General features: G+C 44.6%; 2 protein-coding genes across 9 annotated transcripts in view; one reads left to right on the top strand and one right to left on the bottom strand.

Annotated features, from left to right (window-relative positions):
* ELMOD3 (ELMO domain containing 3) overlaps nt 1-23,142 on the bottom strand; it is a 28,988-nt gene extending 5,846 nt beyond the window's left edge. For 2 of the 7 annotated variants that reach the window (XM_081171770.1, XM_081171774.1), the window contains exons 1-9: nt 22,081-22,184; nt 20,526-20,603; nt 18,559-18,628; nt 17,040-17,105; nt 10,717-10,808; nt 6,986-7,109; nt 5,085-5,207; nt 3,469-3,599; nt 457-533 (exon numbers count right to left, since the gene is read on the bottom strand). In XM_081171770.1, coding sequence (XP_081027896.1) covers nt 457-533; nt 3,469-3,599; nt 5,085-5,207; nt 6,986-7,109; nt 10,717-10,808; nt 17,040-17,105; nt 18,559-18,628; nt 20,526-20,603; nt 22,081-22,170 — 851 coding nt within the window. In that variant the 5' untranslated portion in view covers nt 22,171-22,184. The other 5 variants (XM_081171771.1, XM_081171773.1, XM_081171772.1 and 2 more) reach the window with 5 other exon arrangements.
* A 6,639-nt stretch (nt 23,143-29,781) lies between these two features.
* On the top strand, nt 29,782-65,420 carry LOC308574149 (all-trans-retinol 13,14-reductase-like). 2 transcript variants are annotated; one of them, XM_081171677.1, is made up of 11 exons: nt 29,782-30,031; nt 37,202-37,384; nt 38,529-38,770; nt 40,247-40,448; nt 43,116-43,313; nt 46,185-46,304; nt 56,815-56,953; nt 59,911-60,020; nt 60,891-61,057; nt 61,796-61,955; nt 64,979-65,420. In XM_081171677.1, exons 1-11 carry the CDS (start codon nt 29,809-29,811, stop codon nt 65,122-65,124), a joined length of 1,890 nt encoding a protein of 629 aa, XP_081027803.1. In that variant the 5' UTR covers nt 29,782-29,808; the 3' UTR covers nt 65,125-65,420. The 2 variants fall into 2 exon arrangements, with proteins under 2 accessions (XP_081027803.1, XP_081027804.1); XM_081171678.1 differs by lacking the exon at nt 61,796-61,955.
* Nucleotides 65,421-71,586: the final 6,166 nt, after the last annotated feature.

Here is a 71,586-nt window from a genome sequence, read left to right as displayed (position 1 = left end):
AGAGGTTTAGACCACAGCGCCACTTGCGTCCCCTACTGGGGAAAACATCACCTGAGGAGTGGTGGTGCCTGCTTTCTGCAGGGATCAGCTGTGTGATCAAATTCCTCACAGGGATGCATTGGTTGAATGACAGGAGGATAGCCCACCTCCTATCAAATTTGGCTCACATGGGGTAAAGGAAGATAAGGATCTAGCTTGCAGGGGCCCCCTAATTTAGCTGACTGACCTGTCAGTTATGCTTACAGTCCTGGATCCTCTGTATTCATGGAATTTTTTAAAAAAATGTATTCAATATATTCCCAACATTTTACAGAAGCAGTACTTAACGTCCACACCAATGTAAATGTTTTCATTCTTCTTGAGCTGCATGGTTCCATAGCAATGAAAACAGCGGCAACAACTTGAACACAGCTCTACCATGCCATCCGTAATAAAAGATATCTGCAACGAACTCACCTGGAAAGGCGTTCTTCCCTCAGCACTTGGATTACAATACGAGTAATATTGACAGACATCACACAGAAAGGGAAATTCTGTAAAGGAATTGGAAATACATCAAAAAAAAGTGTGCCCTGTCCCTAATTAACAGGAAGTAAAATTCATACTTGTTTTGTGTGTGTTTTTTAGTTCACTTATATATGCCTGGATGAAACCCCTACACAGAGATTTGGGTCAGTTTCTCTACTTGACCTTACATTTAAGCAGCAAGTCAAATTCAGGCAACATGTTCTGGTTTTAGATTATGAATCCTTTCAACAGATATGCCAATTTGATTTGTTCCTCTTATAAAAATCAGGTGTGACCCATTTGGCCTGAAGTTGTGGCATTTTCTCTGTTCAAAACATCTCAGAGCAAGGCTTTGGTCCCAGCTCTGGTATCTTAGCTGCTGTCTCACTGGTGCTGTCTCAACCACAAACCTGACACACTGGTACTGCAACCTAAGTGGTGGCTTTAGAGTGCAGAACACAGCATCTTACAACATCCCGTCAGCTGACCCCAAGCACCAATCCTTCTCAATGGGCCTTTTAATGCTCTAGCTTCAGAACTTGCTTCTTGGTCCAAGCAACTCGAGTCCTCGGAGAAGACCCCGCTTGGCTAAGTCTTCTACTCTGTTCCCTCTGCTTTTCAGAACCGAGCTTTAGTTTTATTGATTTACATACAGTATTTATTTTTTAAAACAATCATTAACAATAAGAGTTGAATCCAGACATAGTCAGTCTCACGGCAGACCCACTGAAATTGTTGTCTATTACATTTTCAGTGTATCTAACTCTAAGCATAACTATGTCTGGATCAAACCCTTCGGAGCTTGGCTTTCTGTCATTCTTGCCCAGTGTTTAGGGCCAGCTGTGCCATTGGGCATGGTAAGACAACGGCTTCAGGCGGCAGATGATGGGGAGCAGCAGCAAGGTGTTGGAAGGACACAACAGTCTGCAACGCCACCTCCTGTCCTCAAGAACAAATCATGCCTGCCCTGGACTATACGGCATGCCCTTGACCATTCTGACTGACAAGCAAATACCACTGCGGTCCCAAAACCTTACCCCTGCCATCCCTTACTGACTTTGCCTATTTGCATTGACAACATAGTAAGTTGTAGTATACTGGAAGAGAGTAGATATGTGGTTAAAATCATGTTTTCACCCTTCGTGATTATCGGTACTTCCTCAACTTGCTTAGAAACTGGGAAAGGGACTGGGGTGGGCCTTTGGGAGGAAAAGGGAGAGGAATTTCAGGTTCATCCCAGCAGAGGTCCCAGGACCTCATTGTTCTGCTTCCCTCCACTGGGGGACCCTGAACCAATTCTGCTTTCCTAGCGAAGGATAAGTATTAAACATGCAAACTCCTCACACAAAACCCAAATCACATAACCAAAAAGAAATCAAGAAAACTCTAGTACCCTGGTATAATTTATTGTAAATTAAAGAGCAGCAAGGTTCCAGTTAGGCTGTTTGCAGAATACTAACCTCACGTCAATAGGAAAAGTAAGACAATTTGGGAAAATGCTGTTAAGAGCAGGGAGTACCAAATCATAAACCCACCGAGCGTAGCTGACTAACCTGCCAAAGAGGAACATAAAAAGATATGCTAGACCACCCTTCCCTGACCTGACAACCTTCAGAAGTTTTGGGCTTGAAAGGTAAAAGAGGTAAAACTCCCATCAGCACAGCTGGTCTGGAAGGCACCAGGTTCACAAAGGCTCCACCAGACTGCCAGCTGAGATGCTAATGGTTCTTTTTTCTGGACCTCCAAATGCCTCTGGTGGGACCAATTTTAGCAAAGGCCTCCAGACACAGTGGGAGCATCAGCTACATTTCAGCATCTTATTATGCATTAGTTTCCACCCTGTTTCCCAGAAATGCCTTTCAATGAGCTAATGGGAAAGGTGGTGCTTAAATTTATTTTATTCTCCCCCAATAATTTATTGATATTTTTATTTGGGGGAAGGGGAGGAGAGAGAAATACAAGCAATATCATTTCAGCATGATGAAACGTTGTTGTACCGAACATACAAATATCAACCAGCCTCTTCAAAAAAGAAAAAGAAATCTAATGCCACCTTTACTGCAAAAAGATCTCTGCCTTGGTCAATCTAAGATATACCTACTAATACCATATGGCCATTTGCATTTCTAGCAAGACCTAGCCTGGATTCTCAAGGCCAATGCCCAATCTTCCACTCAAAGAAAGCAGCATAACCCATCAAAATGTTATGCAAATACCCTCAATCCTGGATCAGAAAGCAGTTCAACAAGGTTTCAGGCTGAAGGTTCAAACAAGGTTTCAGGCTGAAGGTTCAAGTATTGGTTGTAAAATCTAAACTGGATAGTTAAAACAATGGTGGGACACCTGTGGCACGCCAGATGTTGCTGCACTTTAATCTCCACCATCCCTGAGTAGTCGTCATTCCGGCTGGGGCTGAGGATGAGGCATCCAACAACATCTGGAGCGTCACAGGTTCATCATCCCTCTCATCTACAAGTCTTCCTAAAGCACAGCCAAAGGCTCATGAAAGATTCAGCCAGAGATTGTTTGGATACTGGAAACATTACTGTGGGTGCATAGTATGGCAGACATGAATAAGATTATATTGTGGTGGGGAGGGAAGAGTAGAAGGAAAGGAGAGATGAAAAAAATTAAGTGGCTGAATTCAGAGCTAATGACCAACTGTGCTTTGCCATTACAGACATGGAATTTTTAGAGACTAAAATACCCTAATTATTAGAACATGAGATCTCCCAACATGTAGTCCAAGGAGATGTAGTTAAAGGACCGAGCCATTTCAGATGAAAAGCAGTTCAGACAAAAGCAGTCGACACTCTAGGAATCTTTCAAGCTGATGATTTAGGCTGTCAAAAAATAAAGGCCTTCCGTTATAACCAGTAGGAGACCAGGCTTGCAAAGTTATCTCTCCCACAGGTTTTCAATAACATTTCAAAAACCCGAGCTCAGAAAAAGGAAACGTGCCTGTGTTTCGTGATGGGATAACTTGAAAATCTCTCGAGCTACGGGTAATATCCGAGAATCCATTACAAAATATAGTGTTTGCATTAATCCTAGCATTCCAGTCCCACGTAGGTCTGTGCCAGGATCCATCCCTTAAGTATAAAACACACACAGAGAGACAGTTAAGCCAAGGCAATAAACGCTCTTACACAGGCCATATTTGTGAATGATTGCATGCATAAAGCTACATTAGAGGATTGTTAATTGCCAAGGCAAACCCAGAAAGGCAATGCTAAAATTAATGTGGCCTGATGAAAGCTTGACGCTCTCTCTCATGAGCACCCAATACATCATTTCCATTATGTAACCATACCTGAATGACTCCAAATTGAAAGCCACAGGAAAACGGTGATCTGAATTACCGAATGAAACGTTCTGGCCTGTGCGTTACAGCTTATCTCCAAGGCGAATGCAATAGGGGACCAAGCTATCTAAAAAAGACCATCTACTCCCTGAATGAAGTCGCCCACTCAAATTATTCAGAAGTCTTTCTTCAAATGCCCCAACTTTCTGAGGCAAGGCGCATGGAAACAAAGTATTGGCGCCCCGGTTGTGGAAATGACTCCCAGAGACATTCATCTGGCACCCCACTCTTCTCCCAAGTTTTTAATTAGATGATTCTATTGCCTGTTGCTCCTTGGGACACGGGTGGCGCTGTGGGTAAAACCTCAGCGCCTAGGACTTGCCGATCACATGGTCGGCAGTTCGAATCCCCGCGGCAGGGTGTGCTCCCGTCGTTCGGTCCCAGCGCCTGCCAACCTAGCAGTTCGAAAGCATCCCCGGGTGCAAGTAGATAAATAGGGACCGCTTACCAGCGGGAAGGTAAACGGCGTTTCCGTGTGCTGCGCTGACTCGCCAGATGCAGCTTGTCACGCTGGCCACGTGACCCGGAAGTGTCTACAGACAGCGCTGGCTCCCAGCCTCTAGAGTGAGATGAGCGCACAACCCTAGAGGCTGTCAAGACCTTTACCTTTACCTATTGCCTGTTGCTGCATCCTTGTTTTTATTGATGCTGCTTCCCATATTCAACAACTGATACAGGACAGAAGTCAAAGCAGCCCCAAAAGTGTTTTGGCTGCTTTTACTGTTGTCCTGTATCTGTTGTTGAATACTTGCATTTGCAATCTATAAAGTGATATATACATTTTAAAATAAATAAAATAACTCCCATTCCCTCCAAGGTCATGTGATGTTAGTATTAAACCATAACAGTATGTTAAATAAGAAACTCCTTACAAATCACGTATATAATGTCTGTGGAAGCAGGCCTATAAAACAACTGCCCAAACTCAAAATATTCAGGGTTTTTGAAATGTTCCAGTGGTTCTTGCTGGATGTTTAGGATGAGGATTATTTCAAATAAAGTGTCAAAAAAGGGAGGTGTGAGCAGCTTTTTAAAGGCTTCTGCTGTATCCTGCAAACAGGGAACTCACCGATCTTCCCCTGCAAAATAATGTATGACCCATAGATCTTTCCTGGGGAAAATGCATGTTCCCCTTCCACATGTTACAGCAGAAGCAAAAGTCATGCCATGCCAAGCTCGTATGAAGAATATTGTTCATGTACTTCCTCCATACCTTGAAATCCCAGGTCTTCCCAATGGGCTCCATAACGGGCACAATCAAAACGGGACCCCGTTAGTTTCTTGTAAATCGTTTGCAGGATCCTCATGTGCACTTTTTCATTGTTATCCAAGCCACCTGTTGAGGGAAATGCCGATTATTTTCTCTGCTTAAACAAGTCTTTACTCTAGATACATAAGGCCCAAGTTTAATCCTTGGTATCTTCGCATAAAGATCTGTTCTCTGCCAAGCAGTGGCCTTGAGCGTTTTTAACCCAAGGGAGGAAGAGTGCAAAGAGCAAAGGAAGCAAGGCAAAATCAACTGAGTACAAGGTCAGGCTCCAGCAAGACCACCTGAAACAAGGCAAGGTTCAGGTTCTGAAAAGGCAAAATCAACTGGAAGGGACAAGGGTCATGCAGTCCCACCCCCTGCAACACAGGAAAGTCAAGGCAAAGCAGGCAGCACCCTGCCTGCATCCATGTGATGTTCAGGCAGAAGAGACATATCAGCAGGCTCCAATCACATTACAGTGGTACCTTGGTACTCAAACAACTTGGAACCCAAACACTGCAAACCCGGAAGTAAGTACTCAGGTTTGCGAACTTTTTTTTGGAAGCCGAACGTGCTCTGTTTTGAGTGTTACACTTCCGATCTGAGTGCCACACTTCTGTTTTGAGTGTCTGTCTGTTTTTGCTACTTATTTTGAGTTTTTGTTTTGGCAGCTCTCTTTTTTTTGTTTTTTGTGACTGTGTGGAACCCAGTTCAGCTACTGATTGATTGTGGGACTGCAGTACATTGTTTATTGCTTTCATTTTATGGATCAATGATCTCATTACATAGTAAAATTCATGTCAAACGGCTGTTTTAGTGGTTGTTTTTAAAAGTCTGGAACAGATTAATCCATTTTGCATTACTTTCTATGGGAAAGCGCACCTTGGTTTTGGAACGCTTTAGTTTTGGAATGGACTTTTGGACCAGATTCAGTTTGAGAACCAAGGTACCACTGTACTTCAGCAGCAGGTCAACCTAGATTTAAATAGAACTGGATGTTGGAGGCCAGCAACACAACCTCCACAGGCTGAAGGGGCACTAGCCAAAGGTACTCCTCTTGGGCTGCAGCTTCTAGACCAGTGGGGACACCCAGAGCCATTTCTGGTGACAATTGCCTCTCCCACCCAGACACCACCTCCTCTCCCAGAGATGGGGAGTTGGGACTGCAGGGTCACGAAAGTATCTCAGGCAGCAGGGAGAGAGACCTCTGCCCAAACCATTGGGAGAGCTATTGCCAATAAAAGCAGGGAATACTGGGCTAGAGGAAACAAAGGCCATATAAAAGCAGTCTCCTGTGACTTTATATCAGGGGCGCAGAACCTGGAATCTCTCAGGTGTTGCTAAATTCCAACATCCATCAACCCCAGCCAGCATGGTCTATAGCAGGCATAGGTAAATTTGGCCCTCCAGATGCTTTGGGACTACAACTCCTACCATCTCTGACCACTGGTCCTGTTAGCTAGGGATGATGGGAGCTGTAGTCCCAAAACATCTGGAGGGCTGAGTTCGCCTATGCCTGGTCTATGGTCAGGGATGATGGGAGCTGGGAGTCCACCTGGAGGGCGAGAGGTTCCCCAGCCCAACTTCACAGGACTGGATAAAACAGCTTTATACAAAGGTCAGACCATCATTCTATAGGGCTCAGTACTGTCTACACTAACTTGGTAGTGGATGTCCGGAGTTTTCCACAGGAATCTTTCCCAGAGATGCCAAGGATTGAACCCGTGGCCTTCTTCTGCAGATGCTCTTCCCAAGAGCTGCAGCCCTTTCCAGATATTTAAGACATGGCAATATTAAGTAGGCGGACAGTCAGAAAACCGGCTACTGGGAAGATGCTATCCGCAGGCACAGGAAGCAAAACTTACACTGGGCTATCGCCAAGGCTAAGTCCCTCTCACTTTGCAGCTGCTGGTGGAGACGGGGAGGGCCGAAAAGGAAATGGGCAACGGCGGCCAGTCCTCTCCTTCGCACCGTTGGCTGAATCTTTTTCTGAAACAAGGAAAGTTAGAAAGAATTTAAAAGTGTGATGGTACATAGGCAAAGTCCTCCCTAACAACACTGCTGAGAAAAGGGCAACAGACCACTGCTGCAACTGACCATATCATAGATCTTCATTGACTTCCAGGGTTGTTGTTTTTCCAAACTCAGTTGGGCAAGGAGCGTTCTCCTGGCAGGCAATCTATGCATTATGTGCAGCCGACATTTCATGTCATAGTTTTCTCATAGGCAAAATCCTGGCCTGATCTCCCTCATACCCTGAGCTAGGTAACAAAAAGGGCCACTTTGAACCTGGCTGTGGATTGACATTACCCTTAGTAGACCTTCTTCCTGTTTCCCTGCCAAAGAGAGGATTTTTTTCTGTGGCGACAACCAAACTCTGGAACTCCTTCCTTAAGCATACCTGCCTAGGCTTTCCTCACTGCCATCTTTTAGGCATCAGACAAATTCTATTTTCATGGACCGTTTGGTGATACCTAAGATCTTTTTACTACCATTAGATATTTTTATCTTATTGCTCGTTTTGCTATTTTATCTTTTGTGATGTTTCTGGGTGGTTTTGAATCAGATAGGTGCATTTTTAAAAATAATAATAATACTAGTTTGTATGGTTTTGTTTTGTTTTTTGCCTTGTGGGTGCTTTAAATCCCTTAGAGAAAGTAAATTTTACTACAGTGCCCTATATCAGATAATAATAATAATAATAACAGGCCACCCATCTGACTCAAGAATGGCTCACAACAAAATATTAAAAGCCAATAAGACATCAACCATTAAAAACTATCCTGAACAGGGCTGCCTTCAGATGCCTTCTAAAAGTCAAATAGTTGTTTATCTGTCTGCCATCTGATGGGAGGGCATTCCAGAGGGCGGGTGCCACTACCGAGAAGGCCCTCTGCCTGGTTCCCTCTGCCTGGTTAGATGCAGACACCTAACAATACAATCCTTCAACCATTTAACTTGGCTCTTAAGCGTGTTTCGTTCAGTTGAGGTTAATGGAAATAATGACTGTTAATTTACTTATAGGCAACAATTTCTATATCTATATAGCTATATTAGAGGACCTGCTTTATGTCAATAGGCAGGGATTCTGAAGCACAAATAACTTGACAACATCTAAACTCTCCTGTTACAGAAACCTATAGCCTAGAACCCAGCACGTTACAGCCCTATATACAGGTGAAACTCGGAAAATTAGAATATCGTGGGAAAGTTCGTTTATTTCAGTAATTCAACTAAAAAGGTGAAACTAATATATGAGATAGACTCATGACATGCAAAGCGAGATATGTCAAGCCTTTATTTGTTCTAATTGTGGTGATCATGGCATACAGCTGATGAAAACCCCAAATTAACAATCTCAGAAAAATAGAATATTAAATGAAATCAGCAAAACAAGGATTGCAAATAGACCAGTATTGGACCTCTGAGAAGTACCGTATTTTTCGCTCTATAGGACGCACTTTTTCCCCTTCAAAAATGAAGGGGAAATGTGTGTGCGTCCTATGGAGCGAAGACACCATAGCCCCGCGACCCTCTCCCAGCTGGAGAGGTGATGCGCGGCTATGGCAGGAACCTCTACAGCCCCGTGTCACCTCTCCAGCCAGGAGAGCGCACGCAGGGCTAAAGAAGCACCCCGCGACCCTCTCCTGGCTTGGGAGGTGACGCGCGGCTATAGAGGCTCCTGCCATAGCTGCGTGTCACCTCTCCAGCTGGGAGAGGGTCGCGGGAGGCTGCTTTAGCCCCGCGCGCGCTCTCCCGGCTGGGGAGGTGACGCGCAGCTACGGCAGGAGCCTCTATAGCAGCGCGTCACCACCCCAGCCGGGAGAGCGCGCGCGGGGCTAAAGCAGCCCCCCGCGACTCTCTCCCGGCTGGAGAGGTGACGCGCGGCTATGGCAGGAGCCTCTATAGCAGCGCGTCACCTCCCCAGCCGGGAGAGCGCGCGCGGGGCTAAAGCAGCCTCCCGCGACCCTCTCCCAGCTGGAGAGGTGACACGCAGCTATGGCAGGAGCCTCTATAGCAGCGCGTCACCTCCCCAGCCGGGAGAGCGCGCGCGGGGCTAAAGCAGCCTCCCGCGACCCTCTCCCAGCTGGAGAGGTGACACGCAGCTATGGCAGGAGCCTCTATAGCCGCGCGTCACCTCCCCAGCCGGGAGAGCGCGCGCGGGGCTAAAGCAGCCCCCCGCGACTCTCTCCCGGCTGGAGAGGTGACGCGCGGCTATGGCAGGAGCCTCTCCGCTGCGCCTTTCCGCTGCTCCCTGACCTGCTCTTTGGGGCTGGTGGTGGGCTTCCCCCCCCCCTGCCAGCCCCAAAGAACAGGTCGAAAGGAACCTGAAGCCTGGAGAGCGAGAGGGGTCAGTGCACACCGACCCCTCTCGCTCTCCAGGCTTCCAAGGTAGCCGCCTGAACGCACCTTAAACGGCACCTTGTTTTAGAGCGGGAAAACAAGAGGGGGAAAGTTCTCCCCCTCTCTGTGCAGCGCCTCCTGCCGCTTCACTGAAGGGGCGCTGGGCAGAGAGGGGGAGAATTTTTTTTTCTTGTTCTCCCCCCTCTAAAACAAAGTGCGTCCTATTGTCCGGTGCGTCCTATGGTGCGAAAAATACGGTAGAAGCATGCAGATGTGCTCAGTACTTGGTTTGGGCCCCTTTTGCATCAATTACTGCCTCAATGCGGCGTGGCATGGATGCTATCAGCCTGTGGCACTGCTGAGGTGTTATGGAAGACCAGGAAGCTTCAATAGCAGCCTTCAGCTCTTCTGCATTGCTCAGTCTCATGTCTCTCTTCTGTCTCTTGGCAATGCCCCATAGATTCTCTATGGGGTTCAGGTCAGGCGAGTTTGCTGGCCAATCAAGCACAGTAATCCCATGGGCACTGAACCAGGTTTTGGTACTTTTGGAAGTGTGGGCAGGTTCCAAAGTCCTGCTGGAAAATGAAATCAGCATCCCCATAAAACTCGTCTGTGGAAGAAAGCATGAAGTGCTCCAAAATCTCCTGGTAGACAGCTGTGTTGACCCTGGACTCAATGAAGCACAGTGGACTAACACCAGCTGATGACATGGCTCCCCAAATCAACACAGACTGTGGAAACTTCACACTGGACTTCAAGCATCTGGCATTGTGTGCCTCCCCATTCTTCCTCCAGACTCTGGGTCCTTGGTTTCCAAATGAGATGCAAAAGCTGCTTTCATCAGAAAAGAGATTTGGGGAGCCATGTCATCAGCTGGTGTTGGTCCACTGTGCTTCATTAAGTCTAGGGTCAACCCAGCCATCAACCAGGAGATTTTGGAGCACTTTGCTGATTTCATTTAATATTAATAAATAAATGAACTTTTCCACGATATTCTAATTTTCCGAGTTTCACCTGTATCTGTTAGCAAAAAGGAGACAGGGTGGCGGAAAGGAGGGGAACTAGCTAAATCATGGAGATTTAAGCTCCTGGGCTCTGGCAACTCTATCTCTCCCTGACAAAATGAAATAGGAATAAGAGTACCTCGGAAGTGCTTTAAGAGCCAAACAGGAACCATCAATGCAGCATTTTCAATGCCTAAAATATTTAAGCAGTATGGCTGTTAAATCAATCCTAGTTGGCACATACATACCCTGCAGTCTGAGAGATCTGCTGTTTGGAAGTATTGCAATGCTTCATTGAAAGAGATTAAGGGTATTGGCCCTAGAGGCCTCTCCACAATTCCTACAGTCACAAAGAAGAGAAGAGCATTTGTTTAATTCATGTTCATCCCACTGTTCCTCCCAGTGGAGCCTTACAATATTAAAACAACATTTTAAAAAACAACAGCCACCTATTTTTAAGAAGTATTGTACTGGAATTTGTGTTATATTTATTTACTCATGCATACATGATCTGGAACCAGGGAGAAACAATAGCATTGCCAAGTCTGCCAATAACACCGAGTTATAGCCAAGAGCATCCAAAGGATCTCTTCAAGTTGAGTGAAGACGCAACGGATTGGCAGATGAGATTCAACATATGTAAGTGTAAAAGCGATGCACACAGAGAGAAAAATAAAATCTAAAATTCACATATATGCTGATGGGGTCTGATTTGTCTGAAAAGGTCTTATGGTTGTAAGCAGATAACTTAATCAAAATGTCAGCTCGTACTGTAGTAGTGCAAGCTCAGAACTGGGAATCGTTAGGAAAGGGACGAAAAATACAACTGCTAGAATCATAATGCCCTTATATAAATCAACGGGGCAACCCCATTTGAAATAGCATGGGCAGGTCTGGTTGTCTCATTTCAGAAAGGATACTGTCAATTGGGAAAAGATAGAAAATGAGGCAATGAAAGCAATCAGGGGGTTGGATCAGTTACAAATGAGAAAAATGTGTTTGGACTTTAGTCTCAAACCTTTGAAAGCTGAACTAAGGGGCAGGGTAATGTTAATTGCATGAATGCAATTAACTGTGTTGTTTTTGTTATGTTAATAGCTGTGGGAAAGCTTCAGCAGCCTTGGAACTGTAGTGGGGGAAGTTTAACTCTCTCCCTGACATAGTCCAAGCGAAGCTGCTATTTACATTTCAAGGGAAGCTTCCATTGACAATGGGAGAGGCAGATTTTGTAGGACTGTGGCAGAGAAGGAAAGAGTTACAATCTCCCAACCCCACCTTCATAGTTCCAAGGATGCTCAAGCTTCCCAGGACTACTATTTATGTGACAGAAACTGTGCACTTTAATTGCATTCACACAGTTAAAATTGTGTCTAGTTCAGCCCTAGCGAGGGATATGAATGATAGGAGTGAAGCACAGCTCTACAAAATTATGATTCTTTCCGAAACAGTGGAAGAATCCACAATCATCAAGGTTCTTTGGTCATATTCCATCATATCAAATCTATGATCTTATTTCAGATTTAATCATTTGCTAATGTCCTGAAGATAATCAACTCTACTGCCTAGAATTCAGCACAATGCAAACTGCAAGCTTTGGTTTATCTCAACGTTTGCTTCAACAGGCAGGTTTTATGTATAAATATTTAAGTATCTTACAGGCAGGTTTTATATAAATACTGTTATGTGTGTATGTGGATAGATAGGTAGGTAGGGAGGGAGGTAGATAGATAGGATGGATAGATGATAGTTATCAAGCATACATATCTTGACACAAATATGCAGTTGATGTCATTCACTTGACCTTTTAGAAGCCTCAAAACTGATAGATATGCTCAGAGTAATTCAGGACGAATTAGCACAGCAGGCTTATCTGGGCTGCACAGGCTTGTAGGCTGGTCACATTACTCTATGTTTGCAGGCCACCTTTGTCTGGCCTTTTAAAAAAAAACTTTTTAAAAAAATATTTCATTTTTCACAAAGGAAAAAGAAATAAATAACTTTACAAATTTTAACATAACGATAAATTACTTTGATTTCCGGTTCAAGCTGCTTAATACACTTATGTAGATTACAGTGTGCAACTTGCTCAGCGTTACATAAGTGAGCATGGAAACAAACGCAGCACCGTTTTGAGTTCAGAGACAGGGAAACTAGGAGTGCACACCCTCCATGCTCACCCTTTGAGCTGAAACCATAGAGAAAGTGGAAGCAGAGAAGAGACAACCTAAAGCATCGTTCAGCAGGAGTCCTTGTTGTTTAGATCGCTCTCTTACCATTTTCAGCAAGCGGAAGCTTTCGGCTGAGCCTGCGTGATCTCCTTTGCGAAAGACCACAGAGTTCTAACTTCCGCAGCAAGAACTTTTGAGAGCGACGCAAGCAACAAGGCTTTGGTCTCGAGCAACTTTAATGTTTCTTCTTTAAAAGGCAAGCAATACAATTTTAATGCCAGGGTGTGTGAGAGGGAGCTAAGTTCCCCTGGGAGGTTTGCCTGGTGCCTTCATTACAGATGTTTAGGAGCCAGGAGAAAATAGTCCTCATCTCTCAGTCCTCTGGCTGTAACAGGAGCAGGGTTACTGTTTTGTTGTTATTATGTTATTGTTATAGAAATAATAAAACTGAAAATTGAAATGTGTTTGAGAACGGCTGAGTTTGCAAGAGAACCATGAGAGCAGGGGCGTACCTAGGGGTTAGTTAGGTTGGCCTCTGCCAAGGGTGCAGGCACAAAAATTGCTCCATTCCAGTTTGGCTTGACATGGCTAATAATAATAATAATAATAATAATAATAATAATAATAATAATAATAATAAATTTTATGTATACCCCGCCCTCCCTGGCCAGAGCCGGGCTCAGGGCAGCTAACACCAAAATTTCAGTAAAAACATACTAAGAAAAAAAAAGAAAAAGAAAAAAAAACAATTTAAAATATAGGTTAAAATGCAATTTAAAATGCAGCCTCGTTTTAAAAGTGAAAACCATATGGGGAGGGAAACATAAGAATCAGACTGAGTCCAAACCAAAGGCCAGGCGGAACAGCTCTGTCTTGCAGGCCCTGCAACAAGATGTCAAGTCCCACAGGGCCCTAGTCTCTTGTGACAGAGAGTTCCACCAAGTTGGGGCCGGTACTGAAAAGGCCCTGGCCCTAGTTGAGACCAACCTAACCACCTTGCGACTTGGGACCTCCAAAATGTTGTCATTTGTGAACCTTAAGGTCCTCCGCGGGGCATACCAGGAGAGGTGATCCTGTAGGTACGTGGGTCCTAGGCCGCATAGAGCTTTAAAGGTCTGCCTGCCAGTCCGCATGAACTCCCCAGGTCATTCCTCTGCTGCTCTGGGAGGCCAGACGAGGTGCACAGGCTCTTTCTGGCTGCCTCAGCGGAGGAATCCAGTTGCTGGTGTGAGCCATCACAGCAGCCCTTGCAGGACCCCCCTCTCCAATTAGCCAGTGGTGCTATTAAAAGTGCGAGTGCAGCGCCCATCAGAGCTCAGAGGGAAGAGAGAGGAGACAGCGGGCAAGAGTTGCAGGAGGAGGAAAAGGGAAGGGAGGCAGGCAGGCAGGTGCACTGACGGAGCAGAGCAGACCCAACCCCAATGGATGCAGAGGAAGTCACTGATGGAGCGCAAAAGGCGACAAAAAGCAAACTTTTTGAGTTTCTGGCCATGGTCTCTCCCAGCTTTGGAAGCCCTGATACATCTCCTTGCTGAGGGCACAAGGGAGCCTAGGTACGCAAAACAACATGCAGGAGCTATTGCCTTAACTGTTAAGAACAAAGGAAGGTGGGAAATATAAGGAAGATGTTGTGCCTTGTGATTAAACCAGTAGAAGCTAGCAGAAGGAAGTGTCACCATACATGTATGTTACTTGCAAATGTATAAATGCTTGTGTTTTTGTCATATTTGGTGTCCTACCCCTCAAGTACTTGCGGTTGGGGTTGTATTGCACTGGCCTTGCAATGCCTTCATAAATGTCCTCTTTGACTGACAACAGGCCAACCAGGCTGAACCCACAGGGTATTGGGTATGCATTTTTGTGTTTTTATACTGTAAACCACTCTGTGATCCCTCTTCAAAATATCTTCCCTGCTCTTCTCGCAGAAAGTAAGTGAAGGTAAATTAAGCAAAGGTTTCAATAGTGGGTCATCTATCAAGTACACCTCTATCAAAAAGGGGGGGGAAGAAAAAAAAGACCTTTAAGAGGGTAAAAATCCAAAGTGAATTCGTGCAGTATCACTTAAATAAATCACCACTAGGAGCTTTCTTTCACCTCTACTTAGTTGCCTTATCTAAGAGCCCAATTATGTGCCCATTTACTTGAAAGTTAAGCCCTATTGGACTTTTTTCCTGTTGGAATACGAGGGTGAACCCACCTATGATTATTGCAATTCTGCACGGCGTGGAGAGAGAAGTTCTCTCCCTTCCTAATAACATTTAAACCTGGAGTCCTCCAAGGAAGCTGAAAAGGAGAAGATTAAGGACAGATAAAAAGGAAGTGCTTCTTCACACAGCTAACAGTGGAGTTTGCCGCCACAAAGTTGGTGGTGACAGCCATCAACTTAAGATGGCTTTGAAAGAGGATTAGACAAATGCATGGATAAGTCTATCAAGGGCCAGGAGGCGAAAAGCTGCCTCCAGGATCAGAGGCAGTGCGCCTCTCTGCAGAGAAGTTGCCGGAAAACAACAGCAGAAGGGGGATACTGTCCTCCTGCACTGCTTGTGAGCTTCCCAGAGGAATTTGGGATGTGGGAACTGGACTACATAGATCTGTAGTCTGATGCAGCAAGGTTCTTATGTTCTTAACAAGCATGCCTGGGATCAGAGCTGGGGAAAGCACACTAAATGTTTAAGCAAGAGGACTAGATTGACTCAAACATGTACTTGGTTGTGTTTGTTAAGTAAATTATGTTACCTACAATTGGTTTCCCCCCACCGAGAAGTGTCAGCCTGAAATGGTGCCTATAAATACGGCCAGAGGCAGATTTCAGATCCTGCTCTTTTATGGAAACGATAGGATTTTATGCAGGAAGCCTCACCACAATCTCATTAAGGCTGCAATCTGTAATCTTAACCTTTAATTCTACAATCAATTAAAGAATGAAGCCACTTTAATCCTGCAGTCCTTTCTTCATAAAAAGCAGAGCTTCAGTTTACATACCACAGGTTCGATTAGAATCCCATTCTGAAATTCTGGTCTTAATAACAAAAAAAAGCCTGCCACAATTTCAGCTAACCCAGTACTCTTTTCAACATGGACCGGGAAGTTTACCTTTTTAAAAATAGCTTTTATCAACTATGTTCATTATATTTTAAGCTTTCCTGTTAAATAGTCTTATGTACTCTCTCAAGTCCTGCCAACCTAGCAGTTCGAAAGCACGTCAAAGTGCAAGTACATAAATAGGTACCACTCCGGCGGGAAGATAAACAGCGTTTCCGTGCGCTGCTCTGGTTCGCCAGAAGCGGCTTAGTCATGCTGGCCACATGACCCAGAAGCTGTATGCCAGCTCCCTTGGCCAATAAAGCAAGATGAGCGCCGCAACCCCAGAGTCGGCCACGACTGAACCTAATGGTTCCCTTTAACTTTACTCTCTCAAGACCCCATTGTTATCACTTTAACGCTGGCCCATTTCAATGTATGAACTCTGGATAATTCACTCTTCACATATTCCATGGTCGCAGGGTCTGACTCTGTCTGCCTTTAATAAGTGTACGTCTTTTTTTTTTAATAAAAAAATCTATACCTAAATACTGATAAAGAACAATGCTATTGGTCCATTTAAATTTTTTGCCATCCAAAAATTTTGAAGGTAGATTTGAGAGGGTTGAAGCAACATTAATCCTGATGCAGTTCTCCCTGCCCCCCACATTAAATTGCATATATCTGAAAATATGAAGCATATAGTAAGTGTATGTGTACACACTCACACACAAACACACACATTCAGAAACGCCATGGTGGGAAAATGATTGCGTAGTGCACATGCAGGCATGGTTTGTATAGAACACTAAATCCATGGTTTGTTTAGCTTAATTGTGGTTTGTATGTCCAAACCCACCCCAGCTAACTAACTATAGTCTCTGTGTTAGGTTTCTTGTGACGTCCAAATCCATTATCCCCATTTGTTTTGATGCCATGCCCCAGGACATGTGACAATGATACAAAGCAAACCATGGTTACACTGCTCATTTATGAGACTGATCCTGGCTTGTTCAACAAACGTGGTTAAAATCACACCTGAGCTATTCATGCAAACACAGCCACTGAGTTTGCCTACTAGGTTTTTCATGAGTACTGAGTTTCCCCCATTCTCATAGCGCTAAACATACCAGTAAGCAGCAGATTATTTAACTGACTGAAGAAAATACTTGAAGCACTAGTAACTTATACATAGCTAATACTTTATAACTTGATAATTCCCAGACTGAATCACATCCAACATTTTCACACCCACCACATACTATTCTTAGACATGTTTCCTGCTCTTTGACACTTGCTTTTCTTACAGTCATCTAAATTAATCTATTGCCATGTTTAACTGGTCCCAATAGAAGGAAATGTCATTGCCGTTGCTTTCATACCTTCCGAATGGATGTTTGCCACACTGTCCCATTCTTCTCGGGCTCGCAGAACCTCCTCGCTAATATCTAGCAACAAAGAGAAAGAGAGAGATGAGACAAAACATCATGGAACCATGTCAACTATGGGACCACTTCCAAAAGAGCAGCTTTAAGGTGAAAAGCAGCTCCTGTTTTTTTAAAAAATTAGCCCTTGCCTTGACTGACAATAAATTTTGACTGTTTTGTGCCACAAGCCAAGGAAAAGGCCACAGCTCAGTGCAGAAGATCCCAGGTTTAATCCCTGGCATATGCAGAGAGGGCTAGAAAAGACCCCCCCATCTGAAACCTTGACTGAGCTGCTGTCAGTCAGTGTAGACAATAATGAACTAGATGGATCAATGGTCAGACACTTTCTTGTGTATAAGTGTATAAGACACTTTCTTATGTTCCTAAGGCAATCTGCTTGCACTGGATATCAGCTAATGTCTTTCCTCCATGACAGGTACAGAGCTCCGGCTTCTGAGGCACAGCGGCAGGTGGGTTGGTCTAGTGGGCAGGTGAACAGAGGCAGCGGGTGAGAATCCTGTTGAAGACAGGCTCCGTTCCCTCTCTGTGTGGGCTCCACGTGCCCCCCTGCTGCCCAGCCCACCAGGGAGGCGCAACACTTGCGCTGCCCCGGGTTCTAGCAACCCACGCTACGCCACTGAGAGGAAGAGATGAGAAGCAAGGGCCAACTCCAGTGACTTGGCCAAGAGGCCAGCTCCACTGGGCTCCTCTCTCCCTTAACTGTCACCTAGTAGCAGCCATTCCATCAGGCAGCAACAGAGGCAGAGGTGGAAAATGGGGTCCATGCCGTTGGATCTGAAAGACCAGCTCCATTCAGCTGCCACTTTTCCTCAGCTGTTTCCATTCAAGCTAGTCATTTGTAACTTTAAGAACTGGTGCCTGAATTTGTGGCTTCCTCACCTCTCCATCCCTCATATTCATAGTTGTGTCTTTCAGACTGTAAGCTGCAGAGACTGTGTTTTCGATCTTATGTAAATCAAACTCTGAAACACGGGGATTTCAATGGATGCAAACACACACACACACAGCCAATGGTGACTACTCTCCATTACTGCCTCCAACAGTAACATTCACTAGGTTTCACCCAAGGGCAACACTTACTTACTTTGAAATTTTGGATTCCACAATGCCTTATGGCAGCTTACAATAAAATACCAATAATAATAATAATAATAATAATAATAATAATAATAATAATAATGCAATGATGCCCATAACCCTACCCACACTCCAGTCAAAATAACATCCAGGATTAAAATATTGTTTAAGAGCATCAGATTCCTAACACAGGAACTAAATTAGCAAAGGATGGTTTGGTTAAGCTCACCCAAAGAATTAAAACAATCTTCTCAGTGGGATCAAAGGTATATGACCCAGTTGCTGACAGGATGATGACTATAGCTCCTTCGGTGTGCCATTTCATCAGAAAAGAAACAGAACTCACAGCGGAACATTCAGCTAACTGGAACCATACCTGCTTCTCTGCATCCGTTGGGTGTTGCTGACAGAGACTGCAAGAGTCCATTCTGCTTCAAGGCAGAAATCTGAAAGCGGGAGAAGTCATCAGAATGTAAAATGCCACATTAACCTGTTGACGGACTTTTGCAAAATATTGCCAAGGCTAATGCATCTGAATGCCTTTGGGCTGAGATCGGGGCTACAGTACTTGGCAAATTGCTACCGCCAGTTTCAATTTAAAGTCAGCTTTGGAACTGGTGCCATCCATGCAGACAACTAAGCAATGGCGGAAGCAGCTAAGAAATCATACTAGCATGGAAGAGCTAACTGGGCTGGGTGGGAGAATGAGGACTCCAACCACCATTTCTTAGACTGAACTGCCCCCAAATGTGTTGTTGTGATATAGCTCTGGCTGCTGTCACTCATACCCTAATAACATTAATTCAGACGAGACTACTGCACGTGCGGCTGCCTTTGGAAAGTGTTTAGAAATAGCAACTGGTTCAGACTGTGGTAGCAAGAGTGTTAACTGGAGTGCCCACATAAAGTGTAGTATTTCAGTTTTATGTCAACTGCACCAGTGTCTGCTAGGCATTTAGGCCCAATACACAGCACTGGTTTTAACCTTTAAAGTCCTAAGTGGTTTGGGGCTGGGACAGCTTCTCCCATGATTCTATCCACTCACTTAGATCATACTTGGTGCCCTCATCCATCTCCCCCATCACATGAAATGTAAGATTATGCTGTTCCATGAGACAGGGCCTTTTCAATGGTAGCACCTAAACTGTGGAACTCTCATCCTAGACAGACATACACGGCTACCTCATTAATAGGGTTCAGGTGACAGGAAACTATTTCAGAGAACACTAGATAATCATTTGGCTGGCTCTGGCTGTGATCACAGCAGTAATCTTTATAATGTGGCTTTTTTCAGCAGCATCATTATACTGCTGCTAAGTTGCTTCATAAATACCAACGGATGGAAAGCTGAGTTACTTTTTTAAAAAAAATTGCAAAGGACTTTACCTTGAAAAGCGCTATAGACATTGTGAACAGTGCAGTTGTGTATCAATTCATCCATGTCTTTACCATTTCAAATGCTGCAGGTGCTCTATAAGAGGCTTCCCTACAAGGTTTTGGGGAAGGTATGACTGACCACAAGGAGCAATAGCTGTCTGCCTCCTATAGAAATAGACTCATCTAAGCTGCCTCCTACTCTACGTTCCATTTAAATTCCCAATAACTACTAAGGGTGCAAGGGACGCGGGTGGCGCTGTGGGTTAAACCACAGCACCTAGGACTTGCAGATCAGAAGGTTGTTGGTTCGAATCCCCGCGACGGGGTGAGCTCCCGCTGCTCAGTCCCTGCTCCTGCCAACCTAGCAGTTCAAAAGCACGTCAAAGTGCAAGTAGATAAATAGGTACCGCTCCGGCGGGAAGGTAAATGACGTTTCCGTACGCTGCTCTGGTTTGCCAGAAGCGGCTTAGTCATGCTGGCCAGATGACCCGGAAGCTGTACGCCGGCTCCCTCGGCCAATAAAGTGAGATGAGCGCCGCAACCCCAGAGTCGGTCACGACTGGACCTAATGGTCAGAGGTCCCTTTACGTTTAGCTTACTAAAGGTGCCTGCTTAAAAATACCACATCTGCATATTTACAAGCAAACTATTAGTTGCATTGGTACAGCCTTCCCCAACATGGCACCCTCCAGATCCTTTGGACTACAACTCCCATCAGCTCCAGCCAGCACAGAAGGAAGAACTAGTGCAATGAAAAATCCACACCTTACTGTGCTGGCAGAAACAAAATTCCTTATTAATATTCCATTACTGCGGATTTAAGTATGTTGGTTACACTACACTACAACTGTGGTGCTATATAGGGATCGGCTGTCTGAACAGCTGGTGCAGCAAAGTGGCCGACAGTGCAGGCCAGGAAGTTTCCAGTTCAAATCTTGCCTCGGCCAGGTAAGAGATTACACTTACATGCAAAGCTTTGTACGCTGGAAAAGAAACCGCTTGTTCTTCAATCTGGTAGTTGCCAGTGCTGCATCGGTTCATACCCTAATGGAAACAATGAAATCAGAGTCACCAGAGAATGAATTATCATCTCGGAGTCCCAAAGGCACCCAGGTTTCTATGAGGAAACGGAGAACATGGTTAAGCTTTATGCAGAGCTGTACCGGGGAATATTTATCAGTTGTTTAACATAACAGAAACTAAAGAACAAGGAACCACACTTTGGATTTAGGGCGAATTGCGCAGGGCCAAAAACCACTATCTGGTCACCTAGTCTTGGGGGACCAACTTAAGGGCAAAAGAGTGGTGGTTGAATACAAAAGGCAGGGAGAATATTTATGGATGAGTGGATGAGTGATGCCACTCATGCAAACGCCCTCCAAGAGTACTCAAATGAAAGCAGGTGTACCTGCTTTATACTGAATGAAAGAGAACATCTCCACATCCACAAACCAAAGCAGATGACTGCACACAGGACCAGCTGGTAAACACACAAAAGCTGCCCTAAGCTCTTTTGCATCCTATTTTTCTATCAAAAAAAATGAATACAGAGTTTCCACCCCAAAACATGCTCCTAGACTCTCTTCGTCCCCAACCACACATGATGTTGAGTTGAGAATCCTGAGGTTCTCCATTCCTGATTCAGATGTTTGTTTGCTAAACGCCAAGCTCATTTTGAGTATATTATCTTAGTAGGCCCTTGCAAGACATCTAGCCCAGTGTTGTTATCCCCATATTGCAGATATGAAGACTAAGGTCCAGAGAAGGTAGCTTATCTTAAGCCTCACCCCCAGCTCAGTTCACAGCTGAAGTGAGATTTGAACTGCAGCCTCCTAGATCTCATTCTCTTAGCCACTATCTCTCATACCACAATGGCATGGTTTTTCCCCCTAATACATACAGATGTTCTAATTTTTCCAAAGGTTCAGTACATACTACTGAACTTGCAGTTCCCAACATTGCAAAAAGGGTAGTATTCCACCAGATGAAGTTGGAAGCTACACTCTCCAACCTAGGAGCTTCTGCATGAATATTCAACATTTGGAGGGAACATTTTTACTCCTACTGCACCTATGCTTTTAACAACTGCACAGGCAGAAACCAGCAGGTACAAGCTTCTCATCTGGAGATCTGCAGCTTACCTTCAAACACACACACACACACACACACATTTTTTTAACAACAGAAAAGAACAGTTGCAATTTCTCCAACCCTCTTCCCCTCTGTGTTGCAGCAAGATGTGCTGCACAGCAGGCAGGAGGAAGGCAAAGGGGGCAAAATAAAAGCCTTGGAGAAGCATCAGTTGCATCAGGCAATTTGAAGGTGCACACATGGCCTTCAGGTTGCTGCCTAGGGGAAGCCTTTCCTACTACAGTGGTACCTCGGGTTAAGTACTTAATTCGTTCCAGACGTCCGTTCTTAACCTGAAACTGTTCTTAACCTGAAGCACCACTTTAGCTAATGGGACCTCCCGCTGCTGCCGTGCCGATTTCTGTTCTCATCCTGAAGCAAAGTTCTTAACCTTAGGTAATATTTCTGGGTTAGCAGAGTCCGTAACCTGAAGCGTATGTAACCCGAGGTACCACTGTACTTGAATATCCATGCCAACCATTTCGATGGCCAATTCTGGTAGAAGGGAGGAAGAGAAAAATAAAAGTGTTACCAATCGCTTCTTTGGCTTTCTGGGGGACATGCATACCAGGGCTTCTTTTCCTTTTTTTGCAACCAGAACTCAGCCCTGGCACCTCTCAGGTGGGCACCACTGCCATTCTTAAGAGAACGACGGAGGTGTTCACAAAGAGTTCTGGCACCCCCTCCCCCCCCCCAGAAAAATAGCCCTGTGCATAACCACAAAATATACCCACTAAGCTCACAGTAAACACAACAAGCCTCCTCAGAAAAAGACGTTGGCTGCTATGAGGCCAATCTAAATTCAGCAAAACTGGACAACCGCCCCCCCACATGCCACCCCTCCCCCCAAAAAAACCCCGATCCCCCCTTTACTCCTCTCCCCCTTTCAAATAGCCCCTCCCACTGTGGCCCCCAAACTAATAAGTCCTACCCACCTTTACTCGCCACCCCCAAAAAATATATCCCCGCCCACCATGCCCCCCCCAAACAAATACGGTTGTCCTGTCGTCCCCTTTTTACTCTTTTCCTTAAGGTCAGATACCTGGGAAGGAAGGGTAACGCACGCAGACACACACAAGCCCGTACACGCCCCCTTCCCCCTATACAGAGACATAGTTGCATAGGTAGTGACACGTGTCTACTCATTCCCACATTCGCGGTCGCGCGTCACGCCCCCCCCGCCTCCCTCAGTTTCCCCCTGCCCTTCCCCACACATCTCCCCCACAAATAACGCACCCACGGAGGCGTCATCCCCGACAAGCCGGACCGAACGACGGGCTTCCCCCACCCCCCGCCTCAGTTTTTCCTCCAATCTGTGCTCTGTTGCTAACCCCCCCCGTAACACCCACACAGTCAAACGCGCGTGCGCGCCCCTTTGCATGCCGGGAGTTGTAGTCCCAGCGGCCTCGGATTGGACCGAGCAGCCTTTCCTTCATTCCGCCGCGTAAAGTCAGCTGCGATGGTGGCGGGGGGGGGGGCGCTTGCTGCTCCGCTCTGCTCAGTACGATTGAGCTTGCACGACTCCCCAGTCCGCTAGCCCTGCGGAAGGTTGTTGTGCATGATCAAGAGTGAGCTCCCACGACGAAAAGTGGAGAGAGACCATAGATGTACCTTTCACTCTTTACCTGATTGTTTTGTATCACGCAAAAGCTAATTTTAAAAAACCCAACACTCAAGGTAGAGAAGGATTTCAGTACCGGATTTACGTATAAACTAAACAGTAAAGGTAAAGGGACCCCTGACCATTAGGTCCAGTCGTGACCGACTTTGGGGTTGCGGCGCTCATCTTGCTTTACTGGCCGAGGGAGCCAGCGTACAGCTTCCAGGTCATGTGGCCAACATGACTAAGCCACTTCTGGCGAACCAGAGCAGTGCACGGAAACACCGTTTACCTTCCTGCCGGAGTGGTACCTATTTATCTACTTGCACTTTAACGTGCTTTCGAACTGCTAGGTTGGCAGAAGCAGGGACTGAGCAACAGGAGCTCACCGCGTCGCGGGGATTCGAACCACCGACCTTCTGATCGGCAAGCCCTAGGCTCTGTGGTTTAACCCACAGCGCCACCCACGTCCCTTATAATATACAAGCTATATCTAAAAAATAATAATAAAGAGAAAAAACTGGATGTACATTTCCAAAATAACAGATAAAAAACAAATAAAATAAAACCTACATACAGCAATGGTGTTTTGTGTTGTGTAGACTCCTATGGTGTAAGTAATGGGCTCCCTGCTAGCCTGCTCCCTAAAATATCACTGGTTTGCTCATTTCTATATATAGGGTGCCTACATTCTGCATGTGCAAATGGCTTCAGACATAGGCGCCGACTCCATGGGGCTTGAGGGGGCTCGAGCCCCCTCAAAAAAAAATTTGGGGGGGCTCAGCCCCCCCAATAATCTCGGGCGGGCGCCCTTTCAGCAGAGCGCCGCCGCCGTCCCCCGCCTCCTCCTCACCTGCTCCTTCGCCAGCCAGCCAGCCGCGCGCCCTAATCGGAGGCACTGCCGGAAATCCCGCGAGAACAGGGGAATCCCGACTGGCCACACCTCCCAGCCAGCCAATCGGCTGGCTGGGGGGGCGTGGCTTGCCCTATTCAGGGCCGGAGCCACTTTATTTGCATATTCATGAGCTTATTTATTATTCATGAGCTTTCCCGGGCCCCCCCAATATTTTTTCTAAGTCCGCGTCCCTGGCTTCAGATACCTATTAGGTTCATAAATTACCATATAGCATATATTCAACACAAAAAACAGTGACAATTTGTTGTTGACGAAGGACAGCTGGACATATAAAGGGCCTCATCAAACCTAAATCCGGCCCTGTATACAGTACTGGCGTTCATCAGCCAAAAGGCAAGCCTTGTGAAATTATTGTCCCGGAAATTATTGGTATTATTTGAAAATTATTTTTATTGCAATATTGTTCTTTAAAATCATTAGATACTATTAGAATGAATGGTTATTAGAACATGCCTCTGGCATCTGAGACATGCACCCTCTTCTTCATCAGCCAGACACAGCTGGATGTGGCATGGAGACCCAGGATTAGATGGTTTTAAAGTGAGATTTAGATGGGGTGAGGGAATCAATTGAGGGCTCTTAACCACAATAGCTGGCACTTAGGTATTCTAGAATAACAACAACAACAACAACAACAACAACAACAACAACAACAACAACAACAGCAACAGCAACAACTTATTTATTTCTTATACCATACCCATTTGACTGGGTTGCCCCAACCACCCTGGGCAGATCTAGCAAAACTACAGGAAAAACAACAACCCTTAGAGGCTTCCTGAAACAGAGTTGCCTTCAGATGTTTACAAAAATTTATGTTGTTGTTTTACTCTTGAACATCCACTGGGAGGGTGTTCCACAAGGAAGGCGCCACTACCGAGAAGACCCTCTGCCTGGTTCCCTGTAACCAATAAACACACAAGACGTAACCGGCTGTACTTTTGAATAAATAAGGTATACTATTCATTGTATCAAATTGTAGATTTCAATGGAAGTCTCATAAAGTTCAGCGAAAAAAGCAGAAGACCCAGTGGATCACTTCATTCTCTAGTCAGTTCATGCATAAGGTCCATACATGTATAAGTATCTATTCCACCTGTCGGTTCAGAGAGTCCAATAATCCACATGAAGGGCTGTTGCAGTTCCACAGAATCCTTTCACAGAGTCTAAGACAAGGACTTCAGGAATATTAGCCTTGTTTCACCCATCCTAGGCTTCATCAGTAGAACAGGCTCTAGGTAATGCAAATAAATACAATATCATAATCTCACACATTTTTACAGCAAAATTGATATAAAAAACCATAAACAACTGTGCATATCATATGTAATACTACAGGATAGTGGATCTTATAGCATAGTAGTGGTTGCAGTAAGCAGCGACTGTGACAAAGCAGGATTAGATGAACAAGCACAATATTAATTTGAGCATGAACTGACTAGAGAATGAACTGATCCACTGGGTCTTCTGCTTTTTTCATTGAACTTTATGAGACTTCCATTGAAATCTAAAACTTGATACAATGAATAGTATACCTTATTTATTCAAAAGTACAGCCAGTTACGTCTTGTGTGTTTATTGAGTATGTTTTACGTAGCCATAGGTTTGTTGTTGTGGTTCTCTGTAACTTCATTTCTCGCAGTGAAGGCCTCCGAAACTGGACTTCAGTGTCTGGGCTAAACGATGGAGGTGGAGACGCTCCTTTAGGTATACAGGGCCAAAGCCGTTTAGGGCTTTAAAGGTCAGTACCAACACTTTCAATTATGCTCTGAAATGCACTGGAAGGCAATGTAGATCTTTTAGGACTAGGGTTATACGGTCCCGGCATCCGCTCCCAGTCATCAGTCTAGCACATAGCTGTCAGCATTTCCCTTTTTTAAAGGGAAATTCCCTTATTCCGAATAGGATTCCTCACAAGTAAAGGGGAAAGTTGACAGCTATGGTCTAGCAGCCACATTCTGAAATAATTGCTGCTTCCGAGTCACCTTCAAAGGTAGCATCAAAGGTGTTATATAAATGTTTTAAATAAAAAAGGTAAAGGTACTCCTGCCCGTACGGGCCAGTCTTAACAGTCTCTAGGGTTGTGCGCTCATCTCACTCTAGAGGCCGGGAGCCAGCGCTGTCCGCAGACACTTCCGGGTCACGTGGCCAGCGTGACGAAGCTGCTCTGGCGAGCCGCACACGAAACGCCGTTTACCTTCCCGCTAGTAAGCGGTCCCTATTTATCTACTTGCACCCGGGGGGTGCTTTCGAACTGCTAGGTTGGCAGGCGCTGGGACCGAGCAGCGAGAGCGCACCCCGCCGCGGGGATTCGAACCGCCGACCATGCGATCGGCAAGTCCTAGGCGCTGAGGTTTTACCCACAGTGCCACCCGCTTTAAATAAAGTAAATAAAAAAAAGATTGTGCATACATTTGGATCAGACAGTAGGTACCTGTTAGAAATTAAATCCCGCAGAAGTTGGTGCATGTGATCAGAATACACCTCCCACCCTAGCATGAGGAAAGAAAGTAGTAGTTATTGTTTTGTGAAGTGTACTATATTTGCATATAGAAGGGTAGGTATAACTTCGCAGTTTCTCTATAAATCCATATGTCACAGGTGCCTCCAAACGGCCACTGAAGGAATTGACACAAGCCTTTTGATACTGGAAAAAATGGTTCCCTTTAATAGTGATGGAGAAGAGCCTAAATTCATTAGATGTTGCCTCTAGTGGGGACTGTACTGCTTTTTGTCACTGATGTCACAGGTATTAGCCTTTGACAAGCATGTAAGTTCAACCATAGTCGAAACTGAACAAGTTTTTGCAACAGGCATAATAGCTACAGGCATTTGCATGCATCCAGCAAAATATACCGTATTTTTTGCTCTATAAGACTCACTTTTCCCCTCCTAAAAAGTAAGGGGAAATGTGTGTGCGTCTTATGGAGCAAATGCAGGCTGCGCAGCTATCCCAGAAGCCAGAACAGCAAGAGGGATTGCTGCTTTCACTGCACTGCGATCCCTCTTGCTGTTCTGGCTTCTGAGATTCAGAATATTTTTTTTCTTGTTTTCCTCCTCCAAAAACTAGGTGCGTCTTGTGGTCTGGTGCGTCTTATAGAGCGAAAAATACGGTAGTTCGGCCATATCCTATCCATGTTTATTCAAATGTTTAAATCACCTGAAGTCCACAGAGGCATACACACACAAAACCATTCCTCTAATGGAGACCATTCTATAAATTACACAGGGGAGCAAGCCCAGGTTTGGCAGGAACCAGCTAAATCTTGCTTGCTTGAGGCCTGTGGGCAACCCTGGATCCTGTAAGTGATGTGCGCAGTGTGTTTATTGAATTTGCATGCTGCATTTTAGGTTTTATCCACCCCATTGTGGTTTTAGCACAAACACCTTAGGTGCAGTGCACAAACTTTAAAATGTCATGTTGAAAGCAGCTGTGTCTTGAGTTCAAAGGTCTCATGCAAATTTCCTGCGGTTTACTCCTTCCCTCCCCACATACATCTCCCACAAACAAACAAACCAGTATCTTCCTCTTTGAAAGCCTTACATGTATCTTAAATACCTTTAGAGTGGTGTGTTGTTGTTGTTTTTTTTAAAAGGTGCATCAGTATCATGTTTTGTTTTGATGTGCCTTTTAATTTTAATCTGTCTTCATTTAAAAAACAACCCAGAATGGGCAAATCAGCACTTGTATCAGCTATAACTGTCTATGGTATAATACGTAAGAAACATAAATTAACTATGGGAAATGGAAGTTTATTGGAGCACATCCTGTAACACAAACCATATTGTTATGTGGGTGGAATTTTTTTACTATAAAATCACAAAAACCTTTCAGTAAACATCAACAAAAATATTCATTCTTGGGCAATGGTGTCATTAGTAGCTTATGCGCTGCTCCATAGTCTCTCAATCCCTGTACACATCAAAATTCCCTCTCTGATCCCTTCAGCAACACACCAGCTTGATTTGTGCCCATCCATAATCTCTGTTGCTTAGTGTTGCACAGTTGAGGGGAGCAACTGGCCCAATAGCAGAGTACAGTCAAACCTCGGTTCCCAAATGCCTCCGTTTTGGAACTTTTCGGCTCCAACAGTAAGTGTTCTGGTTTTTGAACGTTTTTCAGAAGCCGAACATCCGACACAGCTTCCGCTTGAGTGCAGGAAACTCCTGCAGCCAATCAGAAGCTGTGCCTCGGTTGTCTAACATTTCAGAGGCCGAACAGGCTTCTGGAACGGATTATGTTCAACAACCAGGGTTTGACTGTATATGCTGCACACGCAGATGTTCCCAGGTTCAATCCCTGCCATCTCCACTTAAAAAGGATTTTACCTGACTAACACCTTGAAGAGCAGCTACCAATGAGCTCTAGTTCAAGCCAGACTTCTCCTCTTACCCCCAATATCTCACTTTGAGCTGCTCATGGCTATCTGGCACTCTACTGCCAACATGACCCTGCTGATACCCTGTTTTCCTGCCTAGACCCAGGTCCTGAAGAAGCTTCTAGTGCAGAGCTTTCCTAACTGTGTGTCCTGACATATTAGCGTGCTAGCCACAGTGTGTAGGTGTGTCACCCAAAGTTCCTGGCTCTCTTCTCCGGGATGGAAAGGGGTTAGTTTTGTTAGATCAATCCATCAACCCCTGATGGATGATTTAGAAAGGATTGGGTCTGGCATCACTTTCGCTCTGTGTGTGTGTGTGTGTGTGTGTGTGTGTGCCAGTGTCTATACTCAGCAGAGTTACATCTCAGCACAGCTCCTTCCTTGGAAGTAGGCAATAAACACTCATGGACACCATTAAGATTCAGTCAAGTGTAGAAGTTTACTTGACAGGTATAAAAGCATATTGGTAGCAACTATATACAGACATTCACCACTGCTGTGGTCAAGGCATGCTTAGAGTCCAGCAAGAGTCCAAGACTCCCTCTGTCTCTGCAGAGACTCACAACAAGTTATACAACAAGTTACACAAAACCGTTGTTATCATTAGTTCCTTCACACTGTGGACGTCCAAAGAACCCACAGAAAATGTCCCTGCATAGACAGAACAACCACAGCCTTCTGCTTCTTGAAACTTCTTCTCTTTCTGGAACAAATTATTCTCTTGCACACGCAGAGAATATCCAAGAAGCTTTACCTCCAGCTTGCTAGCACAACTGAATTACTGTATCTCAAAACGATGCATGCATGTCTAAAAAGTGTTGTTGGAGACCAACTCCCATCATATGTATTCTGTGTTTCAATGTCGTGTTTTGATGTTTTGACCCTGTGGTTGTCAGATAAAGTGCGGTATACAAATTTAATAAATAATCATAATCCCTGAGCAATGGCCATGTTGAAAGCCAGCAGAACCTCGAGGGTCACACAGGTCCCCTGGCCTTGCGCAACCCTGACAGGTCTCTCCTTATATCGATGCATCGTCCGCTCTTCCAGACCCCTCGCCCTCCGCTCTCCAAAGATCTCCTGGCTGCACTTTCAGAGGATGCCTGGCACTCCCTGGCAGGATGCTCCCTTGTCCCAGGGAGAGGCTGGACTGCGCCTTTAAGGGGAAGGAGCGCGCTGCGGCCAGCCTACTAGAAGGAGGAGGCGGCTGCTGGTGGTGGTGCTATGTCTGCGCTCTTTGAGCCGGGGTCTCACTTTGGCGTCCTCGCAGCGCTTGCCGGGGCGGCCATGTGGGTGTACGCGCTCGTGGGCGCGCTCCTCCTCCTGGGCATTTGGAGAGCTCTGGGCACCCGGAGCCCCTCTTCCAACCCTTTCCGGGCAGATTCCAGGCGGCCGCCCGCGCCTCTGGTGACCGACAAAGATGCGCGCAGAAAGGTCCTCAAGCAAGGTAGCCACCGGCCAGCCCCGGCGGGGGGCGCTGCCAGGCTGGCAAAGGGAGCCCCCCGAAACGGGGCTGCTGGGTGGGGGGTCAAGCGGCGCGTGAACGATGCCCAGTGGTGGCAGAGCGAAGGGATCAATGCATTCCTAGGAATGTTTACTGCGGATTAAGGCGCTGTTCCGTGGGGCTCCCGGGCTGGCAAGAGAGCACGGGACTGCAGCCTTAAAAAAGGGTTTTCTTCCTCCTTTGTTGCTTCGCGCGCTGTTTAGTTCAGAGCTTAGCGGGCTGTCGAGCTTAGTATTTGTTGTTGTTGTTTAGTCGTGTCCGACTCTTCATGACCCCCTGGACCAGAGCACGCCAGGCACTCCTGTCTTCCACTGCCTCCCGCAGTTTGGTCAAACTCATGCTGGTAGCTTCCAGAACACTGTCCAGCCATCTCGTCCTCTGTCATCCCCTTCTCCTTGTGCCCTCAATCTTTCCCAACATCAGGGTCTTTTCCAGGGAGTCTTCTCTTCTCATGAGGTGGCTAAAGTCTTGGAGCCTCAGCTTCAGGATCTGTCCTTCCAGTGAGCACCCAGGGCTGATTTCCTTAAGAATCAATAGGTTTGATCTTCTTGCAGTCCATAGGACTCTCAAGAGTCTCCTTCAGCACCAGAATTCAAAAGCATCAATTCTTCGGCAATCATCCTTCTTTATGGTCCAGCTTTCACCTCCATACATCACTACTGGAAAACCCATAGCTTTAACTATACGGACCTTTGTTGGCAAGGTGATGTCTCTTTAAGATGCTGTCTAGGTTTGTCATTGCTTTTCTCCCAAGAAGCAGGCATCTTTTAATTTTGTGGCTGCTGTCATCATCTGCAGTGATCATGGAGCCCAAGAAAGTAAAATCTCTCACTGCCTCCATTTCTCCCCCTTCTATTTGCCAGGAGGTGATGGGACCAGTGGCCATGATCTTCGTTTTTTTGATGTTGAGTTTCAGACCATATTTTGCGCTCTCTTCTTTATCTCGTGTTTTGATTGCCAAAGTCCCCAAATTCTGCCTCTTTGGTATTTTCAGTTTAAAAACATGCATTGGGAAAGAGCCACTTCTGTTGGAGACCCTGCCAATCAAAGTTGCAGGTGTCAGTACTAGATGGGAAATAGGCTAACCTGCTACAAGGCAGCTTCTTTTTGTTGCCTTAGCACTGCAAGTTATACAGTTTTTCACCAAGCAGCTTTCCGTGGTTCTCCCCTCCCCATTTTTATCCTCGCAACAACTTCGTGAGGCAGGCTGCTGTTGAGAGACGGTGACTGGCCCTAGGTCACCCCCTTTAAAAAGCAACTAGTTAAAATCTTCCTGGTTTTGCTCTGTCTGCTAACACTTGTACCTCGGACTCACTTGAGCCCTAAATAAATAGAACCCTGCTAGGTGGGAATAATTACATTTCAGCTGTGTTATGAAGGAGACTGACTTAGATATTCTTTTCTTGACAAAATGGTGAATTTCAGGTTAGGAGCTAGCAATATGTAATAGCAAAAATATGTATTAACACCAGTATCAAATTTCACACTTGCATTAGAGTCTTGTAATAGAAAATTCATATTATACTGAATATTGTATATTACATAGATGTAAATAAAGTGATTCCTTTTCCATCTAACGGAGGTTTAATTCAGCCAGCACTGAGCCCTTTGAATGGAAGAGAGAGCTTTAGCCCTATGCAAACTTTCCTGGGAGTTGATACCGTTGAACACTGTGTAAGTATGTATGGGATGCTGTTGTACAGCACATGTTTAACTTTCCGGCTGGAATCAGTGGGGTGTTAAAATGCTTAGCTTCATTTGGCTTGTCCCATTGGAATTTAGTTTGCTTTTGAGCAGGTCTTTTATAGGCTGTTAACTGCAGTCCTCTTTCTCTGATAACTTTTTAAGCTGGAGAGCTTTCTGGTCTCCACCACTTTGCTAAAACTAGTCTTGTTGCTGTAGTGACATTATTTTTTAATGACATTGAGACTGTAATTTGAAATGCAGTCCCTGATGTCATTTAGCCAAGACTGTAAAGGAGCTAAACATGATCTTGAGCATATTATGTCTCTGGTAGCTTCCACAGTCATTTCCTAGAACATTATTGGCTTCCAGTTAGGGGTCCAATACAGCCAGCCCCTCTTCCCTCTGGCAAAAGTGTGAGTTGGAAAGAGTGAAGCAAAAGAGGGAAGCACAAAAATAACCCACTTTGTGCATTCCCCCAGCTTTGTGCATTCGCCCTTGCAAGCCACATTCCTGATGGCTATATGTTTTGGGAACTTGAGGACAGACCCTATGATATACAAACATAGACCTCCTTCACACAAGGGGCGGGGGGCTGATTGATTTAGCATCAGTGGCATAGCGTGTGTTGGCAGCACCCGGGACAATGCAAGGATTGTGTGCCCCCTAACCTTTTTGCAGACATCGCGCAGAAGGCAACAGGTGAATTTCGAAGCATCCTTGTGGTGCCCCTCATGGAGGTCACTATGTTCGCCCTCTCAGCTAAGCTAAGCGAGCTCCCAGCGGGAGCGGCGGCTAGCTTTCCTTGGCGGGGTTGGTGGCATCCCAGCAGTGCTGAAGCCACAGCCACAGCTGGCCTAGGAGGAGGGTGGTAGAGAGCAGGCTGAGGCACCAAGCACAGTCCTTCCCTGGCTGCCTCACCTTAGCTGCGAAGCACAAGGTCAGCTGCTGGCGGGTCCCAGGCAAGTGGTTGGCTCTCCTCTCCTCTCACCTTGCTCAAAGACACACACCAGGAGGGAGGCCCCAGGGAAGGACCAGCGCAGGCCAGGAAAAGTCTGGGCTCCAGCTGGCAGGAGTTCCACCCAGGGGCAGGCATCTGTTTGCCGGCTGTGAGGAGAAGGAGGTACTGCCACAGCCACAAAGATACAGCCCAGGATCTGCTCACCTCCCCATGGCTCCAGAAGATGTCAGCCATGCAGCCTTGACAAGGGAGCCTGTCATGGGGGTACCTAAGAATTCTGTGCCTGGTGCCACGGCCCCCCATGCCCCCACGCTACGCCACTGCTTAGGATTGCCCCTCACATGAAGGAGGTGTACATTGTCTTTACATTTATACTCATGCAGGGACCCATCTCATGTTTGCCCAACACTACTGCCAGCAGGGGTATGTGTGTGTGCCTGGCAATTGCATGAGCAGCGGGGTAAGGCTACCCTGCACAGAACCCTCTTATGACTGGGTTGAACACATGAGGGAGAACACACAGGTACCCCGCCCAGTATCCGTAAGTGCAGTGGAGAAAATCAGATTGGATTCATTTCATTTCCTTTGAATATTAACAAAACACAGGTACCGTATTTTTTGCACCATAACACTCACTTTTTTCCTCCTAGAAAGCAAGGGGAAATGTCTGTGCGTGTTATGGAGCGAATGCCTGCGGGTGGCAGGGGGGATCTGCTGCAGTCGTGGACAGAGGATCCATGGTTCCCCTTCCTTCCCTCCTCCGTGGTTACAAAGCATGGATCCACATGGATCCTCAGGATTTTTGCATTGGGCTACTCCAAACTCACTGTCAGATCACATGTCTGTGGCCACAGCATGAAGCACAAAAATCATATATCCACTATTTCGTTTAGAATATTTTTTTTCTTGTTTTCCTCCTCTAAAAACTACGTGCGTGTTATGGTCTGGTGCGTGTTATAGAGCGAAAAATACGGTACTTCATCTCTTCTGTTCTTTAATGTGTTTGTTGGATTGGAGAGCTGAACATACTAGGGATTCTATTAAGGAGACATAAGGATTTCAGTTCTTATAGTAATGGATTTTCTTGATGGACTTTGAACAATATGCTAGATCAGCCCCGCTACAAAATGATGCTGATCTACCTTGCTGCGAAGGCAAATGGGATAACATCGTAAGACCGGCACGTCCAACAGGTAGATCGTGATCAAACGGCAGATCACTGGACATCTGTGGTAGATCACTGGTAGATTACTGCCCCCCCCCAAAGAAGCTCAACAAGTATGGAGGGGTAGATCACTGCCAGTTTTTAACTCTGAGTAGGCCACAGTCTCTTGGGAGCTGGCCACCCCTATCGTAAGACAATTGATGTGCTATAAGATTTGGTGAATGATAGAAGCCAAGTCTACCATTTCATCTGCCATGTGGGGGGGGGGGTAGGTGACCCTTTATTTAAAGGTGGGTTTAGAACCTTCTTCTGTGGAGTGTTATCAATACAGTGGTACCTTGGTTCTTGAACTTAATCCATTCCAGAAGTCCGTTTGACTCCCGAAACTGTTCAAAAAACCAAGGCATGGCTTCTGATTGGCTGCAGGAGCTTCCTGCACTCACGCAGAAGCCATGTTGGGCATTCGGCTTCCAAAAAATGTTCAAAAACCAGAACGCTTACCTCTGAGTTTTGGGCGTTCGGGAGCCAATTTGTTCGTCAACTAAGCTGTTCGAGAACCAAGGTATGACTCTGCATGTTCTTTAGTCTGCATTCTGTCCATCCTCATCTGAATGTTTTAGAACCCTGCTCAAGGAAATCTCCTACCAGCTGTCCCCTAAAGCTGTCTATACCACTTTTATGACAATGGCTGCAAAATTCTTTGCCAAAGAGTGACCTGGCCACCATTCTAGTCTGGGAAGAATGAGGAAGGAAAACCCTTCATTTGATAAAATGTGGTTGAATTAACTTCACCTAGTGCCTTGGAAAATAGACCATGTTGCACTGCAGGTAGTTGTTACTCCCTGCTTCCTTTCAGCTGTTCCTCCAGATTAAATGCAAACCCACATTTATCCAACAAAACGTGTATAACCATTTGATTGTAAGTGAACCTTTAAACAGATTACAAAAAAATTGAAATTCTCAAAAAAAAACCCAAAGACTAGGAATTTGAAAACATTCAAAAGTTGATTAAAATCAACAGTGTCTGAAAAGAGAATAAAGCACAGGTAACTTCTACATGCTCCGACAGGCTTGCCTAAACAAAAAAATGTTTTAAACAGGTACCAAAAATAATACAGCTAAGGTTTCTGCCGGATGTCAATAAGCAAGGAGTTCCAAAGTGTTGGTGCTGCCCCTTTAAAAGACTGGTTTCTTATAGGTGGAGAATGAATATTATGTGGCAGTGGTAGCAGTGCCAGTTCTACAGATCAATATATTTTATTTAACTAAACTTTTATATGGCTCAGACAGTTGTAAAGAGAATGCCACTAGAAACCCTCAAGAGAGTGTCTAAAGGCTGATCCATATGCAACTAGACAGGTGACTGGGAGTGGCCTCCAGGACCATATAACACCGGTCCTGAGAGATCTACATTGGCTCCCAGTACATTTCTGAGCACAATTTGTTGGTGCTGACCTTTAAAGCCTGAAACAGCCTCAGTCCAGTATACTTGAAGGAGTGTCTCCACCCCCATCGTTCATCACTGAGGTCCAGCTCCGAGGGCCTTCTGGTGGTTCCCTCCCTTCAAGAAGTGAGGTTACAGGGAACCAGGCAGAGGGCCTTCTCGGTAGTGGCGCCCACCCTGTGGAAGATGTCAAGGAAATAAGCAACTATCCTACTTTTAAAAGACATCTGAAGGCATCTGTTTAGGGAAGTTTGTAATGTTTAATGCTGTATTGTGTTTTTAATATTCGATTAGGAGCCGCCCAGAGTGGCTGGGGAAACTCAACCAGATGGGTGGGGTATAAATAATAAATTAATATTATTATAATTATTATTATTACACTAAATTTTGGGTGTCCCAGTGCCAATCAGGACCCTGGCATGGGGGGCAAAGGATTCAGCCCCAACTGCAGTGCCAAACAAGATCAACTGAATTTCCACTATTGCATTGGGAAGGAAACACCCATTGGAATGAATGGAAGTGAGGTTGTTGTTGTTGTTTGCCTTGTGAAAATAGAACACACAGGGAATCTGAGGCTGCAGCAGAGCAAAGGGCTAAATCCTCCTCCCCATACCAGGGTATCAATTGGGGGGGCTGTACCTGCAGTTCATTCACACAATTCCATGAATGGCATTACAAGAGGATCTGTCCTGGAGTGTCAACACAAGGGAGCTTGTGAAGAAGGCGCAGCAGAGACTGTACTTTTTGAGAATACTAAGGAAAACCCATCTTCCACAGAAACTGCTGCTTGCCTTCTATCACTGTGCCATTGAGAGCGTGCTCACTTATGGCTTATGTGTGTGGTACGGAAGCTGTACTGCCCAGGACAGGATGGGGTTGTGCAGGGTTGTTAAGGCAGCAGAGAGCATTGTTGGCTGCCCACTCTCCACCTTAGAGCAGATTTATGCCACAAGGTGCCATAGGAAGGCACTGGACATAGTAAAAGATCCATCGCATCCTGGTCACTGTCTCTTCGAGCTCTTGCCGTCGGGACGGAGATACAGGTCGATGAAGACAAGAACGAGTCGTCTTAAGAACAGCTTCTTCTCCAGAGCGATCTCGGCCCTGAATGGGAAGCCCGGACTTTGAAAGTCATCTAATCTCCCTTGCTGTATTATATTGTATTGTTTAATTAGTGTTTTTATGGAGCAGTGAAGTAATTTCGTTGTCCCCGAAGGGGGCAATGACAATAAAGATATTCTTATTCTTATTCATTTCATCTTGTTTGATCCTAACTTGCCAACAGTGAGGGGGGTCTACTTATCAAAATGAACTAGACTTGGGCAAGGACGCTAAAGTGCTCAGATGCGTATGCACAATTCAGTTGCACAACACAGAATTCCCAGTGGGTTGTACCCCTGATATATAGCTCTCCTAAGCTACAAATAGTTACCTCCAAACACATCTGATAAAATAACACTTCTGTGTCTCCACACACCGAAATTCCATCATTTATACTAAGCAAATTGCAGTTGCTGGTAGCTGGGGTGCGTGTATGTGTTTGTTTGTGTGGTGGTGGTGTTGTTGTTGTGTGTGTATCTCGATCTTCTCTGTTGTGGCGGATCTGAGAGTTCCTACACACAATCTAATTTTGGCTGTGATGTAGCAAATTAGGATAACCAGCAGGAAGATGTGAGTGGGAGAGGTAGGTCGAGGATTATAGCAACAGGATTACTTTGGAGGTTGGGGGGTCAGGGAGAGTGGTGTGGGAACAGAGCAGGGATAATACATGCCAGATTATGTGGCTTTTACGTTCTTATGCTATAGCCTAATAGCTAGCCCGGCTACATGATACTCATGTCTTCTGTCCCCGTCTCCCAGTCTTTTCCAGGGACAAGGTTCCTGACGGCCTGGATGCTGTCGTCATTGGAAGCGGCTATGGGGGCCTGGCGGTGGCTGTGATGCTCTCTAAAGCTGGGAAGCGCGTGCTGGTCTTGGAGCAGCATGGGAAGGCAGGGGGCTGCTGCCATACCTTCAACGAGAAAGGTTTCGAGTTTGACGTAGGTAAGGTGACCTGCACAATCAGGGAGTGGGCCTGAGCAGTTACAACTACATACATGCAGTGGTGGAGCAAACCGATCGGGCGCCTGGGGCGGCGCGTGTGTCCTGCACCCGGGGCGGGGCCAGCTGCCCACGGGGACACCGTGGGGCCTCCAAGGAGTCTGCCTTCCTCCTCCAACTCAGTCGCCCTACAGCTGAGGGGGAGGCAATGGGCAGACTGTTTGGGGCAGCGCGGAGCCTGCGGGTGCCCAAGCCACCGCGTCACTCCCAGGAGAGACGTGTGGCTTGGACGAGCTGCAGGCCCCATGGTGAGTGCCGCCCAGCATTTTGTCACCCCCCAGTGGTGACACCCGGGACGGACCTCCCCCACTGCACCCCCTTGCTACGCCCCTGCATACATGTAGGGATGTTGGAGAACTCTCGCAGAAATTGCCAGTGTTGGCTTCTTCATTTCCTATCCAGAAAGGAATTGATTCCAGCAAATACCATCTGCTGCAGTTTGACTCCTGACAAAACTACATTTCTCTCGCTGTCTGCTACACATGGACACAATTATGTCATCACTACATTGTCCCCCATCTTTCATTTATTCTTCATATTCCAAGGTGGCGGCGCATTCATACGCTGTGGCTCTGAGATCCCAATACTTCACCTACTCATGCACAAAACTGGTGATGATTCACACCCTGGCCGGCACTTTCTTGATCTCCTGCCCTCAGGCAGAAAGTATAGAAGCATGATTAGTCGCACCAACAGGGTAAAGAACAGCTTCTATCCGTGGGCTGTTAGGCTGCTGAATGAAAAGATAACAACAGGGCAACGGACTTTCGGGTTTGGTGGGTGTGCGTCAGTAAACGAGGGGAATTAAGACTACTGTATACAAGTTGTACAAGTGACAATAAAGTATTTCAATTTAAATGCAAAGGAAGCAGAACGCAAATTACCAGGGCGGAGTCATCAATTATGCTGTGTTGTGTATCATTTGTGGACTGAAATCAGTTGCTTGTTCCACCACCCACCCGACTCCCCAAGCAGGCCAACTCTGAAAGATGCACAGCACACACATGCACCCCAGTTCTAAAATTTAGGACCTAATCTCTTTCATTATCATTTTTTCCATTATGACACTTGACCCATTGCCTTCCAGGAATCCATTACATCGGGCAGATGCAGGAGAACTCTATCCTACGTGTGATGATTGATCAACTCACGGATGGGCAGCTCCAATGGGCTCAGATGGACTCTCCCTTTGATACCGTCATCCTGGGAGATCTTGACAGCTGCAAGAAGTATTACCTGTACAGTGGGGAGAAGGAATATGTCAAAGGCCTAAAGAAGCAATTTCCTGGCGAAGAAGCTAATATTGACAGATTTGTGACGCTTGTCAAGGTAATCATTTTTTTTCATTGCGCCTTGGTGAAAGACCTTTGATTTTTTATTATGGCTGCAAAGTCTTAAACCCATTTGTTAGATTAACTGATATTTTTTACACTTTTGAAATGCAATTTAGAATGCAATCTAGCCTTGAAGTAAGCTCAACATATTAAGCAACTAAAACATATAAGGTCAGCTTAAATTTCTTCAACAGCACTGCAGCCTTATATTTTTATTGTGGGTGCTGTAGTCTGTGTGAAATTTGAGGACATATTCTGGGAGGGTCATCACAAAATGACCGTCGGGGAGTATGGCCTATCACAGAGAACAAGTTATGTGACAGAGAATATTTGGTTTCAAATACCTTCTTGACTGCGATGGTCCCGGGACAGTGCTGAAGTCAGTTTTGCTTTCTCAGCTGAATCTACCTCACAAAATGCATAACGCATATAATAACGCATATATTTACCGAGGTTATCAAAAGAGCTGCAGCAAAAAAGGAAGCAGCCTTGGACCCAACGTAGAGGCTTCTAAATCCTGGAGCAATAATAATAATAATAATAATAATAATAATAATAATAATAATAATAATAATAATAATTTACTACTTGTACCACACCCATCCCTAGGTTGGCTGGTTCTGAATATCCACCGTGCCTTCTGAACAAAGGAAGTTCCCTTCTTGGTCCCTCTAGTCAAGTATCAAATATTCCGTCTAACAGCAGCTCTCCAGGATCTTGGGGGTGGGGGTCAGTCTTTCCAACCACTTGCTAACTGATCCACTTGCTAGCTGCATAGCATGCGCTCTTCCTCTCAGCCATGGCTGTGCTTCTGTTTTGCCAATTGCTCTACAACCACTTCTATCTTCCTAGCGCAGGGGTCTGCAACCTTTAAGACAAAAAGAGCCACTTGGACCCGTTTCCGAAGAAAAAAAACTGGGAGCCGCAAAACTCGTCATTATAAAAATAACTTTTTTGTCACTTTTTTATTATTTCTTTGTTTGACCCCTCAGAATTACTCCTCCTCATAGAAATAAACGTTAAATTAACAAGTTACCTTTTTGTGTGTGTGTGTTCTTCACTCCCCTTCAAAACAGTGACCAGCGTACATGCCCCTTTCAATGCAGTGACCCTTACGATGTAGCAGGTGGGTGGGCGGGAAGGTGACGTCGGGACGGTGCGTGACTAACGCACGCACCGCCCCCATGCGACGTCACAGCCAGTACAGCGCCCGCCACAGTGGGGAGTGTCGGGGCGCACAATGCACCTCCGCCCCTCGCTAGTATCCGCCCCGGAGTCACGACAAAGGTGTAAAAGAGCCACATGCGGCTCCGGAGCCGCCAGTTGCAGACCCCTGTTAGCGAATGCCGAAGTCCTCAGTTATTGTGCTTGTAACTGCTGAGGTCTCGTGCTGCGTCTTTCAGGTGTGCATTAAACGTCATCTCTTTTCTCTCTTCCCACCTCTCCGCCCTGCTTTCCCGCCCTCCCGCAGAGAGTCGCCAAAGGGAGTGCCCACATGGCAATTCTGAAAATGCTCCCGATGCCCTTGGTCTGGTTTCTGCACTGCACCGGCTTGCTGGCTTTGATCTCCCCTTTCTTTAGGATGATATCCAAAACTCTGTCGGAAGTGGCGGCTGAGTTCACGACAAACGCAGACCTGAGAGCAGTGTTCACTTATATCTTCCCTACCTATGGTAGGTGATGCTGTCTCCTGCTGCCTCAAAGGCATGTGCATCGTAAATTAATCATATGAAAGGGCAATCCCTTTGCCCCTTTTAAGGGGGCTGAAACTTGTAACTGTGGGTGGAACTAGACAATGCAAAGTACCGTACATCAACGTGGCTGCCATTGAAAGTGGTGGTCCATAGTCTCTTCTTACCCTGGTATCATTCAGTAAATATCAAAAGTACGACATGCCATTGTGTTGAATTTCCTTGTGCCTGTGAGTGGCCACAAATGAAGTGTGATAGAAGTGGAGAAGCTCAGCAGGGTAGCATCCTGTTTTTAATTTTTCTTTTCACACTGAAAGCTGAGGGCAAGTGTTGGGCCAAGTGTTAGTTGAAACCAGGTTTTCATATAAACCAGGAAACTGTTTTAATCTCTGCTTAGTCAGACTATCCATTTTCTATAGGAGCCTTTTGAAATGTGAGTGTATTTCAGAGATTATATATATATATGCAGGTTTTGGTGTCTTCGGGTGTCTTCCCGTGTAAGAGTTGGGGTGTCTAGGCGACGTTTCGACGAGGTCTCACTCGTCATCTTCAGGCTGGTGCTTTCGGCTTCTTGTTACTGGAACAGAGCAGGATCTCAGTGTTTGAGTTCCTATAAGTACTGTTGAGGGGGTGTGGTGTATAGCCTCCAACGTTCTGGGCAGAGAGGAAGTTCCCAGGTTAGTGTGTCTTTTCTTCTTTTGTTCATTAATTACTTGAGGGATATCTTGAGTGATTTCTTGAGTGATATTCTGAGTACCACTTAGGAGGGTCATTAGGTGTGGATTAGTTGCTAAAGCTTTCGTGTCTTGACCTCTTGAGCTTGTGAAGAGTTTTTTCTGAGAAGATGGCTGTACTGCACTTAGTTGTGCTCTGGCTTGGCTTCGTGTATAGGGGCGAGCTGTGGTTTTGTGCCCTGTGCCAGCCAGATCTGTGTAAGGATTGCAGGGGGGTGCAGCATCCGGAGGTGCCACTATGGTTTGGCTACTGGATGGTGTCTGTAATTTATCTGTGGAGAGGGTCTGGGTTTGGGTCTGGTGTGGTTGATTGGAGATGGCGTTCTGAACCAGAGGCACACAGAACGCCATCTCCAATCAACCACACCAGACCCAAACCCAGACCCTCTCCACAGATAAATTACAGACACCATCCAGTAGCCAAACCATAGTGGCACCTCCGGATGCTGCACCCCCCTGCAATCCTTACACAGATCTGGCTGGCACAGGGCACAAAACCACAGCTCGCCCCTATACACGAAGCCAAGCCAGAGCACAACTAAGTGCAGTACAGCCATCTTCTCAGAAAAAACTCTTCACAAGCTCAAGAGGTCAAGACACGAAAGCTTTAGCAACTAATCCACACCTAATGACCCTCCTAAGTGGTACTCAGAATATCACTCAAGAAATCACTCAAGATATCCCTCAAGTAATTAATGAACAAAAGAAGAAAAGACACACTAACCTGGGAACTTCCTCTCTGCCCAGAACGTTGGAGGCTATACACCACACCCCCTCAACAGTACTTATAGGAACTCAAACACTGAGATCCTGCTCTGTTCCAGTAACAAGAAGCCGAAAGCACCAGCCTGAAGATGACGAGTGAGACCTCGTCGAAACGTCGCCTAGACACCCCAACTCTTACACGGGAAGACACCCGAAGACACCAAAACCTGCATTCCTGTACCCGTGAAAATCTACGAAAGCATATATATATATATATATATATATATATATATATATATATATATGCGCAGCAAATGGTTAGAAAGCTAATGAGAGGGCGGGAGACAGGTAAACATGTTGGATCAATGTTCTTCGTCAGCTTAATAAACTGACTTCGTATATCTGAACCACCCCTCAAACAGAATGTGCCAGAAAACTTCAGCAAAAGAAATAAAATCCTAGGGAAACCCTGGCTGGCCTGAGAGTGACATCAGAATAGGTACCAGGTGAGCCTCCTTAGAAAGAGCATTCCTATAAGCAGGGGGCACCACCAAAAAGGCCTCCATCCTGTTCCCATTTGCCTAACTTCAGATGATAGGAGGGGGCAGAGGAGAGCCTCATAGGGTGAATGTAATGCAGTGGTGCCCCGCAAGACGAATGCCTCGCAAGACGAAAAACTCGCTAGACGAAAGGGTTTTGCATTTTTTGAGTCGTTCCGCAAGACGAATTTCCCTATGGGCTTGCTTCGCAAGATGAAACATCTTGCGAGTTCTTGCGAGTTTGTTTCCTTTTTCTTAAAGCCGCTAAGCCGTTAATAGCCGCTAAGCCGCTAATAGCCGTGCTTCACAAGACGAAAAAACCGCAAGACGAAGAGACTTGCGGAACGGATTAATTTCGTCTTGCGAGGCACCACTGTGTTTGGGTAAGGAAGTAAAAAATATCCTCTAGGAAATAAAAAAGAGGCAGCTCTTATGCAGACACCCCCAGCCGTAGGGCCACAAATGACTATCTTTGATTAGACATGGCATTATATATTTCGTGGTGCACTGTGAGCTAATATTTTAATGGACTTAATTTCCAAGCTGACTTACATGGAGTGTGTAGACTTGGACCATTCCTGTGTAGACCTTGCTTGGATAGGGCTTCAAGAGGTAACCACAGTTACGATTTCAGCTTTCTGATTTAATAATCCTTGTTCTGTGTCTTGCAGGAGTCATTCCAGAGAAGTCAAGCTTCCCTTTGCACGCCATCCTTGTCGATCACTTTTTGGAAGGTGCCTGGTACCCTCAGGGAGGTTCCAGTGAAATCGCATTTCACTCCATCCCCATCATTGAACGTGCCGGAGGGGCTGTCCTCACCAAAGCACCTGTGCAGAGCATCTTGGTGAACTCGCAAGGAAAAGCCTGCGGTGAGCTCTTTCTCAGAGCTGATTTAGTATAGCAGCTGAGAGTCTGGATTTCAGATTCCATTCTGGTCCCAGTGTAACAGGGGAGAGGAACTAGTGGCCCTCCTGATGGTGCTGGACTCCAGCTCCCATCAGCCCCAGCCAGCATGGCTCATGGTCAGAGGGGATGGGAGCTGTAGTATAACAAATATATGGAAACCACAGGTTTCCATGCATTATCGTTTCTGCCATGAACTCACCTGGCTAACTCAGGTAACCTTTGCCACATCTCCCCTTCCCCACTGGCAACATGAGGACAATACTGATCTGTATTAGAGGATTGCTGTGCGGATTATAACAAGAGGATCCTTAAGCATCCCATGTAGCCCAAGGAATTGCTGCATGGATGGGGAAGAAATGGGAAGCCACAGGGCTTATGTACAACCCCTTGATCACGCTGCTTTAATTTCTAAACCGAGAGATTATGGGGCTCTTACCCTTATTTGCTTTTCCAGTCAAGAGCTTCCTGTTGTAGAAAGCTGTTTTACTGGTCCATCAAGCTCAGGGTTGGCTACATCAGGAGAGGGGACCACAGGCCTGGGGGCATAAGTACTCTTTTCACCCCCTTGAGGGTTTTTTGTCCAGCAGCTAATGCATGCCTGGATGGAGGGTGCTGTGGTTGTAAAGACTGCGAAGAGAATAATTGGGTGCACTCTTCCCACCTTGGATCAAATCTATGCTTCCAGGTGCCATAAGAAAGCTGCAGCGATAGCGCAGGATAGTGCGCACCCCGGAAATGATCTCTTTCAGCTTCTACCTTCTGAAAGAAGCTACAGGGTTATAAAGACTAGGACTAGCCACCTGAGAAACAGTTTCTATACAAATGCGATTTTGGTTTTAAATGCAGTGTAAGGTAGTCTCTATGGGAGTATATTGTATTTAATTGTGGGGTATCAGAGTTTTTAGGGGGCTAACCAGGCTGGGATAGCTGGGATAGCAGACTTATTGGTTTCTGAATGTCTGATGTAGATTTTCAATTTCATTGTTCTGTATGGGACAATGACAATAAAGATTATTGTATCTTATCGTAACCACTGAGCCTCTTGGGCTTGTCGATCAGAAGGTCAGAGGTTTGAATCCCCATGACGGGGTGAGCTCCCGTTGCTCTGTCCCAGCTCCTGTCAACCTAGCAGTTCAAAAGCAAGCCAGTGCAAGTAGATAAATAGGTACCACTGTGGTGGGAAGGTAAACAGCATTTCTGTGCACTCTGGTTTCCGTAACGGTGTTCCATTGCACCAGAAGCGGTTTAGTCATGCTGGCCACATGGCCCAGAAAGCTGTCAGTGGGCAAACGTCGGCTCCCTCGGCCCGAAAGCGAGAAGAGTGCCACAACCCCATTGTCGCCTTTGACTGGACCTAACGGTCCAGGGCTCCTTTACCTTTTTACCTTATTTAGGAGTGTTTATGTGCAGAAGCTAGACTACTGTACAAAGGCCAAGTTCACTTCTGTAGCTCTGTCTACTCCTTCCTTAGGCCCTGTCTACCATTGGTATGTACCTCTCAGGAGACTGGCCAGAAGGGAATGCAACCCTTGGGTTGAAAATAGTTCTCTATTCCTACATTGGTTGGCTGCAGCTCTCTTGGCTTAAGGTATTGGCCTGGTTTGAATGTGGTCGTACACCATGGTTCATGGCTTACTATGAACAAGCATATCACTCAGACACTCCCTCTCTGCTTTGCCCCTAGAACAAGCAGAAGTAGCAAGCCATGAAGCTCGTTGTGACGTCTGAATATTAGATCACATTTGCTTTCTCCCAAAGCAGACCACAATCTGGAGGCCAAGAACACACCTGGGCTTCTAATTGCGATTTGTTCCACAGTCAGCAGGCGGACCATGGTTTACTGTGGCATCTGCATGAGACCATCATGTATAAGGACTGAAATAGGAACTTTCCCTTATTTTCTGAGCTCGGCTGCTGGGTGTGGAAAGAGAAGCTGAAATATACTCGGAGTCGAGTGTGGATTTCATGCTCTTTATTCAGCTCATAGTAGTGAGGAAAGGAAGTTCCCCTGAAATGCCTGCTTTATATACATTATTTACACAATGGGCCCTGCGTGATTGGCCAGTTCTGGGATTCTCCTGTAGGCCAATCAAGTTGTGGATTCACTTCCACCTGGAGTTGGATTGGGTGGCTGCTGCGGACCAATCAGACTGCTGCATTCTGAATCCTATTGTTCTAGGACCAATCAGACTGCTGCAATTTGGAACCTATTCAACTCAGTACATAACATAAGCCTTTAAAGAAAGAATCTCCGCATGCTCTTGCTTTCAACGCATTTTCCAGGATGCATTTAACTTGCAAAAATTAACATCACTCTGCCATTTGTCTTGCCTGAAATTTAGCTATGTCAGTGAGTCTCTTGTGAAGGACAGGGAAAGAGAGGAGACGCTTGTACCTTCATGTGAACCAAGGCAATAAACAATCCTACCAAAGCTCTTCCCACCCACATTAAACTTCATTGAAGGTGTTTAAGCTGCTTACATGCTTAAACCCTCCCTCTTAATTTCACTGAGCCTCTTTTGCCAGTTCAAGGATTGCCTGTAATATTGATCACCCTCCCCAACCTTTCTTCCTCAGACTATCTGCAAAATGAGGATTGCAAAATGCAAGGTTGCTGTAAAAACTAACAGAAACCCTTGGAACTTGCAGGTGCCACCAAAAAGAAACATTAAAAACAAAAACAAAACCTCACCTCCGTACCAGCTTCCAGCTATGAATTGTCATTGGTTGAGTCTTCTCTGTGATCAGCAGGAAAGGATTTCTCCCTGCTCTTTGATTAGAGCAATCCAAAAGAAACTTTACCCGGTCTGAACACATTTTGGTCTTATTTTCAGGTGTAAGCGTAAAGAAAGGTCAAGATCTTGTTAACATCTATGCTCCTGTTGTGATTTCTGATGCTGGCATCTTTAACACCTATGAGCAGCTCCTGCCAAAGGAATTGCGGGCTTTGCCAGGTAAGAGGACACAGGACAATTTGTGCTTCCACTGTGTAGGTGTGTGGTGGGTTTGTAGCCATGGGGGGGGGCAGATTTTACTACTGGGAACACAAAGGTTTCATGCTAGAGCTCTCATTCGCACACAGTCAGGGCCAGATTTAGGTTTTATGAGGCCCTAAGCTACTGGAGGTAATGGGGCCCTTTATATGTCCAGCTGTCCTTTGTCAACAACAAATTGTCGCTGTTTTTTGTGTTGAATATATGCTATTTGGTAATTTATGGACCTAACAGGTGTCTCAAGCCATTTGCACATAACAAAATATGTATTTTATCAAAGTAATTGTTGAACTGAAATACAATTAAGAAGCATATTAATAGCGAAATAATTATTAAGCTCTAACTGTATGTAGGTTTTATTTTATTTATTGTTTATCTTATATTTTGGAAATGTACATCCAGTTGTTGCTTTTCCTTTAATTTTTTTGGGGGGCCCCAAAAGAGTGGGGCCCTAAGCTATAGCTTGTTTAGCTTATACGTAAATCCGGCACTGCACACAGTCCTGCAATTCCATGATTATAGCACCAGAAACTATACAGGCACTCCTTGTTTTTTGTGGAGGTTCCCTCCACGCTCATTGGTGCAGCGGGGAATAAGTCCATTCTGCCCCATCCCACTCCATCCCTTTTCATGCTGTGTTTATGACATTTTGGGGCTACTTCCTGGTTCTGTACCATGTGAATGTGCATGATTGTGCATCATTCAGGTGCACCTAAATTGGGAGTTGCCTGTAGTGTACCTTCGTAAATTTCTTTTCTTTTCTTAAGAGGTACACGTTTTAAAGACGTAAGTGATCAACATATACAAAGCCTTTAGGTAATATTGCCCTGTGATTCAACTGTTTAGAGTCTATGACGTTTTCAGTACTCTGAATATAGCACAGCTGGTAAACATTTCTTTCCCAGAGTTTTCTTGTGTCAGAAGCACCTTTTGCAGCTATACAGATGGCAATGTAGTAGATTCTTTTTTTTCTTTCTTTTATTGTATTAGACATAATCAAAAATGAAAACTCCATCCTACACACCTCACCCTCCAAGCACAATGCCATTCAAACATGCAATGATTTCTCATTTACACAAAACTATCTTTCCATAAGGGGCGTGGGTAGCACTGTGGGTTAAACCACAGAGCCTAGGACTTGCCAATCAGAATGTCGGCGGTTCGAATCCCCGCAACGGGGTGAGCTCCCGTTGCTTGGTCCCTGCTCCTGCCAACCTAGCAGTTTGAAAGCATGTCAAAGTGCAAGTAGATAAATAGGTACCATTCCAGCGGGAAGGTAAACGCGTTTCCGTGCGCTGCTCTGGTTCGCCAGAAGCGGCTTAGTCATGCTGGCCACATGACCCGGAAGCTGTACGCCGGCTCCCTCAGCTAATAAAGCAAGATGAGCGCTGCAGTCCCAGAATCGGCCACAACTGGACCTAATGGTCAGGGGTCCCTTTACCTTTACCTATCTTTCCATATGTCCGTGTGATATAGGTTCTTTTTTTTTTAAAGCAGAGATGTGGAAGCCCTGCAAGTGTCGTTCAGGGATGATGGGAGTTGTAGTCCAACAACATCTGGAGGGCCACAAGTTCTCCACTCTTCTTCTAAAGCAGAGGAGGAGTTCCAATAAGGATCTTATTACCAAAGGGCATGTAAGGTGGGAAATCATTTTGATTTCCTAAGCTGTGATGGAACCCAGTGGCGAGTCTGTGGGAGAAGCATGTTTGGCCTTCCTTCCCCGTCCTTCTCCAACAACACCACCAAGGGAGGGGAAATGCAGGTGGCTGTATTGTGGATTGTGTGAATATATTATACATCAAAATTTGAGCACTCCACAAGCTACAAGATTGTGGAAGATCTTACTTTAGTCTGCTATGACTCCTAAGCTCCTCTTTTGTACATTCCTCTGTAAATACATTTTTGGCCTATATTCCTTTATCCTGAATTCTATTCTCTCAATAATTAAATGCTTGCTTGTACTAAAAAATGTTTGTGTGGCTAGCTTAAACCAAGCCTTCAGTGCAAACAGCATTTCCGTATGCTGTGGTTTCCATAACGGTGTTCCGTTGTGCCAGAAGCGGTTTAGTCCTGCTGGCCACGTGACCCGGAAAGCTGTCTGTGGACAAACGCCGGCTCCCTTGGCGTGAAAGCAGAGAAGAGAGCCGCACCCCATAGTCACCTTTGACTGGACTTAACCATCCAGAGGTCCTTTACTTTTACCTTTCCCCCAGTGCTCTCCATTGTGAAAGAGGGTGATGGAAAGGCTGAATAGGGCATGCAGCTTGAAAAACAAGCCTTGCTATATTTTTGGTTTACCACTCATGGTTTGTTTGAGTGGTAAACCATGACAAATCATGCTATGCATGTGTATAGAGTCCTGGAAGATTCCTGGAAAACTGTCCAGAGGTCCTTTCAGTGCAATCCAGACCAGTCTTCAGACCTAGCTGTGTCTTAGCCAATTTTGTGCTGTTTTTGCCTACGACAAATTTTGCTCGGATATGTTCTGTTCCATTATTTCCTCCTTTTTAGTTATCCATCCACAGTATTGAAACAGGGATGTTTTTCCATGTTGATACAGCTAGAAAACATAGGTCCTACAACTTTCACCTGATAGTGCCTAAACTGAAATGGTTATACCAACCTCCTGGAATTCTCTGCAGGTTCTGGGATCTACTGCATATATAACATTTGGCTCTTCAATAGCTAACATTTTGCCACCTCTGTAAGACCTTGGTCCAATTCGGATACAGTGTGTTCCCTGGGTTGCTCCACTTAGTCAGCTTTGCAGGGCTGTGTGTGTATTCTGTCACCAAAAGTATCCAAAATGCCTAATATACAGCTGAAGACCATAAAAGACGCAGTAATAAAATGACCAAGCTATTGCAAGTTGGAATGAAATGGCAGTATAGGGTTCATCTAAAAGACTTCACAGGCCTCCCTTTCCAAGTGCTTAACAAAATTTTAAACACTGTGGGTTTTAAAAGATTTTATTTTCCCAAATTTATATATCACTTACTAGAACAAAAGGCTTCTGAGTGGTTTAAGAGAGTCATTAAATATTCCAACAACAAAAAAACCCCAAAACATATACAGTGGTACCTCAGGTTAAGAACTTAATTCATTCCGGAACTCTGTTCTTAACCTGAAACTGTCCTTAACCTGAGGTACCACTTTAGCTAATGGGGCTTCCCACTGTCACCGCACTGCCAGAGCACGATTTCTGTTCTCATCCTGAAGCAAAGTTCTTAACCCGAGGTACTATTTCTGGGTTAGCGGAGTCTGTAACCTCAAGCGTATGTAACCTGAAGCGTCTGTAACCCGAGGTACCACTGTGTAGTAATTACGAAACATTTCTACTTACTAAAACTATGTACATGCTAAAATTACACGCCTAACCAGCTTGCTGAAACAAAAATGGTTTAGCAGGCTCCTTATAACTTGTTACTAAAAGAAGAGCATGTCTAGGGAGGGAATTGCATACGCTGGGCAATGCTTACCCCTTTTCTAAAACATTTAGGGACCTAGAGTTGATCAAAAGGGCTACCTCTTACAGCTGAGCTGTATCTAAAGATCCCTGACTCTGGGTGTCCCTACCTTCTGAGGTAAGGTGGGTGGCTACTAATTACTGTATTTTTTGCACCATAACACTCACTTTTTTCCTCCTAGAAAGTAAGGGGAAATGTCTGTGCGTGTTATGGAGTGAATGCCTACGGGTGGCGGGGGGGGGGGATCTGCTGCAGTCGTGAGCAGAGGATCCATGGTTCCCCTTCCTTCCCTCCTCCGTGGTTACAAAGCATGGATCCACATGGATCCTCAGGATTTTTGCATTGGGCTACTCCAAACTCACTGTCAGATCACATGTCTGTGGCCACAGCATGAACCACAAAAATCATATATCCACTATTTCGTTTAGAATATTTTTTTCCTTGTTTTCCTCCTCTAAAAACTACGTGCGTGTTATGGTCTGGTGCGTGTTATAGAGCGAAAAATACAGTAATTTAACATCAAATTGCAAATAGTTCAACCTTCAGAGTTGTGACCCTCCACTATGGAACTTGCTGACTTTCTAAAGAACGGTTTTTCATTTGCTGCAAATGGCATTATTGTCAGTATTTAACAAACAAAATACACATTTACGGTACTTCAGGGGGAAAACCCCCTACTGACATTCCTGTTGACTGCAGTTCAACAGGTGATTGCCAGGAACCCGGAACCCTGTAAAAGAAAATAAACTGCAAAAATTGTACAAAGGAGTACTGTACTAGAATGTTTTGCCGTGGTGCGCCAAATTTTTCCTAGGTTCCCCCCCCCCCATTATCTTCTGATTTTAACTATTTTAATCTGCTGCTGTTCAGAACTGTGTTGCAGCCTTTTAAAAAAAAATAGTATGTTTTAACTGAAAAGTGGGGCAGAAGTTCTAGAATGCCGTGTTCCTGATTGCCATCTGGTCCCCACTATTAGAGGTCAAAGGATTCAAATTATGGGGCCAATTCATAAGGGATAAAGATGTGGTAAACAGGAGATGAATTTATGCATTGGCTTTAATAGGATTCAACTTTTCCAAGACTTCCTTTCAGCTCTAATAATACTACGTGTGGTTTTTCTTTCAAAACGGCCTGTCCTCTGTTTCGCTAGCACAATCCTTCTAAATCTCATGGGAGTTTTTCAGACTACCAGTATGCCCTGGAAGGATCAAACTGTAAGCAAATTTTAATAGCTTTGAAAGAAAGCTCACGTGTTGCTCCTAAGGCTCTTGATATAAACACAGTGTTGAATAGAAAGATTTCCTTTAACAAATGAGCCTGAGTGAAAGGGGGAAAGGCTGCCAAGTGGTTAACATGAGCTGTACAATGTTGGGTAGCGCAGAGTACTGTATATAAAAGTTACAGGTAGAGCTTCAGGTTTTTAAGTAATCTAAAGTGGGGCAGGCAGAAAGCTGCAGCCGAAACCCAGGATGTCTTACAATAAGCTTACGATTGACACATGAGGAAAAAGTGATGGGGACGGAAGAGGGGGGAAAGCAAGTCGAGGCACCGGTTCTTATAATGACCAGCCAGTTCAGGAAGCCTGATGGAATAGCTCCTACTAGGTAAAAGTTCATGGAAGACCAAAGGTCTTTTCCCACCTAAATTAAGCTGTTAAAATGAGGGACATTAATCAAGAATGGACCTTTGTGTGACAGGACCATTAATCTAAAGAACCCCCAAGAAACCTATGCCACACCAGAAAACACTGGGTACTAAAGACAGTGATACCTCGGGATGTGAACGGGATCCGTTCCAGAGCCCCGTTTGCATCCTGAAGTGAATGCAACCCGCGTTCACACGTCTGCGCATGCACGGGTCGTGTTTCGCCGCTTCTGCGCCTGCGTGTGACGTCATTTTGACCGTCTTCGCATGCGCACACGGTGAAACCTGAAAGTAACTTGCTCTGTTACTTCTGGGTCGCTGCTGAGTGCAACCTGAAAATACTTAACTTGAAGCACATTTATCCCAAGGTATGATATTATACCACAAGCTTCCTGAGCATTTCATAGATGGTCTGTTATGGTAGATATTTTACAGGCAATCGATAGATGTAGTACTACAAAACTCAAAAGTGTCAAAGTCAAATACATGCTTGGGTGACAGCCAATGTTGTCATGCTTAGAGCAGTCCTACAGATGTCAGTGAACTTCAGTTATTCCATTAATGTTAATGGTCATCCGTGAGAACGACTTAATTAGAATGCCCTTTGTATTGAATGACCTATGCCCAGTAAGGTTTTTTCACTCCATAACTTTAATACTAAAACACTGTGGGGTGTGTCTGAAGCATCTTGTGTAAGTCATACATTCGTCTTTGGTTCAGTTGTTGTAATTGCAAGTTGTTTTATTGATAATAGTTGAAGAATAGTGTTTCCTTTTGTCTTTCTTTGCTTGTCTTTTTGTTTTTAGTGAGTGTTGGCCAATCCCATCCATGCCAACTATGGCCCTGCCTACGAAAAATACACAATACCACGCTGATCGTGCAAAAGGGGATGGAGAATATGCAGTTCTTCAGATGCTGTTAGGACTTCGGCTCCCAATAGCCCCAGTCAGCATGGTCAATGATCAGGGATGATGGGAGTTGTAGTCTAACAACATCCAGAAAGCTGCAGGTTCCTCAACCCTGATGTAAATTAATGTGCCCTTACTCTGAACTTTACCTTACACTATTCTCCAGTGAATCAAATTAATAGGTATGCTACGTATTACCTGGTGGTGGTGGTTGTAGCATAAATATTCTTCCAAATGTCACTGAAAATCTGCTCCTTGTAACATCTTGGCTACACCCTTTGCAATACTTGCATACAGGGGCAGAATTCAGTAAACGGTTCCATTTGTTTTCAGCGATATTGATATCGATATCTAGATTGATAGATGCACAAACCTGTTTAATTAGTGTAATGTGTGCAAGCAGCGTAATTAGTGTAATGTGTGTAATGTGTGCAAGCACCTTTCTCTTAAAATTAAAAAAATAACCTTGTATTTTGTTAAATGAACAGCCACGCGTAAGAGGATTTGAGTCTCCTTCATGTGAGTTCCTGGGGCAGCAGTTGTTTATCCTTGACAAAAAGACCTTGAGGTGAAAAGTTGACACAAGATGACAGGAGTCCTAGTGAACTCCTGCGTTCTTCAACTGTAAAAAATTAACTTGAGATGTCTAAGGCTAATGGGAGATTTAACTTGACCTTCTATGCCACCCTGATTCTGTGATTAACTTTTAGCAGGAGATTATGCACCTGCTCACGCAAAACCATTTACCCTCAGTCAACCTCCCTTTCCGACAGCTACTCCTGGAATTATCCCTTTTTCAGGAGTAAAAATTGTTTTGACCAAATAGGAGTCAAGATATAGACAATCGTTGACATGAAGTGTGCCTCTAGGACACTTGGAGAACAATTCTGAATTGCAGATCCACTTTTATATTCCAATAGCTCAGAGGTTTCCATGAACTGAAAGTTGGAATATTGAATTAAATTATGTTAAGTTTATCACAGTGAAGTAATACTGGGGGAAAATAAAGCAAGGAAACTTTCTTATTCAATCAATCAATCAATTCTTCATTGTGGTCCAAAGACCCACAAATAGATTCCAATAAGATAAAAACACATTAAAAACACACATACTATTTGGACAATGAATAAAACTAGGCTTGTTTCAGACTTTTATCTAAGAAAGAAAGTTGGCAATTACAAGAGATAACGCTGGGTATCTAATCTTCTAATAGGTACCTAACATAGAATTCTGCAGGTAGGAAACTTTCTTATTGTAATTAAGGAGCCTAACACCGAGTAAACTGGCAAAAATGTATAAATCTAAATCAAACAAGTGTTGGAAATGTAAAGAGAAAGAAGGTTCTTTTTATCATATGTGGTGGTCTTGTAATAAGGTTAAAGCTTATTGGGAAATGATATACAATGAATTGAAAAGGATGTTCAAAATAACTTGTGTAAAAAAAACACCAGAAGCTTTTCTTTTGGGAATTATAGGGACAGAACTACCTAAATTGTATAGAAATTTATTTATGTATGCTATGCTACTATAGCAGCAAGAAAGCTACTTTCCCCAAAGTGAAAAGAAGCAGAAGTCCCAGCAAAGGAACAATGGATACAAAAACTTATGGAATATGCAGAAATGGCAAAATCAAGATAACAAACTTTTTTATAAAAGAATGGAAATGGTTTATTGAATATTTACAGAGAAATTGCAAACAGAGAAAGAGTATATATTTAAAGTAGATAATTAAACAAGCAAATTATATGAATTTGGATATGCAGAAGATATTTAAAAATAAATGTAAGGAACCGCAGAAAGAGGGGAAAGAAGGTCAAACTTTGAAACGTTATTTTTAAAATACTTTTTATTAACTTTTCATTACAACATGCACACATACGACACTTAAGAAACAAACTTTTAAAAAAACAAATGGCAAACATTTAGCCATAAATCCGAAAGTCTTCCTTCCTCCTCAAAGCGGTTCTGGTTTCGTGTTTGATAAACTGATTCTTTCTCATTTCATCATTTCTACCCTTCTCCATATACTATGCTTGTAGACCATAATTTGTTTTGCAAAAATTACTCAAAGCAAGTCCAGGTTTTGATTTGGGGGCACTGTTTTTTTAAAAGTAATTTCTGTACACTCCCCACTCTTTTTGATTTTTTTTGTTAGACTGTTCCCTAATTGCATCCATCATTTTTGCCAATTCAAGATAATCAAATAATCTGTCTTGCCACTCTTTTTGTGTTGGTACTGTTTCACTTTTCCATTATTATTTTTTGCAATTAATATTCTTGCTGCTGATGATGAGTAAGGGTATATTCTCTTATTCTCATTTGGGGTGTCTAATATGCCCAATAAAAAGGCTTCTGGTTTCTTTATAAAAGTTTGTTTAAATATTTTTCTCAACTACTCATAAACAGTGTCCCAGAAGCTCTTAATTTTGTTGTCAAATTTTCAAACGTTAAATTGATTGTAAAACTAGTGAAATGTATAAACTTGAAATGTGTAAATAATTTTTTTAGGGAAAAAAATATTGTAAATAAGAACGAGTTGGGCAGTTGCATCCTAAGGAGAGGTTAAAAGTTACCTTCACATGGCACAGGTCATACAGCAAAGGTAAGAGATGGAAATTAATGTTTGGCAGGAGGAAAAGTTGGTGATGTTTCATAGCTGCTACCTAATAGCAGATGTTAAGGTAAAGAGCATATTTTGGGCGGGAAAGGATCATCCCAAGGAAGAACTTGCACATCTCATTTTAAGTGAGATGACCAGGTTTTTCCATGTTAAAAGGTAAAGGGACCCCTGACCATTAGGTCCAGTCATGGCTGACTCTGGGGTTGTGGTGCTCATCTTCTTTTATTGGCTGAGGGAGCCAGCATACAGCTTCTGGGTCATGTGGCCAGCATGACTAAGCCGCTTCTGGCGAACCAGAGCAGTGTACGGAAATGCCTTCCCACCAGAGTGGTACCTATTTATCTACTTGCACTTTGATGTGCTTTCGAACTGCTAGGTTGGCAGGAGCAGGGACCGAGCAATGGGAGCTCACCCCGTCGCGGGTGTTCGAACCACCGACCTTCTGATCAGCAAGTCCTAGGCTCTGTGGTTACCCAGAAACAAAAGTGAATATGCAAATCCCTTGTACACCTTGTTGTTTTGCGGTAATAAGCAAAGCCAGTGCTTAATTCCTGATGAATACAATGTGCTTATAGCATTTTCTCTGTGAGTGAATAACATTGCATTGACTCTGTCCCTCTGGCTTCACAAAGAGCCATTTCAAGATCGCTAAACAACTACATCTGATGAGTGAAGTATCCCGTTTCCTCTCTATCCTGACTTCTTTCTCAAGGTGCCAGACTTCTCTTTAATCAGTAGTTGATGGGAAAAAAGTGATCGTACAATATAAAAAATGTCAGCTCTGTGGGTGGTACACAATTATCCAGAGGAGAAAAATCTCGTCGTGTTGTTGCTTGTTTGGTTTAGGAAATCACCTCAGCACAAACAGACTGAAGCAATTTTTAACCATCAAGACCTATAGAAATAAATTCAAGTTGTTAGCTATTTGATTCCTAAAAACTCACAGTCCAGTTAAGTTAAGGAGGTGTAAGAGAAGAAGGAAGGAAAGAGATGGGGATGAATGGGTCATAGCAGCTGTTGCTTAGGACCAATATCTTGTGCAACAAATTACTCTAGAAAGGCAACTTATATTACCTTGAATGTGCATGACTAAATTCATTCAGAATTACCCCATATGCTTCTGGGCTCAGTTCCAGGAGTTCCTCTACCTATTGGTTGGAGATCTCGACTTTCAAAGCTATAAAAGCTTAGCACATAAGTGCGCACATTAAATCCAACAAGGTGCACCTTTTTTGGGGGGGGGGTCCATGAGGGAGGGAAGTTGGCTTTAAAAAGTTGCTTTTGCTCCAATTTCCCAATCTAAGATGCCAGATGGTGCTGTTTTTTTATCAATTTTTATTAGTTTTTTAACATACCATTTTCAACAATAATTAAACATACTTTTACATCTTATACAATTTTTTGACTTCCATCAATCCTGTCTGAAAATTTTCCCATCTAATCTCTTAGTATACATTTCTTACTTTCCTTATTACATTTAAAACTCATAACCAATATCTCTATTCTTTGTAATGTTTCATATATTTCTCCTTACAAAACCTCTTATAGTCCTACTAGCGTAATTTGTTGGTTATAATTGCTCTTCAAATAGTTCATCTATTTCTTCCAATCTTCTGTAAATCTCTGTTCCCGCAGGTTTCGAGTTCTTCCTGTCATTTTGTCCAATTCTGCATAGTCCATTAATTTTGTCTGCCATTCTTCTTTCGTCGGGATTTCTTCTTGCTTCCATTTCTGGGCCAACGGATGGTGCTGTTTTGATTCATAATTTTACTTCTAGAGCTTACCTGCCTCGTCTTCCCCCATTTTACTTCCCTCTGTTGGTCTTTGGGCAGGTGTTCAGAACCAGCTCTCCATGATGAATCATGGCATAGCAGGAATCAGCCTCTTCATCGGACTCAAAGGTTCCAAGGAAGAACTGGGATTTGAAGCTAAGAACTACTACATCTACCGACACAGCGACTTCAGTGAAGCGTAAGGTGTAACTTTGCTACCGAACCAGCTAAGAGTTAGGGGAAATTTGAAATTTATTTGACCACAGCAATATGGAGTGAAGAGAACCTTCTCTCAACTTTTGGGTCATATGGCCGAAATTGTAGAAGTTATATCCAAGATGGCATCACCCTTCAGTATGCATGAAACCAGTGCTTTTTTTCTTTAAAAAAAATGTTTAGGGGTACTCTCATTTTCCTACTCATATTGAAATACTGCCCCTCAATGAGGCCAAACTTAGAATCACAAAATGTTTAGGGGTATGCGTACCTCTGCGTCCCTCCAGGAAAAAAAGCACTGCATGAAATCAAAATGACCTAGGAGTTTCCTAATGAGGAAATGAACATTTTGGGACTTTTTATTTGAGGGGGGGGCAAAGGAATAAAGTGACCCAAGGAGGGGTAGGTAGTGAGAGAAGTCTGTCAGTGGACTAATAATAATAATAATAATAAATTTTATTTATACCCCGCCCTCCCAGGCCAGAGCCGGGCTCAGGGCGGCTAACACCAATAAAATCACAGTAAAAACATAATAAAGGGGGAAAGCGAGGGAGGGGAAACCCAATTTAAAATACAGGTTAAAATGCAATTTAAAACATAGCCCCATTTTAAAAATAGCCGATAAATCAAGACCATAAGGGGAGGGAAAACATAAGGGTCAGACCAAGTCCAATGCAAAGGCCAGGCGGAACAGCTCTGTCCGTCACCCAGTAGAACCGATTAGCAGGAGACAAAAGAAAATGCTTCTTCATTTACTGGATAGCTAAACTATGGAATTAATCAGGCAACAATGTGGTGGTGTGGTCGCTAACTTTTTAGAAGGTCGTTTTTTCTGATAGATCTTTTTCAATAACCTCTAAGTGGCTTTTGGCTGTTGCAGCTAAAGGGAGCCGCCATTTTCAGAGGTATTATAGCAGTGAATACCAGTTGCTTGAGGGCAACAGCAAGTGAGATCTGTTGCCTTCATGCCTTGCTGGTTGGTTTTTGGGAGGTATCTGACTGCCACCATGGGAAACAGAAAGCAGGACTAGAGGGACTTTAAAAAAAATCTAGGAAGGGTCTTCTCATCTCTGGTTTTCCACCCCCACACACTGCTGGCTAACATAGGTTTTGCAAAATTATATGAATTTAAGGTTAAAGTACTGAGAGCCTTAAATCTTCTAGGACAGACATCCCCAAACTCTGCCCTCCAGATGTTTTGGAACTACAATTCCCATCATCCCTGACCACTGGTCCTGTTAGCTAGGGATGAGGGGAGTTGTAGCCCCAAAACATCTGGAGGGCCGAGTTTGGGGATGCCTGTTCTAGGAGGTAATAATATAAAATAAACAGCATGGTTATAAATGATAATACCACTAAAATTAATGATACAAGATCAAGTTTCAGTTTCCAAATAACAATACTAGAATTGCCGAATCACGCTAAACAGATAGCCAAATCTTATGAAGTGTCTCATTCCCAGAATTTATAAGCCAGGACCATTTTTCTACAAACTTGCTTGTTTGTATCCTATCTTGACTTCTTAGGGAGGAGGTAATGTCAGTTTAACTGGCTCACTTTGCATATCACGACAAATCATAGCTAGTTGTTTGTTTGCCATTAATGTGGAGATCCATCATGCTTCGCTCCTTCCCTCAGACCAGCAGGATTGGTCAGCCAAGAACAGACTTGGCTTTATGGTTTGCCATCCTTTGTGAAAGCTGCCTTTGAGAGTGTTATTTTATTTGTTCATATATACAACTCATAACTGTATACAAATGCAAATTATTAGATACTTGCCAGTAGTTGATCAATAACGTTCACTTAGCAGCCAAATTTTAGCTCCCTTGGCTGCTGTGTCCATAGCTCCTTGTCTTTGTTCTTGTCTGTAGAAAAAGCACCTGAAATGATCTTGTACAATGGCTTTATGGAGTGGGCCTTTATGGAGATGCAGAACTAAACTCTGGCACTCTAAATTCTAATTCTCTTGACTGTACTTGGATTGGGTGGATCTGAAACTGAATTTTCAAAACTTTCTCCTGGTTCAACACATTTTTTATCTATTTTTAACTGGCTGTGAAAATGGTATATCTGAATTGGTAAGCGCAAGTGCTCTGACATGTTTCCTCCTGGAGCCTAGTACAGATTTTTCTTTCTATGCTTACACTCCAAAGAAATGTAGCTTTCATCGCAGCACAGCATGCTTTTTTCCAAAGGCATTCTGAGAGATCTGCATTGGCTCCCAGTACGTTTCCGAGCACAATTCAAAGTGTTGGTGCTGACATTTAATGCCCTAACTGGCCTCGGTCCTGTATACCTGAAGGAGCGTCTCCACCCCCATCGTTCAGCCCGGACACTGAGATCCAGCACTGATGGCCTTCTGGCGGTTCCCTCATTGCGAGAAGTGAGGCTACAGGGAACCAGGCAGAGGGCCTTCTCGGTAGTGGTACCCACCCTGTGGAACGCCCTCCCTTCAGATGTGAAAGAAATAAGCAGCTATCCTATCTTTAAAAGACACCTGAAGGCAGCCCTGTTCAGGGAAGTTTTTAATATTTAATGCTGTATTGTTTTTTAACACTTGATTGGGAGCCGCCCAGAGTGGCTGGGGAAACTCAGCCAGGTGGGCGGGGTATAAATAAATTATTTTTATTTTTATTTTTATTTTTATTTTTATTTTTATTTTTATTTTTATTTTTATTTTTATTTTTATTTTTATTTTTATTTTTATTTTTATTTTTATTTTTATTCAACAGTGTACACTCCCCCCCACCCGGCTTTCCCTTGTGGGAGACTGGAGAGAAGGCTTAAAAATTTAGACCAGCCAAAAAGTTATAAGCCGCAGAAATTGTAGACACTTTCAACTCTCTCAAGCTTTTCCCCGTCTCCAGCATTAATAGTATAGTTTGATAATTTGTACACATTATGAAGTCAAAGTTCAGAGTAAGTCTTCTTTCTTGATAGGTTCGTTCGTTACTTTAATTGTTCGAGAGAAACCGCTCCAGAGAATATCCCCTTGCTATACATTGGTTCTCCATCGGCCAAGGACCCCCTCTGGGAGAAGAGATACCCAGGTATGGGTGCTGTTTGAACCAGCAATGCAACATCATGTTTCTTAAGGGGTGGGAGGAAATGGAAAAGAGCCAGCAGGGGAGGCTTTGTAGCCCAGAGTTGGGCAACCTGTGGCCCTAAATCTATGTGCAAATCTTAGCCTGGAATTCTGGAATGAAAGGAGATGGGAAGGAAAAGAGAAAAAGGGTGCCCACCTGCTTTGGCTTGTGGTCCTGCCCACCACTTGGTTAAGAATTCACCCACTGCCAGTGAGCAGCCCCCAAGAGATTATCCCCAACTTGGGGGGGGGGTAGTTCTCTTCCCTTGACACCCTACCACTACCCCGAACTTCCATAGATGACAGAATCTTGGAAACCCAGAGAGCAATCTAAAGGATAGTGAATCTTAGGATCCAGATTCATTCTGGGCCCATGACTCACTTTGTTAAAGGGTTTGGATTTGACGTAGGGTGATGGGCTTGAGACATGATCATGAATGGGTTGGGATACCAGATCAGGGAAACAAGATGTCATCATCACAGAGGCCAGATACCAGACTGAACAGTTGGGCCACTGAGTGAGGACAATACAATTTGTTCAGATAGCCAAACCAGACTAGGAGGAAGAACTTTATATGCCTCTTCATTGGGTTGCAACATCAGATAGCCAATTTCAGGGCTAGCTGACAGTATTCAGGTCAATACAGCTTCGGTCACTGGCCAAAGGCCCTAGAGTACTGATGGTTGTATGAGATGAGGTGTCACAGAATGCCCAGGTTTGTGAAACGTGCGCCCTCAACACCTGACAAATCTTCTGCAATAATCTGGGGTGGTAAGATGTCCCTTTGTGGCAACCACATCACTAATGAAACGCTTTGTGCCCTTTTCATTATAGGCAAGTCCACTCTAATTGTCCTGGCAGTTGCAAAATATGAATGGTTTGAGGAATGGAAGGAGGAAAAGGTTACTAAGAGGGGAGCGGAGTATGAGGCCTTCAAAAACTGTTTTGTGGACAACATAATGGAAACGGTTCTGAAATTTTACCCTCAAATAAAAGATAAGGTAAGGGTGCTCCTTGTCTCGCACCATCAGTTGTGCAAACAACAGCAAAGAAGGAACTTTTCAGCTCTCTTTAAATAATTTCTAGCATGGTGTTTTAGAAATTGATTGCACATAAAGTCCTAGATTTGGCATAGCCTAAGGATCGTGCTGCTCCCATCCTTTTGAGGTCAACTGAGGTTAGAGACATTACTGATAGCTTATTCAGCAAGCTCATAAGATCAGCTAGGGTTCAGGATGAGTGTCTCTGTCTTTTTGTTATTCTCTTGGAAGCAAGGCCTGCCTTCTACTATTCATTATACTTTCTGTCTATCTGTTGCTTTCGCTCTCTCTGTTTCCATTTCCCTTCTTAATTTAAAGCCCCAAGGTTTCTTAAGGAGATGGTACAGTTCCCGAGATGTTCTGGCCCCAAACTGTGAACAGTTTGGGACCAGAACATCTCGACCAAGTTTAAAATACTGTAGCAGCAAGAAGATTGCAAAAGTCAAGGTGGACTTGGAGCAAAACGTTGCAGTGTGGAAAGTTCCCATTCAGAGCACCAGCCAGCCATGCTGGTTTTGATGGTATTCTTTATTTTATTCCACTTAACCCCTTCCCAACAGACAGGCAGCGATCCCACTGAGCATACTCCCTGTCTTCCCTGTGCTGTCCTTAAACCCTTTTAAAGGTTTCCCCTGATCCTACTGAATAAATAACAATGAACCTCCCTGGCCATTTTGATCTGTCTCTTTCTCTGAACAGATTGAGTACGTCTCTGCGGGAACTCCTCTCACCAATAAGCACTACATAGCTTCTGTCCAAGGAGAGATGTATGGTGCAGAGCACAGCATCTCCCGCCTCCAGGTGGAAGTCATGGCCACAATACGCCCTCAGACCCCTGTCCCAAACCTCTACCTAACAGGTAAATGCTGCTTCCTTACCAATTCCAACCTGCCACAACCCTTCACCATTAGGCTTATTTAACTTCTTTAGCCTGTCCCATCCCAAGGGCATAGAATAGATGATGTTTCTGCACTAGTCTTGACTTTGGAAAATAAGGGTTGTCTCCTCAGAGTAGGCCCATTGATGGGCAGGGTTAACCTAGGCTCATTAATGGCCGCTCACCGGGTCCCGACAGTAGGCAACATTTGTGGCCCAACGCACAGCGCCGCCATCTTGGAGCCATGACGGAGAGTTGGGCTGTTGCTCCACCCCCCTGGGCTTGCCGCGGGGGCCTCTGGGTTCCCACCAAACCCAGGTGCTTTAAATCGGCCAGTCCACAGCGGGCCAGTGTGAGGGCTAGAGGCGCGGACCGGGCGAGCACAGACTTTGCCCCAGTCTGCTCCTTAGGCAGGCCTGACAGAGTATACCTGACCGGCTGGGGAATTAACATTGGTTGTGGGCTGTGAAGCAGGGCCTTCAGGATTGGTTGGCGGCCATCTGATTTTGTGGTTTCAGTTGTAGGTAGTCTTGGTGGTGAGATCACAAGGTTTCGGTCTCGGGTGGTGGTTTTAGACCTTGGGCAGAATCCTTTAGTCCATCATCCAATAATAAATGGGGTGCTGTGGTGACGCACCCCTCCTGTGGCAGCGATAACAGGGTCCCCATTAAAGGGGATAGTGAGGGGAGTCTATGGCCACGGACATATAGTGGTGGGTCACAGAACTCCCATCAGCAACTTAGAATGGGGGCCAGCTGTGTAAACGCACATTTCGCAGTGTCGCCATATTCATGACTAACCCTGTCTTGCCTCAGACCCCCACCGGAGGGCTGAGAGGGATACACGCCCAATGCCTAAGCCAAGGTTTTCCTACATCTGAAATTAATAAAAGTAGTGTCCATTTTAATCCCAATTATGTGTCATGTGTTTTCATTGCTGTGTGGTCTGGCTCCCGGGAGAGGGGAAGGTCTACTCTAATTGGAGCTTAGGAACAAAAACTACATTGGGGGCATTCACTTCCTCCAGCCTTTTTGCCCTAGAGGTGCAGATGAGTGAATGAACTGGGAAAGGAAGAATAGGAATTAACCCAAGCAGATATTGTTGACCATTTCCCCTAAGCCACACCCACTTGCTCCACACATGACATGATGTGAATGAGGGAAGGACCAAGTAAAGATGCAACTGCAAAGGAACTACTGGGAGCCTTAAAGTGCCTGTGGGATTTGTTTTGCTCAGGAGCTGCCAGTCAGAAATATTGAGTTCAGCCAAACCCTGGTGCAGAGAGGGGCTTGCAGTAGGGGCTGAACTTAATTTCTCTAAATGTGAATCACCTGGTACCTGGTGCCTGACCTACCTATCAAAGTGGCCCTCATAGAGTGGGAAAGCTATGGATGCAGCCACCAGGCTTAATCCAATTCCCCCACCCCGATCTATAATGTACCGAAAGCCATTGCTTCTTTGTAGAAACAGTGTACGCTCTTTCCTTGCTTCACAGCAAAAGTACTTTGGTGAGTTTAAAGCAAGTAGCTTTCCTCTATGATTGCAGATGTAGCGATGCCATCTGTATACAGTGGTACCTCTGGTTGCAAACGGGATCCATTCTGGAGATCCGGCTGCATCCCAAGGAATTCACAACCAGAGGTGCCGCTTCTGCGCATGCGTGCGGCGCATAGAGCACTTCTGCACATGCACACAGGGCGAAACCCAGAAAAATACTTCCAGGTTTGCCACATTCGCACCCTGAAAGATATTGATACAGGCTAGTACCATTGACACCTGTGCCACCTAGTTTCGAGGTTAAGCCAACTTTGTTTCCTTAGATTCAGACTGTCAATATCTCATACTTACAGTGCAGGGGACCTCGAGAGTTACAGCTTTATAACTTTATCTAATGCATCGATTACTCCCCCCCCCATGAGTACAATTTTTAAAACCCCTCTTGTAAAGTTAGAAGACGCTTTCAGTCTGGAGGGGCGATTTCGCCCTAGTCCCTGGAATAGCAGGAAGCCACTCCCAAGGGTTAGATCTTGTTCTAACATTAAACTCGATTAGAAAAATAGAACGAACTAGGTCTTGGGGTGTCTGGGTTTATTTTTAAAGATGCCTGATCTTTCTGTGTGTCCCTTTCTTAGTTTTTCCTACTGGCTACACAAGTGCCTTAAGGGGTTTCTGCAAGTGTCCTTCTGCATAATATACCGTATTTTTTGCTCTATAAGACTCACTTTTTCCCTCCTAAAAAGTAAGGGGAAATGTGTGTGCGTCTTATGGAGCGAATGCAGGCTGTGCAGCTATCCCAGAAGCCAGAACAGCAAGAGGGATTGCTGCTTTCACTGTGCAGCGATCCCTCTTGCTGTTCTGGCTTCTGAGATTCAGAATTTTTTTTTTCTTGTTTTCCTCCTCCAAAAACTAGGTGCATCTTGTGGTCTAGTGTGTCTTATAGAGCGAAAAATACGGGTAATTCAGCTGCACTTTGCTGCACTGAGGTGCTCTCCCAAACATCATTTCTGGCTATTGACAAGAGGGTGGTGATGAGGAGAAAGATAGACAAGAGTAAAGACTGATAAGAGGCAATTACAGTGGTACCTCTGGATACGAACGGGATCCGTTCTGGAGCCCTGTTTGCATCCTGAAGTAAATGTAACACGCAACTGCATGTCTGCGTGTGTCGCGTTTCACCGCTTCCGTGCATGCGCGTGATGTCATTTTGAGCATCTGCGCAGGCACGAGTGGCAAAACCCAGAAGTAACACACTCAGTTACTTCTGGGTCACCACGGAGCACAACCCAAAAATACTTAACTTGAAGCTACTTTAACCCGAGGTATGACTGTGTGCCCATGCTCTCTGTCCGTAGAGCATGAGACTCTTAATCTCAGGGTTGTGGGTTTGAGCCCCACGTTGGGCAAAAGATTCCTGCATTGCAGGGGGTTAGACTAGATCACATTCGTGGTCCCTTCCAACTCTACAATTCTATGACTCCTCCTTGTCTTTTGTTTTCCCCTGCCAGGTCAGGATGTCTTTGTTGGTGGCTTTCCAGGAGCACTTCATGGAGCCATTGTCTGCGCTTCTGCTGTCCTGAAGCGTAATCTCTACATTGACATCATGTGGTTATATGGAAAAATCAAAGCCAACAGTGCCATGAAGAAAAACTGAGCCTTCAACCTCCACCTCAGAAAGAAAATTTGCTCCTCCTGCTATGTAGACTACCCGCTACCTGGTTTCTCCCTTTCCCCTCCAGGGCATGTCAGCAGGGACCAAAACTAGCCATATACCTCGGTTCATTATTGCAGAAAGTTCTGGTTCATGAGTGTTGCTGTGGAACAGGTTGCAGTTTAGTACGTAGGTCCATTAAGCCGTTCTGATAGGTTTGTCGTGGCAGAAATAAGGACTCTACCTTCCAAGCCCCCACGGGTCAGTTTTAAGCATCTTAGTGGTACCGTGGTACCCTAATTGGGCTTTAATGCCAAGGAGAATTGCTGAAGCTACTAGAGCAGCGGTTCATAGTTCAACAACATCTAAGGACCCACAGGTTGAGAAAGGCTGTACTAGAGGCACCATTCCCTATATCTGAGGTGACTGTCTGAGAATTTGTTGTCCCAGGTGATGTAGACCTGAACTGCCCTTTCTCTACAAGGAAGGGTTTCCCTATCAAGTACCGTAACGCAGTGGTAGAAAGCATGTTTTAGATGCAGCGGGTTCCAGGTTCAGTTATTGGCATCCTCAGTTAAAGGATCTCAGGGAGCAGGAAGAGCATTTTCTTTAAGACCCTGGGATGCTGCTGCCACTTGATCAGAGCAGCTGGACTAGTAACATCTGACTTGTTTTTAAGGCAGCTTCGTATGTCCGTGGTGCTAAAGACCAGGGTGCAGCGCTCTTACGAAATGGTACTGATGCATTCTATGCTACTTATGGGAGCAATATAGGCTAGATCACTTGTAGAGAAATAAGCCTAGAGAAAAGGTTAATCCAAAACGGGTGATAGAAATGTAAACCAATTGCAGAAGTTTCCACAATTGCAGAAATATCCACATTCACAACTGCCGTTTCCCCAGCTGCCACATAGAAGTGGAAGTAGATGCAACTCTCTCCATGTTCCATCTGGTTCATGTTCACACTTTTTCATGTTGTGGACATATGACAACGTGAGGAAAATAAACAGGCTTAACAGAGAAGAGTGGGTGGCTTCAGTGCACTTGCTTCTATGAGGGGATAGAGCGCTTGTGGCAGTGCACAGTGTAAACATGTAAGGGCCTGAAAATGTAGAGCAGTGTTCAGGCAGAGATGAAGCACAGCATTTTGTTTCCTCTCTCCTTCCTCTCTCCCTGCCCCAACACCTTGTTATTTTTTAAGATTAGGGTGGGTACAAATGTTCTGTTCCACTTGCAGTTGCCATCTGCTCACAAAACACCAATTTTTAACCTTTGGGATAGAGGGTTGTGCAAGAAAAGTGAAAATTTAAACCTAAATACAGTGGTACCTTGGTTCTCAAACTTAATCCGTTCCAGAAGTCTGTTCCAAAACCAAAGCGTTCCAAAACCAAGGTGTGCTTTCCCATAGAAAGTAATGCAAAATGGATTAATCTGTTTCAGACTTTTAAAAACAACCCCTAAAACAGCAATTTAACATGAATTTTACTATCTAATGAGACCATTGATCCATAAAATGAAAACAATAAACAATGTACTGCAGTCACACAATCAATCAATTCAGTAGCTGAACTGGGTTCCACACAGTCACAAAAACAAAAAAGAGAGTTACAAAAACAGAAACTCAAAATAAATAGCAGAAACAGACAGACATAAGCATAACACTCAAAACGGAAGTGTGGCACTCAAATTGGAAGCGTAACACTCAAAACGGAGCACGTTCGGTTTCCAAAAAAAGTTCGCAAACCGGATCACTTACTTCCGGGTTTGCAGTGTTTGGGTTCCAAGTTGTTTTGAGTACCAAGGCGTTTGAGAACCAAAGTACCATGTATGTGTTCCTCTGATTAATAATGCAAGGGGAGTCCTGCTTTTCAGCATTCTGTTTCCCACAGCAGCCAGCCCCATGCCTGTTGCCAGCAAGCTTGGTTCAGCTGAAACATTGAATATGCAGAATTATGTGTTTGTTTTAGCTTTTCTCTGAGCAATGAGTACTGCACTATAGCAAAGGAATCAGATAAAGCTGTGAGAATTCAAGCCATGGAAGCCCTTGTTGTGGTTCTCACCAAATGCCCTTCTCTCGATGTATGGGGAATTTTCCACAAAAGCAGGTGTGCATAATGAGCACATCCCTGGATGACATGAGTGCAAAAGCCCAATTACGCCCTGGAATTTTGACCATATCTCATGCAAGCTGTTGTTGTTGAGTCATTTACTTGTGTCAGACTCTTCATTACCCCATGAACCACTGCCTCCTGCAGTTTGGTCAAATTCATGTTGGTAGCTTCAGGATCTGTCCTTCCAGTGAGCACTCAGAGCTGATTTTCTTCAGAATGGATAGGTTTGATCTTCTTGCAGTCCATGGAACTCTCAAGAGTCTCCTCCAGCACCATAATTCAAAAGCATCAATTCTCATGCAAGTAGACATCCTTATTTAGTTATCGACGAACACGAAGAAAGAAACATCCTCCAGCAAACATATTCCACTGGTAATTGGACTAAATTTTGATTTTCCTGACTGGAAAACGTTTCCACCTTTTCCCACAACTGACAGCGAAGTCTGCTTGGCCGCTGACCCTTATGACTCAGCCACTTTCCAGTGGGGAAATTGTATTGTGATTTCTGTCCTTTTATCATTTAACATCCTTTCCTTTTGGTCAGTTTTGCTAGAGCTAAGGATGCAGAGGGAAGTTCCTTTGCACAATCAAAAGTCCTCTCACTAGCACATCTGTTTAGCTGGATGCTGCCCATCATCTATGTTCAGGGCTGTAAAAATAACTTGCACATAACCAAGAATTCTGTTGCTGATCATAAAGAGCAAATGACTTGAGAAACTGGGGCAGATGATGTCAATGGCAAAGTCAATGCAATTTGTATGTTAGTTTAGGTAGAGAATATGCATGTCAGACTTTTATGGAAATGTACATGGTGCCCGATATATGTATTTATATAGAAATGTATCCCCCCCCCTTTGATTTATGGTTTCATTGGTTTATGAAAACTAGATCGGTACTTTTTCCCCCTTGCTGTCCTTTTGTGGAGAGGGGCCATCACTCACAAGGCAGGACCATAGATCAGTGATAGGGAATGTGTTTTGCCTTCAGAAGATTACAGGTTTGCCCCCTGGTATCTCTAGAAAGAAAGAATTCTTTCATATCACCAGCTATTTGAGAAAGCCATTTTCAACCAGAGATGGACAGTACTGGGCAAGATGCACTGGCAAAAAACCGTGTTAAATGTTTTGTCTCTTAGTTTTGTAGAAGAATACACTTGATGTTTTACAGTATGTATTTTCTATAGAAAAATAGATATAACATGTGGACCAGCTCTGTGTCTCAGTCTTGCAATTGTTTTGAACTACTTTTTCTTTTCTTTTCTTTTTAAAAATGCATTTTTCTTCCATCGTGGAACACAAGCAGTGCCAGATTTACATATAAGCTAAACAAGCTATAGCTTAGGGCCCCACTTTCTTGGGGGCCCCCAAAAAATCTAAAGGGAAAAAACTGGATGTACATTTCCAAAATATAAGATTAAAAAACAAATACAATAAAACCTACATACAGTTAGAGCTTAATAATTATTTTACTATTAATATACTTCTTCTTAATTGTATTTCACTGTTAATATACTACTTCAGTATTTCAGTTCAGCAATTACTTTGATGAAATACATATTTTGTTATGTGCAAATGGCTTTAGTTACCTATTAGGTCCATAAATTACCATATAGCATATATTCAACGCAAAAAACAGCGACAATTTGTTGTTGACCAAGGACAGCTGGACATATAAAGGGCCCCGTTACCTTCAGTAGTTTAGGGCCTCATCGAACCTAAATCCGGCCCTGAACCTAAATCTGGCCCTGAACACAAGGCAGTGATTTTCATGCGGTTCCCAGGCAGCTACCTATCAGGGCAATCTGACCGGACTCTGACCTACTTTAGCTGCAACAAGGTGGTGGCTTCATGTGTCTTCAGACCATACCCTACCCCCCCCCCAAAAAAAGCAAGGGAAGGTGGAGTAGAATGAGGCTCTGGAACCTTGCATGGTCCTTCTGCGTCTCATTCGAGACCCATATGTGAGACGCAGAAGGATCAATCTGCTGGTGGAAAGATGTACCCAGCATAAAAAGATTTGGAGTGCAGATTGAGGATTGAAGCTGGCTGCTGGTGGTTAAATCCTTTTGCAGTCCACACAGGTAGTTTTACTCTGAGCACAGCATAGTCCTGCAAAGCAAGATAGCAGCTATTTTATCTTTCACATCGCACATACACACTAGGGGGGGGTAGGAAGATCATGGGCTCTCCTGTGGTGTGGGGGAGAAATACTGTACTTTTCCATGTATAAGACTGTTAAGTTGTGGGTGAACATATCAGAAGACACAGCGATTCTTCAAACAGCTCTTTGTTTATTCACAGGCCAGAACAGAACTGAGCTGAAGGGTTCAGCCAGCCTGCTTTTATAGAGCTCAACTACAAAGCAACAGTAACCATTTTCTGTAACTATCCAATCACTGAACGTCACTTTCTATTCCTTATTTGCATACGTGGACCTGAGTGAAAACTATCTACAGTATCCCCCTGCTGGCCCAGGGTGAGAACCTCAGTACATAACAAAGACGAGGTTTTTCTACTTAAAAATAACGTTTAAAAATGGAGCTCATCTTATACATGGGCAGTGCATGGGGAGGGGGACTAATGATTGGTTGCAACCGCAAGCTGCAGCTTCTCAGCAGCGATTGGGTAGGTGATTGTTGGCTGCATGAAGGGTTGCTTTGGACTGGCTGCTCCTGCGTTAATTGGGTTATTGATGGTTTGCTGCAGCAATGGCTGCTGTGGATTAGCTGCTGCTGCGCCAACTGGGCGTTTCCCCCCCCCCCCTGCATTCGGGTTAACGATTTTCTGCATTCCCCGCCCAAAAATAGCTGAACGACCTTGGCAATCCCCCCAAAAAAGATCAACAACTCTGGGCCATCTCCCCCCATTTTCTTAAATTTGAGTCCCCCCAAATACACAGGGGCGTGTTATGCACAAAAAAATACGGTAAGTAGCTGCCTTGGAGTGGAGGGCAAAACAATAATGGTGCTTCATCTGCCTGATTCAGAAGGAAGAGGCGGGGGAAGTTCAGGAGCTGCTCTATGTTTCCTAGAGCAGTGATAAATCAAGTTATATACCGGTAAGTCTGGAACCTTTAACAGTCTTGAGGCCAGAGCTCTTTAGGTGGTAAACGTATATTCGCAAAATGTGATAACTGCAGTCCTGTTGCCCCACACATTGTGTTGAGTGCAAACTCTGGATGTCTGAAACAAAGTGCTGTCCTTAGAGAATCACTGTGTTAGAGACAAAATTAATCCATCCTACAGAGATTTCTAGACACCTTGGTATGTGGTATAGTAGTTAAGAGTATCAGATATGGGCTGGGGAGGGGTATCTAAGTTCTAAATCTTAGCTCAGCCATAAAGCTCCCTGATTTACCTTGAACCAGTCCCACACACAAGCATAGCCTAGTCTGCCTCAGAGGATAAAGTGGAGGTGGAGAACTCTGTTTGTTGCATTGAGATCTTTGCAGGAAAGGCAAAGGTTGTTTTTTTTAAGATGTGGGTTAAACCACAGAGCCTAGGACTTGCCGATCAGAAGGTTGGCAGTTCAAATCCCCGCGATGGGGTGAGCTCCCGTTGCTCAGTCCCAGCTCCTGCCAACCTAGCAGTTCGAAAGCACATCAAGGTGCCAGTAGATAAATAGGTACCGCTCCAGCGGGAAGGTAAACGGCATTTCTGTGCGCTGCTCTGGTTCGCCAGAAGTGGCTTAGTCATGCTGGCCACATGACCCGGCCAATAAAGCGAGATGAGTGCCGCAACTCCAGAGCCGGCCATGACTGGACCTAATGGTCAGGGGTCCCTTTACCCTTTACTAAATAGTAGACCTCCCTGGTCCATGAGACTCTGTTGGACCAATCTTTATTGAATTTTGTTTATGTTATGTATTTATAAACTACTGCACAGCCCGAGCCGCTGAAGACAAAAGTGAGATGAAGTACAAAAAAAACCAAACTGCAAGCTCTAAAAACAAAACCATTTCTACAGATGGTGTTTTGCCATATGCCAGAAAATAAAAGCAACAAGCACTTTTTGTTTAAACACACTTTTTTTAAATCGCTTAAAATAAAAAAAATCTGACACCTGTTTTATCTACCACAGCTGTCTGTTTACATGATATAGTCTCTGTTTTTACATTGTATTTTATAATATTAAAATATTGCATTGTAGTTATGTGAATTGTTGTTAGCTGTTAGCAGTGGCGTGTAAGCACCGGAAGGTGATATATGAATGTCTGTGTGAATGAATCCACTGCAGGAGTTGCTGGAAGGAGCCATGCAAGGCATCATCCAACCATTTTAGGGGCCACTAAGGATTTGGGACGCGGGATGCGGGTGGCGCTGTGGGTTAAAACCACAGAGCCTAGGACTTGCCAATC

This window comes from Podarcis bocagei (assembly GCF_964188305.1).
Source record: "Podarcis bocagei genome assembly, chromosome: 15".
Taxonomy (NCBI): domain Eukaryota; kingdom Metazoa; phylum Chordata; class Lepidosauria; order Squamata; family Lacertidae; genus Podarcis; species Podarcis bocagei.
The sequence above is the reverse complement of the archived record's forward strand: the minus strand, read 5'-3'. Positions and strand labels throughout refer to the sequence as shown.

What these genes read in the sequence shown, in the direction of transcription:
- LOC308574149 (XM_081171677.1), top strand. Translation starts at nt 29,809, where the DNA reads ATGTCTGCGCTCTTTGAGCCGGGGTCTCACTTTGGCGTCCTCGCAGCG. An exon ending in CAGAAAGGTCCTCAAGCAAG is followed by an intron (nt 30,032 to 37,201) that starts GTAGCCACCGGC and finishes CCCGTCTCCCAG; the next exon opens with TCTTTTCCAGGGACAAGGTT. An exon ending in ACCCTCAAATAAAAGATAAG is followed by an intron (nt 61,058 to 61,795) that starts GTAAGGGTGCTC and finishes TTCTCTGAACAG; the next exon opens with ATTGAGTACGTCTCTGCGGG.